Source organism: Balaenoptera borealis (assembly GCF_965194805.1).
Source record: "Balaenoptera borealis genome assembly, chromosome: 18".
In the NCBI taxonomy this organism is placed as follows: domain Eukaryota; kingdom Metazoa; phylum Chordata; class Mammalia; order Artiodactyla; family Balaenopteridae; genus Balaenoptera; species Balaenoptera borealis.
The window spans coordinates 78,456,798-78,527,858 of record NC_138877.1 but is presented as its reverse complement, the minus strand read 5'-3'; the positions used below and the strand labels follow the sequence as shown (position 1 = coordinate 78,527,858).

The window sequence follows — 71,061 nt, the reverse complement described above, 5'->3', positions numbered from 1 at the left end:
GCGGCACAGTGGTTAAGAATCCGCCTTCCAAAGCAGGGGACGCGGGTTCGATCCCTGGTCGGGGAACTAAGATCCCCCCTGCTGCGGGGCTCAACTACAGAGCTCACGCCCTGGAGCCCAAGTGCCACAACTGGAGAGAAGCCCGCACGCAGCAACGAAGAGCCCACGAGCCGCAGTGAAAGATCCCGCATGCCTCAATGAAGACCCCAAGCGCCACAACTGGAGAGAAGCCTGCACGCAGCAACAAAGAGCCCACGAGCCGCAGTGAAAGATCCCGCATGCCTCAGTGAAGACCCCACGTGCCACAACTAAGACACGACGCAGCCAAATAAATAAATAAAATAAAATAAAATAAATAAATAAAATAAATTTAGAGCATAGTCAAAAAAAAAAAAAAAAAAGAATCCACACATCCCAATTGCCTTGGTACATATACTTTCTACAGCCCTCTCTTTTTTAATTTTTATTTTTTATTTTAGGGGAAATGTATGTTCAGCATCAAAGAAGTAAAAATTATAGTTCTCAACCCTGAAAAACAAAAAGAAGACGCATCTCTGGCTGCAGTATGAAGGATAATCTGAGTGAGCAAATCAGGTTGGGGCAGAGTGATGGAGAGGTACTGTCAAGCTTAAGAGACATTTGAAATAGTTTTCCTAAAATATTTCTGTAGAACTTTAGCCACGTTATGGGTTAAATGGGCTTTGATAGGCTTACCTGGGACCCTAGTTTCACCGTTGAACATTATTTCCGTGAAAAGTATTCTAAGGTGCTGACAACTAATGTAGACTTGCACTTGGGGTACAACCTGTTTGGAAGCTGAGCACTGCTTGCATGCCCACCCTGGCAATGCTCAGAGCGGAGGGCTCTTCTCCTTGGTACAAGCCAGGTCTCTCTTGGACCCGGGTCAAGGGCGGATCCTTTCCTCAGCTGACCGAAAACCTCTAGGACAGTTTCCCAGCTGGGAGCTTTGGGACAGAGTTTGTGAACGCTGCACAGGGGCCAGTCGTGGTAAGACCTGAGCTGGTTCCCATGACTCTCAAAGTTAACCAACAAAAAGGGACAGAAAAGCTAATGCCTGGAGATGGTCTCCCCAAAAAAATTTTTTTAAAAGCCCTGATGTTAGTCCAACTAGGAAGGTAGGTCTTGTCTCATCATGGGTGTTCTCCAGTCTTAAGGAAGAACTCAAGGGTCCAGCCTGTGTGACTGAAATCACGTAGCCTGCAGTGAGGGACCAGTATTTTATTTTTAATTTCCAATCTGTCATGGAATGACACTTTTGAAAAACATAATAAAAACAAATTACTGTAACTGAGCAGGACCCTGTGGGGTTTTCCCAGGAGAGACCCCTCTCCACCATCACCTGCCTCTTGTTTGCAGGAAAGCTTTAGCCTCCTAGGCCTTTTCCAGGTTCCAAAGAGCAAATTTAACTAGAGAAGTGAGAAAATTCAGAACCAAAGGAAAACAGTCAAGCAAAACAAAATAATAATAGTTTAGCGATAAAACAAAGTCAAGGACCTTTAGTTCCTCCTCAAGGGCTGTAGACAGTATCCTGAGCCATAGCCTTGAGCCGTTTTGCAGATACTAAGTCCCCTGCCCCCCACCAAGGGGAAGAAGTTAACTGCATGCTGACCACCAGCACATAGACCCCAGACCGGCTGGAACCAGAGGTTGATGACTGAGATGCCTGAAGCTTCCCCATTACCTCACCATCAGTCAGAGAATTGTGCACGAGCTGATCAAGCACCATGTGACCCTCTCCCTTCATTTGCCTTTAAAATCCCTTCCCTGAAAGCCCTTGGGAGCTCGGGTCGTTTGACCACGAGCTGCCCGTTCTCCTTGTTTGATCCCATGTGGGGAGCCTGCAGTAAACACTGCCCTTCCCTTCACCACAACCCGGTGTCAGTAGATTGGCTTTGCTGCGGACCCAAGTTGGTGTGATAACATTACTAAAAAAGTGAAATAAAAATAACCATCAAGATACAAGCTGATTTTTTAAAATTATGAGACTCAGCAGACACAGCATTACTTGTGAAATTGCTACAAAAGTCCCTAAATTCTCATTCTGCAAGCCAGCCCTCTCCTCCCAGACACGTCACCCATCTGTGGGTCGGCTGCTCGACCACATTGGGGTTGGAGACGGTGTGGATTCCAACCTGCCTGTAAAACTGGTCCAACAGCCTGACGCGCACTGGACGCTGTGTGGAGCCGTAGTAGTTGGTTCGTTTTCCTTTTGCTGTGTTTCCCAGAAATGGACGTGACGTTGTGGTCATTTTAGATCCAAAAACCAAGGCTTCAGGGTCCTTCTTCTTTGGGGGGAACATTGTTATTCCTGAAAACAAGCGGTTCCTGGGACATTCAGGGAAAAGGGAGAAAACGGTTGTTTCTTAAGTCGCAGAGTGGTCTTCTGAGGGATGAATCAGGACATAAACACAGTACCGGTGACAATGCAGGTCTCCCCATCCCAGCCGGTGGGCGTGAACCCCTGGGGATGAAGTTACGATTTCATCAGCCACGGAGATGTCTTAGCTGTGCTCATGTCCACCCGTGCAGTTGAAACAGGCCTAGGGAGGCTCTTCTCTCCCTCTTCACTGGGGCTCCATTTGGTTTTCTGTTCGTCCAAACACCTACCACGCGGCCCCTGCATCTCGACAGAAGCCCGAGAACAGGTTCCCTGGCAATGTCATGAACACTGGCTAGGTTTCTAGAACCAAGCAGAGATCTGGAATTCTTGCAGCATTTTGCGGGCAGCGGGCAGAGGCTTCCTCCCCTGGGGCTGAGCCCACGTCCTGGGGTGGCCCTGGCTCTGGCCTGGCAGCCTCACCTGCTCCTTCCCATGTGGTTATTTGTGAAGGGATGTGCGGAATCAATTGGATTTTCTTTTCAAAGAAAGGACCTACTGACAAAAGTGACCCTAATGAGTGTCATTAAGGCAGAAGTGCTGTGCTCTCTGTGGCCACCGAGCCAGCCCTCAGGGCCAGGAAAAGCCCAGGCTGTAAACAGTCCAGTGTCTCCATGGCAACAAGCAGTCAACGTTTAAGTTTTCAGTGTATAAAGGAGGTAATTACTTTCTTCTTTACATTTGTATAGTTTATAATCGCAATAATGCTGCCCCCACCCCCAGGTTGGACAACTCCGGTGATTAATGACCAACTGGCCATTTGCATTTACTTTTTTCTTTAAGGGCCTTTGATTTCCCTTCAGGGTTTTGAACTCCTCTGGTCACTTGCTAACTGCCAGAAAATGTCTTCCTCGTGGGTCACGACGGCCACCCCAGGCTTGGTTTTAAAACAAAGGCAAATGGACCAGCATCTCTTGCTGTGTGGCCCCAGGCTGGTCGGTTAGAGGTGCTGTTTCACTCCCATCCTGTGTGTGTTTATGCAGATGGATTTGGGCATTTGAGGAGCAGTGTGTGAGGATGTTGGTGGCACAACAGGTACGTGCTTGTAAGGACCCGTTCTGTTTAACGCCACGGCACTCAGGCTCCATCATTGAGTACAGTTCTCTGTGTTCTACAAATGAAAACAGCAATACCTCCCTCCATTCACTCACCGTCCATGCAGGGGCTTAAGCTTTATTTATAACACAGGAAACATTTATCCATCACCAGCCAGGGTATGTGCACTAGGTGATGCACGATTACAGAGTTCCTTTTTGTCCTTATCGGAAACGCATCATGCCTTTGCTATGTACCAACGTCTTTGCTTTGGGCTGCGCACAGGATGTGTTATAGTCCATTGAAAGGGACAGGTGTAGACGGCAACTCATGCCACAAAGCACTCTATTGAAGCATCGGTGAGGCGCCTTGAGGGTATCTAGATATGCCAGCATCTTTGTCATCTGCAACCACGGCACGGGCAGCAAGAGGACAGCACCGTCCACTGAATGTCTGACTGCACAGGTGCTCTTTAAACATCTAAATGATGGGCATTTGCCTGCGCTCAGGGCAAACCTCATGGTGGTTAAAATAGGCAGCACTCGATACAGAGCTCGAGACACTGAACAGATGCAGGGAGCACACAATTCTCCGTCGTGTGTGAGCACAGGGTTTGGTGTAGCTGGTGGTTTGTGGAGGGGGAGAAATTTGTAACCCTGAAAGGACATCTGCTGTGGCTTTGAGATGTGAGGGCCCCTGATGACGCAGGCCCCGGGTCTGGACATGTCTGGTGACCTGGTTTGGGGTGGGTTCATGTCGCCATCACTTAGTACTGGAGGATCTTGGATAACACGTGCCTGCCTGTAGTGGGTGCTGAGGGATTTTTAATTTACTCAGTAAAGCCCTCTCTTTGGTTGTAACAGTCCTGAGATCCTAACAGAGTGACGTGCGCATGATTACATCTGCTGCTTTTACTTTTTTAACTCATTCAGTGTGTGTCGTGTGCCACGTGTAAGGTCTTCAAATGGCAATCCTACAAGTGGTAGATGTCTCGGTGTCCAGCACGTGTGGCCAGCTGTCCGGCAGTGTGTCTGATGCCCTCATTCTGGAAGGTGGGGCCGTGACTCAACCATGACCTCTGTGTGGCTGTGTGGCTCACAGGACGGGAAGGCCCGGGTCCACCTGTCCGAGCTGGACTTGCTGGACGGCACGCTGATGGCTTTGCCCCGTCCCTTCACGATCCACCAAGGCTCATGGCTCAGAAAGCCACGGTGGGAAAGGAAGGGTCTTCGAGTCACTGCAGCTGGGAGCCCACTCCCTGTGTGGCTGCTCAGCTTCCGACCGCCTCGCTGGCCCAGCCTTCTGTCCTGCCTTCTGCTTGCCCTTCAGGGTCAGTCACTCTGTGTCTTTCATCCCCGCCCTGCGGTGAGGAGCCGCAGTCGCCACCGGGCCGCAGCTGCTCAGACGTCTGTCCTCCCAGCTCTCTACACACGTGACAACCCTCAAGGGCTGTACTCTAGAAGCAGTTCAAACCACCCTCATGCTCTCTTGGCCGGAGAACGGGTCCCTCTGCCACGTAGGAAGCGGTGTTTTGCTTCTTTGGCCCACGAGCATCGTCAGGCACCTGCCACATGCCGCGCCTGGCCCCGGGGGGTGAGCCTGTGTTGTCCCCTGCACACGCAGTCAGACTCCAGGGGCGTCCACGGCAAGTGACACCAAGGCCGTGTCCCCTGCTAGGTGGCCTCTGCAGAGGTGACACTGAAGGCAAGTCCCAGTCGTGGACAGAGCACCCTGGGCTGAGGGACCAGCAAATGCAGAGGCCCGGAGGCTAAGCCAGAGTGAGCCTGGACTGACCAGGGTTGGGGGTGGTGTGGGCAGGACCCTGGAGACCGCGGTCGGGGGAGGGTCTCACAGAGGAAGTGTCCTGATGTCACTGATCATCTTAAAGGTTCTCTGATGCTCTATGGGGACCAGAGGGGATGCAGGCAAGGAGAGAGGGGAGACGAGTGGGGAGATGGTGGTGTGGGCAGGTGGGAGGGGGGATGGAGAGGATGGGGGTGGGGATGGGGGAGGGGGATGGAGGGATGGCAGGATGGAGGGATGGAGAGGGATGGGAGATGGAGTGGGATGGGGATGGAGGGGGATGGGGGATGGAGGCGGACGGAAGATGGAGGGGGATGGAGGGGGATGGGGGTAGGACGGGGGATGGGGGATGGAGGCGTGGAGGTAAGTTGGGAGCCCTGGCCTCGGGCCCGAGTTGGGTGGGTGGGGAAGCCCTGACTGGACTCACGCTGGCCAGGCACCGCGCTGAGTATCTGGGCCTGTGGGGGTCACCAGCCCTGGAAGGAGCAGCTGCACTGAACGTGATTTGATCTGATGTTAAAAAGACCCCTGGTGACCTCGCAGTGTTGTGAACAGCAACTATCACTCTCCTACAGACAACAGAGGTGGCAGTTAATTGCAGTTCTAGAGTGACTCATACACTAGTTTTTACCCCAATATTCCCCTAACTGCCATGATATACTTTGAAAATGCATGTGGAGGAAATAATGATCAGATGTGGGTCGCTATCACTTGACCGAAAAGAGTCACATGCAGGGCCCCACCTCCTTTCTGCTCTGGGGGGTTGTCTGCAGATAAAAGCCCTGCCCTCCACGTACCAACCCTCCTTCAAAGGTGTCCTGGTAAATTTCTGTGGCCCAGTTTCCAAGAACTTAATTAACTTTGTTCCCTCTGACCAAAAATGGAGCAAGTAAAAGGAATGACCTTTAAAGGAGCTTTTCTCTCAGCCCAAATTGTAGGTGAGGTTTTAAATTAATTGAACAATTTAACTGAAACAGATGATTTCAGTTAATACGAGGCAGGAATTTCTGGTGAGTTTTTCTGTATTATCTGTGTGTCATCGGGATCACGTTGGCACTTTCTATTTGATTTTAACCATTACTCACCTTTTTTGAGTCTTTTATTTTGTACTATGCCCCCTGCAGGCGCCTCACCCACTTCCTTGCAGGTTGTTTGCTGTTGACTAGTGGCTGCCACTAACACAATATTCCTCCCCAAAGCTCACACCTATGGCTTCACACCCCTTTCGCTTCCCAGATAAAAGAGGGCATTGCAACCTTTATTTCTATTCAGGGCCTTATTTACTTCTATTTGTAAAGTGTGTTTTTAGGATCTGTATAGCATGTTCTTCTATTTAAAAGAAAACTTCAGAGAATAACTAAACAGAAAGAACATGTTTCAGGCAGGTTTGCTGTCGAGAAATGGGGAAAAGGAATCTATTTGGAGACAAGGAAAAGAGGAAGGAGGAGGAGAGAAGGAAGGGAGGGAGGGAGGAAGGAAGGAAGGAAGGAAGGGAGCAGAGCAGCGGGGCGTGGAGGGGCTGAGACGGGGCCCTCCAGGGCTGGGGCAGCCGAGTGCTGGAGGAAAGAGCTTCTCCATCCAGCTTCAGGAGGAACCTGAGGTCCGGCTCAGGGAAACAACTATGAAAGCCCCCCGCCCCAGCAGCAATCAGGGCATTGACTCTTCAGGCAGCTGGGAAGAAAGGAGAGTGAAACGGATGGGAAGACCCCAGCTGCTTGAAGAGCTCGGAGCTCTGTCCTGTCACCTGGCCAGCTGGAGCCCAAGAGGTCTCTTCATCAGGACCCCGTTTGGGGAATGGAGACCAAGGGAGCCCTCTGGTCAGAAGGGCCTCCGACCCTTAGATGATCCCTTAGATGCCAATCAGTAGCTAATGCACCCAAGGGACCGATTACCAAGGGGAGAGGGGAATCTGACCAACACTGTGAACCAACTTGACCTTGACATTCGTAGAGCGTTCCACACAGGACATTCACCAAGACAAACCACATTGCATGCCGTTAAACAAACCTTAACCATTTTAAAGAATTGAAGTCATAGATATTATATTGTTTGAAATAATGGAATGAAGAAGGAAGTCAATAACAAAAAAGATACCTGGAAAATCCCCAATGTTTTGGATATTAAACAACACATTTCTAAATAACCCATAGGTCAATGAGAAAGTATCAAGGAAACTTAGAAAATGTTTATTTGCCGAATAAAAATTAAAACACAAAATATCAGAATTAGAGGGATGTAGCTAGAGCAGTGCTTAGGAAAAAATAGATTTAAATGTTTACATTTGAAAATAAATAATGTCTCAAATCAAGAAGACTCTAGCTAGAAAAATAAGAACAAACTAAACTGGGTTTAGCAAAGAATTATTAGATACAACATCAAAAGTATAATCCACAAAGGAAAATTAATAAATTGGTCTTTATCAAAATTAAAAATGTTGTTCTGCCCAGGTCATGCTTGAGAGAATCAAAATACAAGGTGCAGATTAGGAAAAATATTTGTAAATCACATGTCTGGCAAAGGACTTATATACAGAATACGTAAAGTACTCTCAAAACTCAACAATAAGAAATCAAGCAGCCCGGTAATAAAACTGCCAAAACATTTGAACACATTTTTACCAAAGAAAATATGTGGGTGGCGAATAAGCACATGAAATAAGTGTTCCATACCATTCGTCATTAGGGAAATGCAAATTAAAACCACAGTGAGATACCACTCTATTTAACAGACTTAGTATTCATATTAAACAGATTAAAAAATTCAGTTACTAAGTGTCCATGAGGATATGGAGTCTCTGGAATTCTCATGTAAACTGGTTCAGGCATTCTGGAAGACAGTTCAGAAATTTCTTATCATCAACAGTCTTACCATAAGAACTAGCAGCCCTACTCCCTTGTATTTGTATTTGCCCAAATGAAATGAAAACCGGTGTTCACAAAAACAAACACACAAAAAACAAAAACACTTCCGCACATGCTTTTAGTAGCTTTTTTGGTAATTGCCCCAAACTGTAAAGAACCCACGTGACCCTCGAGTGGGAATGGAGACTCAAACTGCTTCCTCCAGACGATGGAAACCTAGTCAGCAAACCAACGGAACAAGCGCCCTGGGCTCGCAGTTACATGGGTGACCTCAACTGTGCGTGCCAAGTGAAGGAAGCCAGGCCAAAGCCTCCATTCGGTGTGATTCCATTTGCGTGACAACAGTTCTGGAGAAGGCAGAACTACAGGGTCAGAGGACAGAGCAGTGGTTGCCTGTGTTGAATGCAGGGTCGGGGCTGACAGCAAAGGGAGTCTGAGAGAATTTGACGGGGGGCGGAGTGGTAATGATGGAACTGTTTCGTCTTTTAATTGTGGTCGTGGTTACACAGTACTTTGCATTTGTCAAAACGTACAGGACGTGCATTAAAACCAGTGAATTTTAGTGTGTATGAAGTTTTTAAATGTTTTAATAAAAAGAGTGTATATTAAAAATTGATTTGTTCTTCCCATAAAAAATTTAAACATGATTTAAAGAACAAAACAAAGCTAAAACTTAAAAGAAGGGATAATGACCTACACCCTTATCCAGAGATAACTACAATGGACATTTTGGTGGATTTCTTCATATTTTTCTATGGCTGCGTAGTCTTAGTTTTTGATTTTTGTCTTTAGGTTGTCATGGATGTCATCCAGAGTCAGCCTCCTGGAGGCTCTAAGTTCTCTCTCCTTCTAGGATAAAACTGAGGTGTCTCGTGTCCCCATCCACCTTGGCCCGTCACACCCTTCCTTCACTTTCCAGGCGTCTTCACACAGCGGGTGTTTCTCCCGTTCACATTTGCCCCAGGGTCCTTCTTGACAACAATTCTTCATCCTCACTCAGCAGCTTGAGGTCAAGGGCCAGCCTCAACTTGAACTGCGTTTCCCACAGTGACGTTCCCTTTTTCCCTCTTCCTCCCCGAAGCCAGGCACACGGGCGCTGTGCGCATCAGACTTTCTGAAGGTTTAGAGTCCCAGAGCTATCTTTTTTGGGTATTTCCAATGTTTTCTGGTTTATAATAACACCTCTATAAATATCTGTGGCTCTGAATCTGTATCTGTATCTAAAAGTCTCCCTTTAGAGTAGACTGTGTACAGCGTAGGGAAGGATTTGAAACTGAACATTAAGTATCACCTCCTCAAGCATCACTGGCCATTTTTCCCATGAGGAACCTCCCAGCCAAGCCTTCGGATGGCAGCAGCCCCACTGTCGTCTTGACGATGACTCAGGAGAGACCCTGCCCAGAGCCACGGCGTGGAGGGCTTCCCAAGTGGTTGATTCACAGAGCCCGAGAGGATGGGTGTTTGCTGCTAAGTTTGGGGTGGTTTGTTACACAGCAATTGACAGCTAGTGCAGCGCTCAGCAAAGCAGGGCAGTGAGCCATGGGCTTATCACCTGCGAGTGAGATACTCTTACTTTTGACAATGTGAGATATGAAATGCAAGCTTGGGAGAAAAAGACTCTCCTGCTATGTCCAGTACTGAAATACATGGGAAACTAAGACAATTAAGAAAATTTGACGTGGTAACTAAAGTAATCAGGTGACCCACGTCATCACCAGGAGAACGGAAGTCCTCCGTTTCAAAACCTGCTAACTCCTAGGAAACGGATGAAAGCGTTCAGTACAAAAGTATGCTCTTGGGTATAAAGAAAAGTCTTTATTCTAAGGAGTGACTAAGGATTATTGTTAACACTCCATTTTGGTTTTAAAAGTCATGTTCATTGATATGTATATAAACAGTGAATAATAACCTAAGGGTTGAAAAAGATGATAGTTTTTGAAGTCCCTAACTGGATTGAAAGAAATAAAGTATTCCATACATTATGAACCTTAATGTGAAGTTCTCAAATAACGGTGTTGCAGCTTAACCAGAGATATTACATTGGCAGATGTCCTGAGGGCACACAGAACCCTGTGGAGAGGGGAGAAGGACGAGCTGTGGCTGGGATGGAAAAGGTGATTCCAGAAGGAAAGAACTCCATCCTCTGCACCGTCTTAAAATTGTGTCCTTGTGTCCTTGGTTTCAGCACAGCGCACACTCTGTTTTGCTGGGAGGGCCTTGTGCATCAGGGCGGGGCCTGTCTCGGTTCCCTGGGGTCTCCAGTGGCCCAAGCTCTGCTCCTGTTCCCAGAAACGACAGGATTTTGAAGATCTGGCTCCTGTAAGTGTCACTCATGGGACATACAGTCTCCAAACAGGTTTACCTGTCTCCCTCCTTCTCCCACGTGATGCTCTCTTCTGTGATCAAAAATGTTTAAGGAGAAAAAGACTCCTGATTTCACGGCATGCACACTCATGCCCCATAGAACAGAGCTTGCGTTTTTAAATCTGCACCAAAAAAGCAGTCGTTCATTATATTAGTCATTTCTTCCAGCTATTTCCCAAAATAGCTGCAGAATGAGTCTGGTACTTCTTAATTCAAATAACCAAGCCCAGCAGTAATTATACTGTATTTCCACGTACCTTGATAAATTGAGCATGATCACAAAGCAGTTTTATGGCCGTTTTCCCTTAAACAACTGTTTTCATGAAATCTGAAAATGACTATAGTTAATCTTTGTATTTGGGAATTTCTGGAACATCCCTGAGCAATTATCTCCAACACCATTTCTCCGAGAACAGAATGATGGCTCAGTTTGTCAACGCAAGCAGAGCTGGAGAAGAAGCAAACGCTGCTTATGCCCCAGAAGAGCAACAAGTCAACAAGCGTCTCCGCGTCACTGGCTCCGTTCACATCACACACGCCGATCCCGTGAACACCCCGTTCGCCCACCTACCACGCAAAGACGGCGAAGTTGGAACCGTCCAGAGCTGCATCGGTGAGCTTCCGCTGAACACAAAATATCACATCTCCCTTGGTCAGGAAAGCTCTTTGCACCCAGACTCGGAGCTTTTGGCTCAAGACTTTAAATTGGGGATGTTACAGCTCTTGTCATCAGATCGTCTAGCTACAGACCGGGTGCTGACCAGTCCGCACGGAAGGCCAAGGGGCCTTGGGCCGTGTATGAAGGTCACAGGAAGGCCTCACCTTTCTAGGAGTGTGGACCAGCCATACTGTCTACAGCACAGACACCTGCCCCGCCCTGCACTTGCCAGGAGGGCTCCTCATGCTGGCGTCGGGCAGCCCGCGTCCGTCTGGGCCTAGAGCAACTGTGCTTAAAGCACGACCGGGGCTCCCAGAGGATCCCTCCATCCCATGGCGTGGGGAGAACCATTTATACTGTTCACAGTCATTTATTTATTCAACCAATCCTGAAAGATGGTCTTTTTTCTAAAGAATGAAATTCAGGGATGGTAAAAATAAAAATAAAAATTTTCACAAGTCGTGCCAGTCAATCCCTGGAACAGCCTCTGACTTTTAAAGGGAGAAGCTGGTCTTCGCCGTGTCCAGTTGGAGGCAGGGACACGGGGACCGCGGTGAGGAAGGGGGCGGCCCTCGTTGGCACCCCTGCCCTGGGCTCAGCCCCTCACCACCTCTGCTCGGTCCCAGAAACGGCCAGTGCTCTGCGGACACCGAGGGGAGCAAACCCCGCTCCTGCAGATATTGGCTTCGTCCTCGCCTGCCCCCCACCCCCAGCTCTTCCCTCCCCGCTCCCACAGCCAAGTCCAGCTCAGGCTGGCACCGTCCTCAGTGCTGAAGACACAAGTCAGAGGCAGGGCTCCTGTGCCAGAGGGGTGAGAGGGACAGAGAAATGGACCCATGACTGCAGTGTACCGTTACAAGCTCTAGCTGAGAAATACCCTCAGGGAGCTTGGAGGAGCCTCTCGGGCCCTGGGGCTGGAGGGGGCCGAACGGTCCTGCAGAAGGACACGGGCTCCGGGCACCGAGCGCCCTGTGGGAGGGTCAGGCCAGGGAGCCCTTCCCAGTGGCTGAGCGGGCTGGCGCTGCTCCCCAAAGGCCCTGATGGCACTGAGTCCTCATATCCAAATTGCTCAGTTTGAAACTTGTCTACGTGAATCTATTTAGCACCCTGTCTCCTGCTCAGTGGTGCGTTCGCTATATGAGGAGTTTTTATTTTGCTTCTCATTTATTATTGTTCATATTCAAATTCCAAGCATATGATTTCACCCTGAGAGTGCTGAGGAGGGCAAGAGTGAAAGGGGGACAGTCTGTCATCCCCAGCGGGCGCCGTTATCTGAACTGGCCCAGCGGCCTTGTTTCCCAACCCCTCTGGGGCCGGGCCGCGTGGCCGGCGGCCGCTGGTCTCGCAGCTGTGAGCCCGAGAGCACCGGGGGTCTGCGGGGGACGCCCCCGGCTGCCGAGCCCATTAGGGTCCCTGAGGTCGTCCCGGCCTCGAGAGCAATCTGGGCACAGGGCAGCATCGGATCGCCCCCGACAGCCCCCTGACAGCCTCCTGATTGGGGCTTGTCGGCCCAGCAGGGCTCCAGGAGCTGAGAGTAAAACACGCCTGAGCCTCTGTGTCACCCCAGGGGCGTCGCAGGGTCTGGGACCTGAGTGGCAGCACCATCGCTGCCTTAGTTTAGGATAATTGCAAGGTGGGATCCAGCTACGCCACTGCGGCTTTGAATCTAATCTCCTCCCGGACTGATTGGCAATCACGCTGCCGCGCGTCGGTCGGTGCAATCAGATCTGAAATCATCTCCATCCCAACCGCTGCCGGCACCGAGGCCTCTCTTCCTGCGGCCGGTGCAGCGGCCTGCCAGCCCGAGAAGTGGGGATGGGGAGCAAGGCTGCAAACTCAGGCCCTGGACCGAGTGCGGTTGAGAGACGACAAAGTGGGAGGGTCGGGACCCCAGCTGTAACTGGCTGGGTCCGTGGGAAAATGAAAAAAAAAAACAAAACTGAGAAGGAAACTTGAAAATTCAAACCAAGTGGAGAGCTGGGCCCACTGGGTGTTGCTTTTGTATCCAACGAGTCTCCTTGTCACCCTTCTGTACGGCACGTGGGTAAGGGGTGGCCGGGGGCCCTCCCACCTGCACCCGGCGGTGCCTGCTGACGCCCCCCCCCCACCAGAGGCCTGGCTCTGTCTGCTCTCCCCGGAGCTTGCACCGTGTGAACGGAAGTGACGGATGCACAGGGGAGGCTCCTGGGACACCAGCCAGGGCCCCGGGCCCCTACTCCCCTGGGAGGCTGCAGGACTGGGGGCCGGAGGGAGGGAGGGGTGTCCACTCTCCTGGCTGTGGCCCTGGCTCGCGCCTCTTCATGCCACCACCTGCCCTGGGTTCGATTGGTGACACGGCCTCCTTTGTGCCTTTGGGCCTGGGAGTGAGAAGGGCTCCGGGGTCATGATCCCCGAGACCCACGCCACAAGCCCCAGGCCGTGCTGGCCCCCAGCGCCCCAGCCCACGGGCTGTCCTCTGGTGGAGGAGGTGCCTGGGCCCCCAGGCGCGTGTGGGGAGGGGTAGAGGGCCGGTTCCCCTGCAGGGCTTGTTCACGGGGGCGGCTCCGCCCCGAAGGACCACACACGGGGACCTGCACAGCAGACGGCCCCCTGGGAGCTCTGGACCCAGAAGCCCGAAATCAAAGGTCGGCAGGGCCAGGCCGCCCTGAAGTCCCCATGGGAGGTCCTTCTGCCTCTTCCTAGACTCTGGCTCCTGCTGTCCGTTTTCGCCCTCCCTTAGCTCCTAGACCTATCCCTCCCATCCCTGCCTCAGCTTCCCGAGGCCTCTTCCCTCTCTGTCCTTCTTATAAGGACGCCCTACCCCAGTGTGACTTCATCTCAGCTAAGTGCCTCTGCTGCGACCCCATGTCCAAATTAGGTCGCGTTAGAGGTCCTGGGGCTCAGGGCCGCAGCATGTCTTTCAGGGACACAGTCCAACCCCTAGTGGGGCTGTCCGGCCAGTCGGCTCTTCCCAAAGCCCGGGCTCCCGTTCCTCTGCTCTCCGCACACGGCAGGCCTCCGCCACCCGATGCCCAATGCGGTGTGCCCAGAGCGCAGTGTCCTCCCTGTTTCAGCGGTGTTCCTGACCCCCCGTCCCATCGCCCTTCATTTTCTTTCCCTTCTACTAGGTCACCTCTGTAATCGATCATCCAAACCAGGGCCCTCTTGGTCCTGGAAGCAGGAGTGGCCGGTGAGCAGGCTGGACGCTGGAAGACTCGCCCGCCCGGCTCCTTTCTCTCAAGGACCCGTCTCCTCAGGACGGTAGAATTTACCGGTTTTTAAATTCATAGGCATGGGCAGCTGGCTGCATTTTTTTTTCAGAGCATCTGTACTAATTTGGGGGAAAGGTCACATGATTTCTCAACCCCACAAATGTGAAGGTCGTCACCGTTTTGTTTTTTCTCACTAATCAGAATCGATGGATGACAACATCTCTTTCTCTTTTTCACGTTTTTCCGCAAAGGGCCGGTGGGGCCGGGCAGGGCAGCTGAGAGCGGGTCTGGGGCCACGCCGCCTGCACCCGCCACTGACACAGATGGCGCATCAGGAAAGTGGTCACAACCGGGATCCAAACAGCCTCGTGCGGGTGCTTTGGAGATTGTGTGAGGTGATCCCGGCGGAGGCGGGGGTGGGCCGGCGCCACCTGGGTCCCTGGCGGGCTGTGTGTGTGTGACCAACTAGCCCTTTTTGCGTTCTGTCCTCCCACCAGTTGAATCTGAAGGGAAGAAGATATCATCCTGTAGCGACACACGATCTCTGTACAAATTAAGGATGTGGCATAATTTTCTCAAAGTGTGTGTTAACCTTTAAGTCTTGGATATTTCAAGGGCCACTTTAACAAGATTTAAAGTGGAAATAATTTTCCAGACCAGAATAAGGAACATACTGAGATTCTCTTAGATGCTCTGTAGCTTCATTTTCGTTTCTTTAATTCTTTGAAAAATTGACAGGAAACGACATCTATAAATATTTAAGCATTAGTTATGTGTATCTTTATTATCAACTTTTAATTAAAGGCTCATTATAGCGGGAGAAGCACTTTATATTTTATCAAGGTTGGCAAACCAATTTTTTTTTTTTTTTTTTAATCAAAAAGTGCCTGGGAAACTATCTTCACCCAACAAACCTTGCACGTGTAGCCTGCTTGCCTTTAGTGCACAGGCTGTCCTTCGCCTTGCTCAGCCGCCTCTTCGCTGCCCCGTCCTCCACGGGCATTTTCCGTGGGTCCCGGTCATCACGCCGACTCCCCTAAGATGCCCTGGGGCCTGGCTGCCCGAGGCCCGGCCTCCATCCCGCCTTCCCCTGCGCCCAACAGTGTGAGGAACACACGTGAGCTGGCCTCCTCGTGTGGCCTCTAAATGCTGCCCATCTGCTTCCAGCGCTGCCTGGACTTGCGTTTGCCTGGTCCATTCACCCCCCAGCTGCTCCTGATTCTATCTGGCCTTTATCTTCATCCTGCCCTCGGGCACCTACTCTTCCCCCCTTCCTTCAACAGATACCCGTGAGCACCTACTACGTACCTGGCCTTGTTCTAGGCACTGAGGATATTGCAACAAACCACACGGCGAGACCCACGTCCCGGAGGCTGACACTCTGGGTGGGGAGACAGTCATCAAAATGAACCAGGCGTATTTTGGGGTGTCCCCTGATGGAAGCGCCATGGAGACCAACAAAGAAGAAACAAGGATGGGAGGGGGGCGGATCCAGAGAAGGCAGTCCTGACAAGATGGCCTTTGAGCAAAGAGCTGCCTGAGATAGGAAGTGAGGCTGCCTAAGGGAGAGGAAGCAGCTAAACCAGGGCCCTGAGGGGGACCAGGGTGGAGGTCACTCCAGCCAAAAGGGACTAACCAGAGAGGAGTGTGATTCCAAGATGCGACCAGAGGGGTAGCAAGGGGCCAGACGGTGGTCCACGCACAACCGGAAAGGGGCAGCCGTCCTGCTCCGTGAATCAGAGGTTGGCTGCTCTCCACCCGCTCTGATCCCTCTGTCTCTGTCTCTGATTGTCTCTCTGTCTCTCTGTGTGTGGCTCTCTGGCTCTCTTTCTCTGTCTCTCTGTCTCTTTCTGTCTCTGTCTCAGATTCTTGTCAAGGACAGCTCGATTCTCATGGACCCAGGAGCAATCAAGCAAAGCCGTTTAGAACCCTAACTGTCCACAAACAGCCACAAACCCAGACGTGACCACAAACCCCTCACGTCTCCTCCAGCTCAAAACCATTCGCTGGGTCCTCCTCACGCAGAGAATCAGGTCTCCGCTCGCTCCCTGCTGCCAAGGCCGCCGTGCCCAACCGGACCCCTGCCAACATCCTCACCTCCTCTTCATGCGCTGTTCTGCTCCGACCGAAGTCAGGGATGCCCCGCCCAAGGACGCTTGAACACCCCCAGCTCCTTGTGCCCCGGGATGGTACCTTCCACTCGGCCCCCCCAGGTGTGTCTTGTTCCAAGATCCTGAGCAAGTCCCACCTCCCTCTGGGACCTTTCCTGACTACCCACCCCGGCTGCTCCTCCTCCACAATGCCCCTGGGCACAGGCCGCTGGCACCTCCTGACACCACTTCCTCTTTGTCAATGCCCTTCCCCGCCTAGAATGCCTTTCCCTCCCCCTCGTCTTTCTCCAGGACTGAGGTCCCTGGACACCGTGATGTCAGCAGGCACAGATGCCCACGGAACGGCCACACTGTGCGCTACTCAAGTGTTCACGTGCTCTTCCCGCAAGGTTGAGAATTTCTTAAGAGCGTGAATCATAACCATTATCTCTTGTAGTTTTGTCTCCTGCACTTTGTAAAGTACCAGACAGATAATAGATACCTAACAAATACCTATTGAGTTGGACTCTTACCCCACTGCTGTCGCCTTTCTTCTGAGAAGGACTCTGTTACTATTGCTGCTTGTGAAGGTTTGTTAGTTTTTGCAGACTAGAAATGCATCAGACCTTCAGAAAGATGCGCTCATGGGCTGAGCCTGGAGAGTCCTTCCCTCCCTTTGTTCCATCTTTTCTCCTCAAGAGAGAAGGACATGAAACAGAAGCTTCCAAAAGCCACAAACCCAGGGCATGCTCAGACCCAGGAGGAAGGAGGTGTGGGGGGGTCTGGGTCGTGGTCGGGAGGGACGCTCCCCCATCCTCCGGTCTCACAAAATGTGCCTTCCCTGGAGCAGCTCCAAAGGGACCACAGACGTGCTCTTCTTCAGAGCGGACAGGGCGCCACTGGAAGGGCACCTGCTGCTCTGCAGACACGACCCTGGTGCTGGGCACATGGGGGTCTGGAAGGATGACAGCCAGCAGGCGTGTGAAAGGCCAGCCAGACACAATGCCCAAGGGACAGCGAGCCTGTCAGGCGAACCAATCCCCCAAACGCTAAGGTCAAATCATCCCAACGGGAGCTTCTGAGACTCAGGTAAGGAGGGTGAAATATTAAGGGCCACATTTGTCCCTGTGACCCCATCTTCCCATGGACACGAGTGGCCCTGGCATCTGGAGCGCTCTGGTGGCCAAAGCACAGAGGCTGGGCTTTCTAAACAGACCCCGGGACCAAGAACACGTCGGGATGGGGGGTCCTGTCAGTTCACCCCGACATTCACCCCAGACCCACGGGCAGACCTGGGTGATCTTCAGCCCTCACTTTCCTGTGAAATTTACTACCCTAAATTTTGAAGAATTCTTTATTCCGGACCTCAGACTCCGATTTATTTTGCTTTTCTATTTTTGTTTCGGCAGCTGTTTTTCCAGAGTTCCTCTCTGCCCGCAGCTGCTGCTTGCTGCGGTTTTTGAACGACCACGATGTTCTTCGGCAAAGCACTCACTTTCCTATTAGGACGCAATCAGGAATTTTCGGGTTTAGGCCGCTGGATTTTCTCCTTGGTTTTATCTCATTACAGTTTATTGCATGCCTGAGCCAGCGCGTTTGCATTAGAAATGAAATTTAAACCCAAAGATAAAGGCTACCACAGATATCGCCACCCAGAAATACATTCTAAATACAGTCAATTTTAAAAGGGGTGGCATCGTCTAGTTGTTAGACTAGTCTGTGTCTATTTTTGAAATATATTTTCTAACAGCCATTCTGTTAATCATACCAAATTATCAACGTATTAAGTATCTTTTGTGTTAATACATAGGTTATAATGGTAACAGAAAGGACAAGTCAGTGACCTTTGATAAAAGAACCATGACCAAGGATCAGATAAATGTAGCACCGCCACCCCCCAGAAAGTGGCTACAGAGGCTGACAGGGGAAAATAAACTGAGTTACGCTACTGACTTCAGCAAATGTGGTTTCTGTGTGAAGGTCTCAAGAACCTTCTTTTCCAACCCTTGGTGTTTTGGTCTCGTCCTAATGAATTTCATCAGTATCAATAGCAGTTATCAGAAAGAAAGAATGTGTGAAGTTAAACAGTGAAGAGGCAGGAAGGGGCCCTCCCACAATGATTCTTGGGTGTCACTCTCCGGGACTCCCTCCATCCCAGAACGCAGTAAACTGTCCAGACGATGTGCCCCTGAATTTGATAAACTTTGGGCTTTCTATGGAACATATCTTGGGGAAAAGAACAATGACCCCACCGGCAACAGATGGGTGTGCAAACCATCATGCCTGGCTTAGAATTCTAGAAACTTTAGAAATGCCTGCTTTCCCATACAAGTTGCCTAACTTGCAAAAACCTTCACAATTTGCTTACGGCCATATTAAAATCTAGATAAGACCCCTCATTTACGAGCAGGCGCCATTGCTTTCTTATCTGCTTTTGAGACATGTTGTAATAAGTCTTGTATTTTTTTTTTTTTTTTTTGGTCTGTAGTGCTTTTTCAATCACTGTAGCTGACACCAGATCATTTCAACACAAGGGACATATCGCACTAGCCCTGTATGAACGTTGACCTAATTTTGTTAATCTTAGATTATTTATCCAGAATATCTTGCCCGTGAATATTTGAAAATGTATAACCATTATAGTCTTTAGGGGAAAAAAGAAAAATGGGAGCACCAATGAAAGTGTTGTCTCCAGTTTTATAACATGATGAAGCACATGAGGCCACACAACACATAGATTAAATAAGCCAAAGAGTGGATTCACTGGGACCTTTGCTGGCACATAGAATTCCCACAGTGCCAGTCTGGGCACCGTGAGCCTGAGCCTCTATGCTTGTTTATCATAGTTTGTTCTTTTACTTTGAGGTGATTCTGAAAAAGTACAAGAAGAGTGGAGTTGACAGTAAGTGGCTAAATTCTGAATTCTGGCACTTCACTTCCTACAGTTATCTCAGTAAATTTAATGAGCGCAAACATGAGTCGTCTCAGAAATAAACAACCTCACCTATTAATAAATACACCATCCTACGCATCCTAAGTGAGATTACTTGAGTTTCTAATGGGATGTTGATGGCTCTTTAGCAGGCTACATGCTAAATTTTCGGTTATTTCCTTGGAAACTCTGAAAAAAAAAAACCAGGCAGTCCAATTAAAGAATTTAAAATTCTATTATTTTCTTATTAATTGAGCACAAGCCTTGAATAACAAGAATGACATTTTCCAAGGAATTAATACAAAGAATAAACCATTTCAATGAGCTTACCCACAAAACCTTGATCATTTTGGGTATTCTACAACATTTTCTTTTCCCCTTAGTTAAATTTAATTTAGCCAAAAATAGAACAGTAAATGAACATACTAATATTGAGTAACAGAAAGGTTCTTTTTATGATAAAAACGAATTTTTAATTTTATCCAAAATTATCATGAGATACTTCCAGTTACTGGCGACATAGACCCATCTCACATTTTTGCTGAATTGTTTTTTCACTACATATATAACTCTCAAGATAAATATGTAAAAAATATAATGTGTGTAGAGCAAATATATAGGCATGCAGACTTTTCATATTACAGTTATACTGAATTTATTATAAACAATATTCTTGGAGCCTTCTCCTATCTCTTGCTGTCATCAAAAGATGAAATACAATTTCTAAGTTTTATAACTTTATTTTTAGAACTCTTGTCTCTGAAGTGTTAAAGTAGACTATTTTGAAAAATCTTATTTAAAATTTAAAAAGCTTGCAAGCAGTTTACTGTAGTCTCCTCGACCAAGGTGTGCCTTCACAGATTTTTAAACCTATGGGTCAATCATAATAAAAAAATCCGGAAGAAATTTCCTTCCTGCTTAGTAGAAAGCATTTTCACTGGGTGTAAATTCCGGCTCAAGCTTTCTGTGTTGTTTGTTTTGTTTGGGGTTGCAGTGGTGGTGGGTGGTGGTGGTAATACCTGGCAGGGGGAAAAAATAAAGCAGATAAGTACCAAAATGCTGACCTGAAATTTCAAAATAGCAGGAAAGGGTTTGCTTCAACCTGTGTAGACCTCAGCGGATAACCTGCTGTAATTTACATCTCATCACCACCCAACATTCGTAGCACGATTCTTCCAAAGTTACTTGAGAGTTCATCTCAGATTGCTGACTGAGATCACAATACAGTAATTAGATGGGATTAAAGTTAAAATGGAAAGAAAATGAATCAAGCAATAAAATACAATGCGTGATGCCACCCCACCCCCACCACGAGTTCTCATGAAAGAGAAGAAGCTTGGAGAATACGTTATGTATTCTAGAGTTACAACTGCAACTCTAGCACAGGTGGTCCTGCGCCGCCTCCTGCTGAACCACAGGCCCAGCTCCTTCTGCCATTTTTGCTTTTCCTCTTCCACTTCCTGAAGGATGCCTGGGAAAGTCAGAGGCTGCTCTGCAGTAATACAACACAAGCCACACACAGGAGCCGTGTAACTCAGGCTGAATTTCCCAACAGCTACATTTTTTACAAGTAAAAAGAAGCAAGTGAAATTAATGTCAAGAATGTATTTTATTTTACCCACTATATCAAAAATATAAACATTTCAACATGAAAACAATATTTTAAAACCATTAGTGAGGTATTCTGCATGCTTTCTTTCACACCACGTCTTTAAAGCCCGGTGTGCGGTGTGCACTCAGCATGTCTCCACCTGGACTGGCCACATGCGAGGTGCCCAGAAGCCACACATGGCCCGTGGCTACCCTGTTGGATCAGAGCAGTCTAAGCAGCAGTCCAGGGAAACACCTTGGGGTAAAGTGAATTTGGACACAAACAAAGTGATGTCTCAACCCACTCTAGCTGGGGACGGGAATCCGGCTCTGAGAGCTCAGAGGAAAAGGGACGGAAATAAACTGCCCGGTCCCTCACTGCTGTGTTTGTTGAGTTCCTACAAGGATTAGCTCACTTGTGCCGTCTGTACCTGGCAGAGCTGTGTGACTTCTCCCCCCAGCCACCAGCCACCCCCAGAATCAGCCAGTCTGTGACTGTGGGACCCCAGGGTGTGTGTGTGTGTGTGTGTGTGTGTGTGTGTGTGTGTGCGCGCGCCTGCAACTCAGGTGTGAGAGTGAGCATGCGTGTGGTCCTGGGTAGCATGTGTGTGTATGAAGGAGACTCTGGGCGCTTGTGAGGGTGGTGAGTGCACAGTGTGTGTGGGTGTATGAGTGTGTAAGAATGTGCATGGCGCATGTGAGTGAGAGCCGAAGACGGAGTCAAGGGCAGGACCAGGCTCCCCAACTCTGTGGACCTGGTCCAGCGGGCCCTGGAGCCGCCTCTGCCGGGAGGCCCCCCACCTCCCCTCAAACTTGACCAGGGCCACCACCTCCAGCCACGCGAGGGCCCCTTCAGGGCTTCAGCAAACGTGTTTTGGATGCCCACCATGAACCAGGTGCTGTCCACACCCTGGAGAGACACTGGCGATCCAACCCGGCAAAAACTCCGCTTCCCTGGAGCTGGCAGTGTCCTCTGCCAGTGGTCGGGTCCGGGGAGCCCCCTCTGGCCTCGGCCCCGCCCCAGCCGGGCTGGTCCCGCTACACTGGGCGCCGGGGCGGGCGTGGGAGAGGCCCGGCGGGCTTGGGGGGTCAGTGGGACTTGGAAGAACAACTGTAGGGTCCAGGTCAAACGCATACAATTTTCCGGGGGAGAAAAAAAGAGTGTTCTAGTCCAATTCCCTCCAAGGTGTCCGCACTTGGGCAGAGCCCCCTACAGCGTTTCCCTGGGGGGCGATCGCGGCCTCCACCCGCACCCCGCCCCCCACCAAACAAGACACAGCCTCTGGGGGCTTTTCTCCATCTATTTCCCTGTCCTCCTCGCCGTGTTTGCAAAACCTTTATTTGGTTGACTCCCCGTCCAATCCTCCCCGCCCAGCTGGTCAGGAGAGTGGAAGGCGCCGGCCGGCCTAGGGCCTGGGGGCGACCTCGGCCCCCCGCCGCTCGGCCTCCGCCGTAATCCTCAGCTCCGGGCTACGAATTGGCCTGGTGGCTTTCTCCGTGTTGACTGCCTTTTCCGGAAGGGGACAATTTCCAGCCCACGGATGAGAGAGAGGAGAGCGGGCACGGAATCCTGTTGAGAACAGCAGGGCAGGTTGACACCGACCGCTGGGCCGCGCGTGAGGAGCGGAAAGCTGCCTCGAGCTGCGCCCTGGGGCCTCCGGGAGCACAGCCCCGCGAGGTCCCCGCGTCCCCGCGTCCCCGCGTGCCCGCGCCCGACCCGCCCGCGCCGCAGGTGAGCCCAGGGCGTCCCTCCGCCGTCCCGTTTCAGGAAAACAAGGTCACCCTGGACGATGGGGGGCGGGGGCGCGAGGCGATGGAGAGGGAGGAGCGTCGGCGGTCGGGGGTGGGACAGGTACACCGGTCCCTAAGACGCGTGTCGCGTGGGCGCCCAGAGTCACGAGCCGTTTGTAGCGGCGCCAAGGGGCGTCCCCTCGTGTAACCACCTTGTCGCTTTAGGGCGCACAGTGGCCCTAACAGGCATTGTTTTGAGTTCAATCTGAAGAAAATAACTTCCAGACCTCTCACTGGTGTTATCATGAGAGCAGAAGATGGGGTTTTGTTAAATTCACTCCATTTGTTACTTTGGTTGCTCTCAGGAATTTAAAACTTTCAAGCAACACTTAAGAGAAAAAGTGGAAAGGTCGACATCTCAGAGTCGCTTGAGTCACACGTCCAAGCTCAGAGCTCCAAGGACGGGGGGGTTTAAAGTCCTCAAATCCACCAGAAAGAGGAAATGACGGATCATGAGCGGTTGTCACTTGCAAAACTCCCCCCCCCCTTTGCTCCCCCCAACAGAAGGGGATCTGGAGTTTGCAACTTGTCACGGAGAAGAGAAGCCTTCGCTGAGGAGGCTGCTAATGAATTCGGATTGTATAGTTTTCAAAATCTGATGTTTTGCAATGATGACATTCGTGTGGCAACCGAGGGTCCGAGAGGACACGCCTGCGCAGCTGCTCGGCGCTTTGAAACGCTCAAGACAATGGGGCCAGTGTTCCCGGCGCTGCGCCTCTGCGCTGCATTTGCATAGTCTGCTCTGCCTGATTGACCATCGGGGCTGTCGCGGGGATCAGCTTTGTTCCCGGATCACTTCGAGATGCCCCGGATGACAAGGCTCAGGTGAGAGGCTAAGTGGGACGTTCCCGACCGCCGCACAAAAAGCAGCCTGGGAAACCCGGCTGGGCCGCCGCCGCCGACCTCAGAGTGGATTTACTTGTTTGCTTTTAAAGACCTCATCAAGCTGCTGGAGAGGAAAGGGAAGGCGTAAGGATTTCAACAGTAATTTACCACGCCTTATTCGGGGAGGGGGTAATTTGGGGTCCCCCTTTATCTAAAAATCCATTGATTTCATGGCACTTTGTTTCCCTGTATTCTTTCACTCTAGAATTTTAAGAGTTTTGCTGCCAAAAGGGAAACAAATAGTTCCATTCCGTGTGGCCAAAAACTGTCACCAATTGAGACTGACTTTGCTCTTTTCCGGAAACACCATTTTGAAAAGTTGCGATGGTGGTCCCTTGGCCAGCCCACCTGAGTTGCAGCAGTGAGTGGAATCCAATGGTTTGCTTCCAAGCGACCAGCCACACCAAGTGCTTGGGTTCAGAAGTCAATCGTTTTCACTTCATCCTGCACATGGCGGTCACGAGCTGATCACTGCCACTGCCGCTGCCCGGATTTCATCTGAACTGATGTTCTGACTTCAGGTCAAAGGCAAAATCTTTGCCACTCAAGTGCCTCTTCCCCCGAGGCCTCAAATCCATCTGCCACCGTGTTTTCCCCCTAACACAGGAGCGCCCGGGGACTGCGGCAGTGGGACGTGTTTCCACACCCAAGATCCTCTCTCCCGGGGATTTCAACCTCAGGGCGTGTAAATATCGCCTATAATTTGCAGAGATGGGGATCCCAGAGGAGGGGTATCGTGGGGGAGGGACTTAAAGCAGAACGGGTGGGTGGGGCAGGGGATGAAGCTGGAGGAACCCAGGCCTAGAGAGGGAGAACCTCTTCTGCAGAAGAAGGAGCGGAGGGCATCCTTTTACCCGGGTCAAAAGACCTGATTCTGGCGCTGACAGCTCCTGGGCTGCGTGGAGCCGGAGGCCGCGTCGGGATGCGCGAGGGCCTGCCGAGGCCCCGCTGGGCCCCCCGCCGCCCCGCCCCGCAGCCCTGCCGGTCGCCCTCACCCCTGCCCCACCCTTCCTCTGCCTCCTGCTCCCCCCGCGCCACCCACGCGCGCACAAGCAAGTGCTGGGTCAGGCGCCCTACAGCCGCGCACGTGGGCACCAACCCCCGGGCCACCGGGTCCCGGGCAGTAGCCGGAATGGCCGGCACGAGGGCCCGCAGGCGCGGGGGAGGCGTTGTCCTGTCCCCACCCGCGTTCGCTGCGCATTACAGCGACGCTCATCTCGGGAATATAACGATTAATCCAGCCGCAGGTTTCCAGATAAGTGATTGTGATGGAGATTGTTGGCGAGAAAATAGACAATTATCCGCTGTTGGCTTTACATAAAGATCGCATTAACTCAAATTAGTTATTAGACAAAAGAGCGTCGGCGCGCGCGCCCTGCCCGCGGGGACCCCCGGGCGCAGCCGGGTCCAGCGCGCGGCCGACCGGGCCGAGGCCAACGGGACGCGGGGCGAGGGGGTGCGCACGAGGGGGACCCCCGCCCCACGCAAGGGCTGTAACGCTGCGCTCGCCGGGACGCAGCGCCCGGCTGCCCGAGAGCCGCCGGCGCGCCAGCTCCGCCCCCCAGCTCCGCCCGCGTCCCCCCACCCCCGCGCCCCCCTCCCGGGCCCTCCTCTCACGCGCGTTCCCCGCGGCGCTGCCCTTCTCTCTCCACCGCCCGCGGCCCTGGTTTTCTGTCCTCCAGCGCAGCCGGGGACGTCATTCATCCCCCGAGGGGGGCCGGCCCTCCTCCCCGCCGTGGAGTCCGACTCGCGGCGCAGGCATCCTCGGCCACGAGGAGCGCGCTTCGACGGGGCGGCCCGGTGACCCGCCATCCTGACTCCCCGCGCGGACACTGTCCCTGCCACCTTACGGCGTCGGGGTCGCCCTACGCGGGACCCGGCTGCCACGAGGACAGATGGGAAAGGCGGGCTGGGGGAGAAAGGGCGCAGAGTGACCCTCGGAGGTGACGGTCGGTGGCCTGGGGGAGTGGCCGGGCCCCGCAGCGCCAGGCTGGGACAGAGGCAGGGCGGTGCGGTCTGGACGCTGGTTGAACAAAGGTTGGGCGCCGTCCACACACCGGGCTGCATCCTCTGTCCCTACTGGTGTTGACCCGGGCCTGTCCGAGCACGGATTTCACTGGCGCCGTCGGTGCAAATGCACAAGCCGTGGGCGGCCAGCGTCCCAGCCCAGCCGCAGGCCCGTCGGGGTGCCCACAGCCGCCGGCTCTCCCTCGCGAGCTGGCCTTCCGGGCCCCCAGGGTCCCCGGGCCCCGCTGAATAGGGCGTATAATGACCCCCGGTTCCCAAGGCAGGCTTTCTGCTGCCTGGTGCGCTTGGATTTGTGTGGTCCAAGCCTTTCCCAGCTTGTCCCATTCTGTCACCGGGATAAGGGGCTCCCTCGGCTCGTTTGCACCTGCGTCGCTTTTGGCTCCTTCAGGAATGCGCTGAAGCTTGTAATCAGCTTTGTGAAGCCATTGAGTGCACGGCTGAGTGAAACTTCCAAAGCTCGAGGAGAACTGGCCCGCTGAATAGCAGCCAGCATGGGGCTGCTCTCCAAGCCAACGGGCTGCCAAATTCCAGCAGAGCCCCTCACAATCGCTCCGCGCGGGCGCGCCGCTTCCCCACACTGAGAAAAGTGAGAAAAGAAAAGCGAAAATCCCAGTCACCGAGCTTGACCGTTTGTTCCCAGATTAATGGCAAACGGCTCCCTCTCACCGCCCCGCCCCCCCCAACTCAGCTCACCGATTCAGGAAATATGACACAGGGAGTTACTAATAACTCCTCATCTGATTTCACACTTTGGGCTGGAGTTTCCCCCAGCTCCGGTACCCGAGTCCCAAGTGCGCCTGAGCCTCGGGCTGGGCATTTGCTGGCTCTTGGCTTCGTACCGTCCTGGAGTGGGGACTTAGGTGGAGCCACGCGGAAGGGTCCCCGTCTCGGGAAAGGAAAACAACTCGGTCCTGTTTCTTCCCTAGGCCCGCTCGCCCCATTCATCAGGACCCCCGGCCCCCTTGGGTGGATTGCAGTGGCTTTGGAAGGGAGGACGATTCGGGGAAAGCAAAGCAGAACTGCCCGGACGTCAGTGTGGGGGAGATGTATTTGCCTCTTTCTGGACAGATACCAGGACTCGAGGCGCGGGCAGCCTGGAGCTGCGGCTGCCACCTACGGCTGTGTTCAAGGCTGCCGTTCCAGCATGACAGGCGTACTCCGAGCCACTGGTCCTACAGAGAGTGCAGTTCCTTAGACGAGGGCCTCCCCAGAGCCTGCTCGCAGGCCTCGGTCCCTCTCAAGTGAGGGAACGAGGTTCCAGTCTCGCTCCCTCCAAAAAAGGAAATCCTTGGCAGCCAATAGATGGGCCGCGCTGCAGACGGCAAACCCGTCCTCCTCCGAGTCGGACTTCCCAGCATCCGTAACCGTCAGCTGGTCGGGGCGGGCCTCTTCCTTTGTGTTGTTACTCGGGGGCTCCGTGTTAGAACAGGGCCTGGCACACGGGAAACACTCGGGACACATTCCTTGCACGAACGTTGTCCAGTTTTGACTCTCGACTCCAAGCCTGGAAGCGGGTCTTCTGAAATGTGGGATCCTTTCGTTCTCCCCGTCGTGCCTGAGGCCCTAACAGACAACACTTGCAGAAAGCGAAGCGCAGGCACGTCACAGTAAACACTCTTCACAACTGCTGCGAGTCTCTTTAGCTGATGAATTCTTCGCACGAGGACTTAGCCTTTCTCGTCTGCCGGTGCCAACGTTTTGAAGATTTGATCTGGATTTCCATTCCTTCCGGGAATCATCACCGCAGGCCTGTAGGGTTTTCTCCTGCCGCAGCACCTTGATTTTGTGGGTGCAACCGAGTGCCTGACTGCGGCTCTGGACCAGAAAGAGTCCCCTGGTGGATGGAAGGGCTTAATGAGTCTCCTTAAACACCTAACTATTACAAAGCGCGGGGAGAATAACCTTAACAGGCAGAGGAGGGAGAGAAAGCTCCCCGTGTGGAGGCCCGGGGACAGGTCTTGGTTACACTCTTATGAGACACGGCGGTGGGGGGGGGGAGGGAAGACTTCTCCCGTTTATACAGGTTGACGTGCCTAAGGAGCTGTAACGTGTCAGCCCCGGGAAAGGGGGTGGTGGCGCTGATTGTGAAAAAGGCAGTTTGAGGGGGCAGACTGTTCTCAAAGGGGTCAAGTGACCGCCCAGGGTACCCAGGGCACCACGGCTGGCATCAGCAGCGATGATAAGAAAATCAGTGAATGCTTTGTCCTGTTTTAAAATGCATCCGATCGTCTGTTTAAGAGAAGATAATCCTCCCGTTCATCCAGTTCTGAACCCCCAAAGTGGCCTGTGAGAGAATCTGGGGCCCAGAGGGCAGTTAGTGTCTCTCCAGGCCAAGGCTTTGGAGCAGCTAAAACGCTGAGCCATCCCGAGCCACGCCGCCCTTTCTGACATTTCAAGTTTCACGCTTTATTACAAAGTTGGTTGTGTAGTTTTCGGCAGCATTTCTCCTTCGAACCATTCTCGGGAGCGAGTTGGGAGGCGATGCAGTAATTCAGAAATTAGTGAAATTTTGTTCTTGGTGGGGCGTTGGATTAAGAGGCTGGGAGAGTGTGATGCGACGCAACGTGTAATTGCATGATAAGGCTCTCACGAGGACTTTATTGGCCAAGTTGCTATTTCTATTCCTTCCTAATCGCGTCGAGCACATTCATTCTCTGCAATCCGTCTCCATAATCTTCCGCGGCACAACAGCAGCCGATAGAAGCATGCATGTTTGGAGAGAAGAGAAAATATGCAGAAGTGTGATAAACTGATGCTAATTATCCATATTTAGGACACCGAGTGCAGAAGATCAAGGCTTACAAATAACGAACCAGAGCCAGTGATGATGGCTTCTGCGTGCGGAATATGTTGGAGGGGCCCAGATAAGGGTTTCACGGGCAGGAGAGATTTATTGGTCAAAGGGTTCACCTTCCACTTTTCCACTTTTATATAGCAGTAAATTATTTAGGCTAAATTCACCAGAACATTACTCTTTTATTTGGCCGTGTGCCATGACTTGCTCTTTCTTTCTGGCCTTTGAATACAAATCCTTGTAGTGTAACATCAGTTGATAAGGGACAAATAATTGAAGTAATAGGTAATTCCCTTTAAATCGGATGTATAGGACGGTGAGGTAACGCTCCCAGGAAGAGCGAGACGAGGGAAAGCGCAGAGGGCTGCAAGTAGAGCAGTATCATCTCTGCCAGAAAAAAATGAACACGGACGTTCACTATATGCCCGTGTGTCCACATCTCTGTGTCCCACAGGCCAGCAAGCTTGTGCATAGAGGCTAGTGCTGGAGCACAGAGGCGATAGGTCCATTTTTCCTGTCTGGAATCCTTATCATTTAAAAATTTAGAAGTCGAAACAAATTCTTTCTCTTCTCTCTTACTGTCCCCACATCACCTCAGACTGACCTAGTATTTAAGATTGGCTCCCAGGGCTTCCCTGGTGGCGCAGTGGTTGAGAATCTGCCTGCCAATGCAGGGGACACGGGTTCGAGCCCTGGTCCGGGAAGACCCCACACGCCGCGGAGCAACTAAGCCTGTGCGCCACAACTACTGAGCCTGTGCTCTAGAGCCCGCGAGCCACAACTACTGAGCCTGTGTGCCACAACTACTGAAGCCCACGCGCCTAGAGCCCGTGCTCCACAACAAGAGAAGCCACCGCAATGAGAAGCCAGCGCACCGCAACCAAGAGTAGCCCCCGCTCGCCGCAACTAGAGAAAGCCCGCGCGCGGCAACAAAGACCCAATGCAGCCAAAAATAAATAAATAAAATAAATAAATTTATTAAAAAAAGAAAAAAAAAAAGGATTGGCTCCCAATCCTCCCTAAGACTTCTGGCTCTGAGAAAAGACGCAGAAAGACTTCGGGCTGGAACTATCGCGTGACATGGCTGTGGGCTCAGTGGTAGAGATTTTCCTGCATTACAATAATTGCCTTGTAAAGGTTCCAGAAAGCAAGCACAAGTGTAGCTTAGTATTTTGATGCACAATTTGTGGGCTCATCGTGAAATTTAAAATATTAACTAAATCCCATTCAGTGGCCCTAACTTTGATTTTTCTTTTTTGACTCATCATCAGCTTGGGTACCAATTGGGAAACTGGCCTCCTTCCTTCATCCTTTGAGAGTCTTCTAGAGTTTTCATTGGGAAATTTTTCAGTTGGTGCTGGACCACCTCTGGTCCAAGGCAATAAGGCCCCTCTGTCAAATGCACAGAGCGATCTAGTGCGAACCACTTATTCTAAATACAAGACTTTTTAGAATAAAAAGAGCCATGCTGAAATTTGGGCATGTAATTTATAACCTCTGTGTAAGGAAGTGTTCAGGAAGAATAGCTGATCCTTGACCACATGGATAAGAAATTATCTGTAGGTTATGACCACTCAATTGCACTTTTTCTTTTCAACAAGCCTAAGATGCCAGTTACTGTAAGATGCATCTTTATTTTACATGCCACTATGAATGAAAAAACTCTGCCACTTATAATTGTGAGCTGTCACTGAGGGTAATGGTGCACTTAGATTCCAGAGATGATAAAACTAAAAATATGTGTCTTAGAACCAAGAGAAAACAGTGTGCACAGTTGTGTTAGTCAAATAATGAATTTGTACCATTTTGCCCCAAATATTTTCACAATTATCCATTATTCTATAGATATTAACTTTCTTAAAATGAATGGATGTGTTAAAATAATATGCAGTCAACACAGGCAACAATTACTCTACAGTTCTACATAGTTTAAAAATGTAGAGTCAAGACGGTTATCCATTCAATTCACCAAAGAAGAACAAAAAAAGAGAAAAAAGACAAATGTTCTTTCATCAGTAATACTCTAGTCATTGAGGCTAAATATGTAGGTTGCTGGCATTTCTAGAAATTACCTATGCTAGAGAAAGAACCCAATTCTTCAATTTATTTGATGCATGCAGATTCCAAAAAATCAATGTGTTACTTCACATACATACATGTCCTACCAAAGTAAAGTGACGAACCGAGGCTGGTTTCGTTTGGTTGGGTTGGGTGTGGGTTCTAGAGGCTGTTAATCTGGATAATTTGTTTCCCAGGATCAGCTTCTCTTCCCGAATTACAGAATTTTTACTGAAGTGATCTGAATAGTGTCTAAACTCTTTGCCTATATATGCTCTCCTGTCCTCAAATCCCCCTTCTTCCCTAACAACCAGTAATCCATCCACGGAAATTAGCAGTTATAATGAAAACAGGATTAAATTCAGAGACAAACCAACAACTATTTTTAAGGTAACCAGTTAAGTGCAAGGAACTAGTTAAACTGCGTATCAGTTTGAAGGTAATTTTAAAATTTAATTTCTTTTTAAGATTAAATTCAGTGTTTTTTAAAATGAGCCTGCGTTCATACACTTGGACGGTGGCAGATTTTCACCCCACTGGCAGTGGGACTTGGCAGAATGTGGAAGAGTAAAAAAGGGGGAAAGTTACCCAAACAACAGACCTAGGAATTCTGAACGTGGCTGCTGTCCTTGCTGCGCCCTTCTGGGCTGCAGGTGTGTGTGTGTGTGTGTGTGTGTGTGTGTGTGTGTGTGTGTGTGTGTGTGTGTGTGTGTGTGCATCCCACGTGTGTGTGCCTGGCAGGTAAGGGAGCAAACGTGGAAGGTGGGGAGGCCAGGAAGAAGACAGGGGAAGCGGGAGGTATTGCAGCCCTGGGTTAGTGTCCTTCTGGAGACCAGCTCGGTCCTTCCTCAGAGCTCAGGATGACAACGCCAGGTGTGAATGTGAGCTCCGTGCCCAACTCCCACTATTGGTGGAAAAGGCGAGTGCTTAGTTTGGTGCATGGCTATGCTCTCTTACTCCTTCTCCCCAGAACCTTCCCCCCACCCTGTATCAACCGACATCAAATATATATTCAGTGCATGCAAACTTCACTAGGCAGCTCTGTCCGAAATACCTCGCCGCCACCGAGTCTCCCAATAAAGCAGAAGAATGGCTTTGTGTGCTCGTCTTCTGGAGTCGCACTCCCGGACCACTTTCTCGGGGGCGTTGCAGCCCCTTTACAAATGTCTCTGAGCTGGATTCCTATCTGCGGGTAGTATATATTGAGGTATCTGAAATAAACACAGAACTCCAATTATTGTTTGCCTGTGGACTCCTTAGCAAGATGATTACAAGATAGCGTAAATACGCTTGGCGTGTTGAAACATACTTTCAGCTCCAACGACTTCAAATAGCTTCTAAGTAAAACAAATAAACAGAATAATGGTGGGATTTATTTGGAATTATTCATTATGAGGCGACCCGAGCCGTGACATTTCCAATCACGTCTTAATTGTCTTTTTAGGAGCAGGAAGGGTTTTCATATCTTGACACATACCTCACCCTGGGCCCCAGGCAGTCTCTCTCTGCCTCGTTCTATGGCTCCCAGAGCTGACGGGATGCTGGGGGTCTTTTGCGGATCGTGCATAGTTTGCTCTGGTTTCTACACATTAAAAGTGAAATAAATACCCAGGCTGACTGTCCTAGATTATGATCTCTGAGTTGATGTGTTAAATGAGCCCGTTGCTTTAAAGGTTCTAAATGACAAGATTTTTACTATTACAAGTAATTTATAGCTATTTCCTGTTTGACATGACAGATCCTCATGGAGAAGTCCAAATTTGTCTGCTTGACATACATTTATTTTAACACTTTCCCCTTCTCCAAATTCTAGCGTGTATTAACTACTGTTTTCCTAGGTGTCAATTTGCACCTGTGGGGTCTACCTCTTGAGGCTTCAATGAGGTCCCGGGCCTCCCCTCCAGATGGCTGCCTGCATTTCAGCAGCTAATGTGGGTGATTACTGCATATTTACTGTAATTTATAAAAATCGCAGGAAATGACATTTTTATTAGTCACTGACTCCACCATCACCAGCTGCAAATGGATGTTATGCATACAAATCCGTTTTTTAAAAACTGTTCTTCCCAAATCACAAGCTACCGGGCACTGTGCTGTTTTACCCTCACTGCCTTCCCTTCTTCCGTCTTCCTAAGACTCCTCTCCCCTTTTCAGAGTTGAAAACCACACAGAAGGCGTCAGCCTGGGGATCTGGACCCAGGCTGCTGTGACTCCAAAGTGTGGCATTAACCGCTGCCTGGTAGCAGCTGGCACCGGGAGGAAGTGACCTGAGAACCACGCGGAGGGAGAGCCGCGACCTTGGACGGGGAGAGAGCGAGGGGGGACAGGGGCCCAGCGGGGGGTACCCTCCGAGGTGTGTCAGGCACCCGCGTGCCCAGCACTTACCGCCACTAACGAGCCTCAGAACAGAGAGAGGCAGGTGCTTTCATGTCCGTTTCAAACAGGGAAACTAAGGCTCAGGGGACACGGCTAATACACGGGGGGACGCTCACATCTTAACTTACATCCGCACAACCGAGATGCTCCAGGCTGCCCACCACGCCCACCTCGGTGAGATCTCTGAGGGCTGAGGAGAGACACGAGGCCCGAGCGCCGGACGTGGGTGAGAGACAGTGGACGAGACACTGGTGAGAGATGTGCGTGAGACGTTGCTGAAGCGCATGCAGGCTGCGAGCATAGGAACTACCCCGAGGGGCAGCTCTGCTTTAGAGAAGCCGCTAAGTCATCGGAAGGGAAGGAAAGGGTGTATGGGGGTTGAACCGCTTAGGGGGGCAATTGAAGGGCCAGGGTCGCGGCTCTTCAAATGGAAGAGGAACCCGGCCAGGCTGGTGCGCAAAGGGAAGCCTGAGGGGCTTGGAGGGCCCAGCTATTTTTCGGATGAGCCCCGTGAGCGTGTACGGATGGACCGAAACACAGCACAGATACTCCCGTTGGACCAGGGGTTCGAGCAGGATACAGGCATTTCAAGCCCAGGATGGGGGGCATGCCAGCTGTGTTGGAAGGTCATGAAGAAGGGAGCTTATGGGACCAAGGGAAGAGAGGGGACGTGTCCTGTTGTGGGTGGGATGTGGTTCAGTGCAAAGGGCATTTCAGAGTCGGGCGGCTCCCACCCCGCAGATCACCCTGCGCCTCGAACAGGAGAGAAGTGAATATGGGAGCGTGTGGGAGAGAGGGTCAGAGAGAGAGAAAGACCAAGACAGAGAGAGTCAGAGGGGGGAAAGGGGGGGGAGGAGGGAAGGGAAGAGGGAGAGAGGGAGGGGAGGAAACGGGAAAGTCAGACAGGGAGACAGGGAGAGAGCTTGGCGGGTAGGGATGTGCTGTGACTTAGGGGCCTAAGTCAGGGGTATCTCATGGTAAACATTTTTTTTTTACTACTCTGGCTGCTACCAAAGATCTAATGAACAAGCCCCCTGCTTTGGGGGAACTAAGAGTCAGGTTTAACAAATACTTGCTGAGGGCCAACAATGTCTCAATCTTTCAGGAATGTTTCCCTCTTTAGTTCTCAAAACAATTCTTCCAGTGAGGTATCATTTTTGCCTTTTTTTTTTGCCATCTGCCTTATGAAGAAACTGAGGCTCAGAGGAGTGGAGAACGGGCCCAGCTAGTAAGCGGCGCAGCCTGTGTCTGAACTAGACCATCGAACTTAAACTTGGTGGCCCCTCCGACACCACAGCTGCGGCTGCAGGATTTGTTTACGTGTGTATATCACAGCACAAGCCAGGGTGGAGTCTCCCCAAACACCAGCATGCGTGAGATGGAGACTAAGGGTGCACGGGAGGAGGAACGGCCGTCACTGAGGTTGGGATGCCTGGACAGGAGCCCAGATCACCCTCTGCATCTCCCGGGATGATCCACGACAGGAGGCCTTAACTGCTCTGTGACATCAGCCCAGTTTCCCTTTGGGTGAAGCCCACAAACCCCTTCTCAGGATAATGTTTTTAAATGTATAAAAAGGAACTTACTCATTGTTTGGAAAATTGGTAAACAAGGGGAAAGAATCTAGAGTGTGTATTCCATCTTTCTATACTAACTGTATCACTGGGTAACCGAACAGTTGATGAGGCATATTTTTTTCTTGAAGAAATATTACAGATAATAAATTATAAGAATGATAGAGTTAAAATAAGGCATTGTACAACCCCTCCTTAACTAATGGATCTAAACACTGAAAACCAATGGCTTCCTTCTGCCCCCAAACCTGATGGCATCAGGCCTCTAGATGAACTCTCAGTTGACAGGAAACACAGAGGAAAGAGGGACGTGATAAACTATGACCCGGGCATGCAACCCACAACCCAGATGGGGAAACTCTGCAGGATAAACAACCTCTCCCCTTTTTTAACTTCAATAAAAAATAAATTGCAAGAAGAGAGAAGAGATGAAGGCAGAATCTAGAAATTACGAGACTTAAAAGACATATCAACTAATTAAAAGTGTGAACCTATTTGAATTCTAATTTAAAAAAAATTTTTTATAAGCTAACGCTATGGATGCTTAGAAACTTGAACACTGATGGGCTATTTGATGCTATTTAAGGATGTGTTGGTATTATGGTTACCAACCATAATACTAATGGTATTATGGTATTATGGTAAATGGTATTATGATTATACTTCAAGAAAAAGACCTTATATTTTAGAAGTACATACTGAAATAGTTACAGATGAAATTATATGACATCTAGGGTTTACTACAAGATAACGTAGCATTGGAAAGGATTTGGGGGTATAGTTGGGTGATGGGTATGTGTGCGTCTATATATCATTTAATCTACTTTTATGTATGTTCCAAGTCCTCCACAATAAAAGGTTAAAACTAAGATTTAAGATTACCAAGGAAACAACTCATATTGAAATGCAAATATCAGAATATATTTTTAAAATATTTTGTGATATAGTAATAATTTTCCTCCATAATGCACTAAGTAACAAGTTCTGTGGCAGGTCCAAAAACGACTGCAATTTCAGAGTGGTTGGGAGCATACATGATATTTTGAAATATTTGTAACAAGTGTACCGTGACATGAAAATACTGATTATTTCAGTTGGTGACAAGGTCATAGGGAATGCTGATACTCCTGTGGTTTGTGGACTTACATTCATAACCAAAGGAAATGCTCAATTTCAGTTAAAGGCTAATAAAAATAAAGGTGACTATTTTTCTGTCCAAGTTCAATGGACATTCTGAGTTTTCCCCATGGAGTTCGTTGGCCCCAGGTTAGCGTGGTGGACCCAGGTTAATGGCCGTGTTCTCAAGGTGTGGGAGTGTTCTGGGGTGCATACCGTGGTTTTTTCTGGATTAGAGCCAGGCCATGTCTGACGTGGGGATTGGAACTGATTTTAAAATCCTGGTTCTTAGCTGCTTGAGACACTCATGGATCTGTCTTGGCTTCCTCTTTTTCTAGGAGCCATGGGGACCCTTGCTTCAGACAAGTTGGGAATCTCAGCATTTCTTCTTTCCTCCCCCGATGGAAAAATGGCCAAATTCACATTCCACATTCAAGGGACCACTTAGGAATCAGCTGTCACGATACAGAAACAGATTCCTAAAATGTTAGAATAAAAAGAGAACTTGGGGACAATTTACCACAACCCTTGCATCTGCAGGTAGGAACAGTGGTACTCAGACAGATGAGCTCTCTGGTCCAGAGGCCCCCAGACTCGCCCAGTTCATGGTGCCCTTCGTGTCTCGGGAAAGTTCCCACAGCAGCTTCGTCCAAAAGAAATACTTAAGTGTTTGTTTATTAAGAAGTTAGGTTCAGGGCTTCCCTGGTGGCGCAGTGGTTGGGAGTCCGCCTGCCAATGCAGGGGACACGGGTTCGAGCCCTGGTCTGGGAGGATCCCACATGCCGCGGAGCAACTGGGCCCGTGAGCCACAACTACTGAGCCTGCGCGTCTGGAGCCTGTGCTCCGCAGCAAGAGAGGCCGCGATGGTGAGAGGCCCGCGCACCGCGATGAAGAGTGGCCCCCACTTGCCACAGCTAGAGAAAGCCCTCGCACAGAAACGAAGACCCAACACAGCCAAAAATAAATAAGTAAAATTAAAAAAAAAAAAAAAATTAAAAAAAAAAAAGTTAGGTTCAACTTAAAAATTTTTACGTACTAACAACTCTGTAGCCAATTGAAAAAAGTAATACATGTCAGTTGAAGAAAAAAAGTGATATTTTAATTACATTCTTAAATGACTATACTGTATTACTAAAGGCATGTGTGTCTGCTACTGGAATCAGATTTAGCTGCCATCACCTTCATTTCATGTTCTACACTGATTTTTCTGTGGGACTTTGCTTTTTTAAAAGTTTGCATTTTCTTAATTTATTTATTTTTACCACAGTGTATCCGTTTAATGGTATAGTGCAATACAAGGGGGGCCCACATGGAACAAGGCAGTCCTGCTGAGCTGCAGAGGTGGAGATTGGAGAGTAGGACCAAAGAGAGAGCTGGAGGGTAGGATATAAGGAGTGCTTGGAAATCTACACAGACGTCCCCTGAGTCCTTGACTGAACACTTGGCTCTGCCTGCAAAAGGCACGGTGCTGACACGGCAGGCAAACTACCAAGGAGAAGTGAGCTGAGCGGAAATCCCAGAGCTCATGTGGGGCTGGGAAACGGTGCAGTAGTATGGAGAGACCTCACTGAACACACCAAGCACTCAACTGACGTCCCAAAAGAGATATGCCTTAAGAACAGGGCTACTCTAGCCCAAGAGTAAAGACTACTGCAGGCGTGCCCTAACAAAGCTTAAAAACAAGACTTAAAAGATCAAGCTGAAGTGCCTCAGAATTAAACTTAAGTCTCTTTAAATGAAGGCAGTCATGTTTGGACATTCAACAAAGGGGCATCTACTAGCCCAGCATACAATACAAAATCACCAGACACATAAAGAAGAAAAAGTGAGAAAAATATGAGTGGGAGAAAAATCAGTTAAAAATAAAAAAGACCTGAAATGGCAGACATGACGGACTTTAATATGATCAAAATAAGAAGTTTGAAGGATTTAAATAAAAATATGAATATAGTGTGGAAGCAGATGGGGAATATCAATAGAGAAGTAAAAGTGATTGAAAAAGAACACATGGAAATTCTAGTACAGAAAAACACAATCTAAAATGAAATTTTTGCATTCATCTGTAAATTCTCCAATCAAAATATCTGTCTTGTTCATAAACTTAATAAAGTATACAAAATGTATTGTCTCTATAAACAAAGTATAATATTAGACCAGTAATACTAGGTTTTACTCCAGCAGCTTTTCTGCAAGGAAGTCAAGGAACTTTATGAACATATCCAGCTACCCTTTAATCAACTGGGCACCACTGGACACCATTTTCACTCTCTAAGAGAGCACTGTTTAATCACTTTCTGCGATAATGGAAGCAATCAATATCTGCACTGTTCAGTATGGTAGCCACTAGCCACAGGTAACTACTTAAATTCATTTTAATTAAAAACCGTACTCCTCAGTCGTCAGATTTTCAGGGACTCAGCACAGCTCTGAGCTCTTTTTTTTTTAGCTCTGAGCTCTTAAGGAGGGTATTTATGTCCTCACACTCAATTTTGTTAAAATCTAATTTTTTGTATGTTAAAGGAATTAATTCAACTTCCTAGGCTTAGAATAACTCAGTGAATCCATTTATGCCCTGTAGTAGTTTATGCCCTGGGGAAATTCAAGTGGGAATTGTTTTCTCATTTTATTGTGGTATATCTGTGCCCTATATATGCTATAATATATACATGTCCAGATTATATAAGGACTATCCAAGTAGTCCCAGTATCAATCATAATGCCATTTTGTCTGTGTGTGTGTGTGTGTGTGTGTGTGTGTGTGTGTGTGTGTGTGTACATCATGTACTGGTGAGGAGGAAGACACAGTTATATTTAAGTGTAGCTGTAAATGTGTATTTTGAAAAGACAAAATATTTTCCTTATTTATTCTTTATCCAAATTCTGAACCTTATAAAATGGCCTGCCATAAGGTGCACTTTTGAGGGTTTGATTTGTAGGCTCCTGAACCCATTCCCTGGTTTATGTTCGAGAATTGTATATACTTTTTTGTTGGACCACAACAGTTCCATGAGACTTGATTTTGGGGGATATTTGTCCTAGCTACAGCCTACTTTCTCTGTGATAGAAAAGAGATTAATGAATTAATACCTTAATAAAACCTGTGTGTATTTTCCTTTTTCTCAGCGTTTCTGAATAGGGAGAAGGAATCACTTAATAATTTTGTGAAATGGTCTTTCCATGGCAACTCTTTGGCTATCTCTAACGAGCCAGTAGATCAAAGTCCATGTTTGTGGAATAAATGGAATAATTACCCTAAATATCTGTTACATAATAGCTCTCAGATCATGCAGCTCACTGGGGAATCACACCAGGTTGGGGGAGGGGGCGGGCATGGTCTCCTTGTCACCTTAGTCTCAATGGGTGGCTGACCTCGTCATTACTGGCCATTACTGTTCGTGGTGGTGGTGGGGTGGTGGTTGTCATTGTAGTTTCACTTTTCTAAGGATTCGAAGAAGGACTCTTTGCAGAAATGCTTCCAGATTCTGACTTAGTTGCAGTTCTTTCCTCCTCAGTCTGCTCAGGGGTGCAAGGGCTCCCATCATCTCAACAGGAATTACATTCCCTTTCCTTTCCCCATGTCAAGTGGATAAAGTCCTCAGACTGAAAAGGGAAATGATGGGGTCATAGGTAACTTTAAACCATAACAGCAAACTAAAAACAATCACAACTGGTACTGGGGCATTTCATCTTTTGAAATAAGAACCCCACCGACCAGGAACTTCTCAGTGAGCATTCACAGTTGTCTAAAACTGTGAATCTAGGGGCAGAGATCAGAAAATGCAGGAAATCAGTATATTCAAAACCTTTTTTCATGTCTAGATACCCATACCTCTAATGTACATCATAATTGTCTCCTAAAAAGTTCAGGAAAAATGGATTTCATCGAATGTATTTTGACTTTGCAGAATTACACTCTTACCTCTTAACTCTTCTTATGTGAATCCATTTGACTGTGCTCAAAACTCAGTGTTCAGTACGGTAGTGTCACTTGATGTTGGAACAAGAAAGAGGTTTGAGGAGCTACATCTAGCTCTGCTTTCCTATAAGAAGCCAACATAGGGAGGCAAAGCAGAAAAAGAGAGAATTCTGTGAGACAAGACAGCGTGTCCAACACCTGAAAAAAGAGAAAATTCCAATGTCTTTAGCAATGTGAAACCACAAGCCAAGGAAGGAAAACTGCAGAGGTATTCTTTAGGATTCTAATAAGGGAGTATTGTCACTAATTGGGAGCCAAGAGATCAATGTAACTGAATAAGGAGTCCAAAGGTAGTCCCAAACATATACAGTTAATTGATTTTCAACAAAGGTACAAAAGCAATCTAATGGGGAAAGAATAATCTTTTCAAAAAATGATACTAGAACAATTGAGTAACCACATGCAAAAAATATTAACCTTTACCTCACACCACATACAAAAGTTATGCTCAAATGCATCACAGACCTAAATGTGAGAGGTAAAACTATAGAATGTTAGAGCATTATTCAATAGAACTTTCTTGACGATGGAAATATACTTTGTCTGTATTTCCCAAAATAATAACCACATATGACTGTCGAGCATTTGAAACGTGGCTACTGTGATTGAGGAACAAAGTTTTAAAAAATTAATTTTATTTGATGTTAAATTCAAATAGCCATTTTTAGGCAGTGGCTACTTCATTGGGCAATGCGTTTCCAGAAGAAATCATGAGAGAAAATCTTAATGACCTTGAGTTTGGCAAAGATTCCTTAAATACAACACAAAGTGCATGAACTATATGAAAGAAAAACAAAATCAATAAACTGAACTTCATCTAAATTTAAAACTTTTCTTCTTCAAAAGACATCGTTGAGAAGATGAAGAGGCAAGCCACAGATTGAGAAAATATTTGCAAGACAGTGATCTGACTTGTGTCTGGAATATATAGAATTACCAAAATTCAATAATACAAAAAAATAATAAAAATGGGCAAAATGTTTTAATAGACAATTCTCCAAAGAAGATATATATTTGGATGGCTAGTAAGTACATGGAAGGATGCTCGACATGATTCGTCATCAGGGGAAGGCAAATTAAAGCCACATGGGATCCTACCACACACCCAGTAGTACGGCTAACAATGAAAAGCAAGTGTTGATGTGGATGTGGAGCAACTGGAACTCTCATACACGCTCGCAAATTCCTGATATGTTTAATCTTGCAAATTATAGTGTCAAAGGTGTTTATGATAGTGATGTAGAGTATGGAAGGAATTTGTGGTAAGAACAGAGAAAACTAAGTGTATGAATAACAAGAACTCTTGCAAAACAAGACCATTAATAACTTCAGGGAAAACAAAAATTTTGAACGAAAGGAAATATAATCGTAGTTTACCACTCTGCTCAGCCATGACCAGTACTTCCATGTTCAGACTAAGGTATACACTGAATATTTAACAGAAACAATGACATACCTACTTTGGGAAAGAGGGAAGTGGGGAAGAATGTAAAAGAATGTGGAAGCTTTATAGTTGCTAATGAATAAGGTCCAAATAGATAACGTCTAAAATTAATAAATCAAGAATAAGCAATATAAAACTATAATTCAGAAATACGGAGATAAACAGTGGGAAAAACAGCCAAAAGGCTTATAACAGGTCGCTGCTGGGGAATGGCCCTGAGAGCTGGGGATGCCTGAAACTAGGGTGGGGGGGGGGGTGCTACTTTCCTTATAAGCCTTATAATACTGTTTGCCTTTAAAAAGTACAATGTTCAGCAAAACTATGGAGACAGTGAAAAGATCAGTGGTTTCCAGGGGAGGATGAATAGGGGGAGAACAGGGGATTTGGGGGGCTGTTTGATACTATAATGGTGGATACATGACATTACGCCTTTGCCCAAACCCACAGATGTGCAACACCTAGTGTGTGCAAACGTAAAACTGTGGACTCTGGGTGATAATGATGTGTCAGTGTAGGATCACCAATGGCAACAAATGTACCATCTGGCGGGGATGTTGATGGTGTGGAAAGCTGTGCATGCTGGGAGGAGGGGGTACATGAGAACTCCCTGTACCTTCCACTCAGTATTACTGTGAACCTAAAACTGCTCTAAAAATAAAGTCTATTAAAACTGTTCCTATGTACTATATTAATTATAAATATTAGAATCTGTCAGCACTGGATTTTAGTCCTGAATTTTATGCTCATTAATGATATGCCCTTTTGTAGATAACTTAACTTCTCAGGTTCTTAACCTATAAAAAGGGGGAAATATAATAATTATAAATTGGAGATGTAGTGAGGATTAAATGAGATTATATATGTGAACTTTAATAGTGATTAATCTCTTTATACATTGCATTCTTCGCAAAGAGATAAAGATGGCTTACAAAGATGCATTTAATATAGCAAGATAAAGTGAATTAAAAATAAATAAGAAAAATAAGTCTGGCACCCAGGAATTGTTCACTTTTCTTTCTCCTGTAATTGAAGCAACACGTTTTGGGTAAATTTCATGAGTTCCTGTGCCCGCTACGTGCTGCCTTAAAGTGGCTTCAGTAAATTCTCTCTACTATGCTTTTACGTAAATGATTAGGTCAAGATGGACTCCTGCTTGGTTGTATTAAAAGGTCCTATTTACAAATAGCTTTTGGGGATAATTGCACATAGAATATTTGAAAGCCCGCAAGACTAAACTATTCAATTTTCTAGTAAACCAGGGCCCTCAGAATGTGCAATATTCACTAGGCAAGAAAATGTATTGGTGTCATGATCAAAAGAGTGAATGTTATGGCTTGAATGGTGTCCCCAAGAAGAGGCTGGCATCCTAACGTGACCTTATTTGGAAACAGGCTCTTTGCAGACAAACAAGTTAAGATGACGGTGTCGGTGTGTGTGGTGTCCTTGTAAAGGGCAAATTTGGATACAAAGACACACAGGGAGAACTCCAGGTGAAGATGAAGGCAGAGATCGGGTGATGCTTCTTCAAGCCAAGGGACGGCAAGGATACCAGCAAACCACAGAAAGCGGGGGGCAGGGGCGGGGGGCGGGGGGGTGGTACCTGGGACAGACCCTCCCTCACGGCCTCAGAGGGAACCAGCTTGCTGGCACCTGATGTCTGACTTCTGGCCTCCAGACCATGAGGCAATACCTTTCTGTTGTTTGAAGCCACGCGGTCTGAGGCACTTTGTACGGCAGCCCCGGGAGAAGATGTACGACAGTAGGGACTATTTAGTACACAGGAAGGTTCAAAAGGGTTCCTTGCTTAAAAGAATCCGACCCGAGTAAAGGACGTGATCTAACAGTCGCACCCCATCTCTGATCCTGGCACCGTGCACAGTACACAGCGCTTCTCTGAGGCAGGCGTTGGAGGGCTCCTTGCAAACTCTTGTCTTTTTAATACTTTGCTCTTTCCAATGTGACCCCTCTCTGACCCCCTCTGCTTTGGGTCCACTTCCAGCTTCTGGGTAACCCCTCGTTCCTAACCATTTTCTTAATGCTCCATGTATTTCTTGGGCTGAATTACGTTCTCCACTTGTTCCCATGTTCTACTCACGGTCATGAATACATCCAACCGAAATATTTCAATCACATCCAGTTCAAACGCAATTGTATGTTTATAACAGAGTCCTGGCTTCCATGGGCGAGAGGTTGTGTAGGAGTATTTTTATAGTGAGCTTCAAAAGCCCCTCGCGTATGTCCCCTGAGCTGGGTGAAAGCAGCATCGAAGCCTGAAGTCCTTCCTCTGTGGCTCAGCACACAGCTGGTCACAGGCTATCTGCCTTCCTGCCCTGCCGGCTTCCTTTCCTCATTGCTGTCCCGAACTTTCCTCGGTCTTTCTCAACTTCCTCAACAAAACAAAAATAAGAAAAATGAATTTTAAAATAGTAAAAAACTTTAGAAGAAAGTAGTTTAACATGCATACTTGAGAGTTCTCTCTTTCAAAGGGAGCGTGTTCTCCTATTCATAGATATTGAACAAGCCTATAAGATAAAAATAATTATTTGACAAAATAAAAATGGTAATCAAATGTTTGGATTTCAGAGTGACAGTAATAACTCATACTGACGCCTTCTGCTTTTTGAACTGCCACCTTCAGACATTGAATTGACCCGCCCCTTCCAACATTATCACGTACTGTTAAGGCCATGGCGGCTAGGACGATGATTACGTGCAGGCGTGTTCCTTGTACAATGTCCCCAACACCCAGGACTATAGACATTGTGTCACCATGTGGTTTACAAAGAGAAAAGAAAATCCTGTACAAAGATAGAAAAAATGTCCTGGGACAGAATAGTTGACACTAAGGTGAATTAAATAGAGAAAATCCAGGGCGACTCTTAAAGCGGTCTTGTCCTTGGTCAAAACTAGTAGACTAAGCATCTTTTTAAAAAGTTGATAGAAATCCTGGTGCTGGGAGCACTTACAACGAAAACAGACAACAAGCTGATGAACATGTTTCAGCAAGTTTTTGCATATGTTTACATGTTTGTAGTTTACCATCTCTAATTCTCTCTGAGTTGCATGAATTTAAATTTGGTTATGTTAATCTGAGGAAGATATTAATGTAAAACCTTTCTTCTCATTTAAAAAAAGGATAAATCATTTATATTACTCTTTCAAACTGAGATTACTAGCAGAAATGTATTCTCAGTTTTAAAAAATGTGAAATTTGGATAACAAGCTAAATTACCCACTTACTAAGGGAAATTATACAAAATTCTTAAAATAATTAAACCAATACTTTATTATCTAAATGAATACATCACCTGTAGTAACTATTTGCAGAAAAATAAGATTGTATTTAAAGTCGCAGCTCAAATTAAATGATGCCATTGTAGTGACATAATATAAGCAAAAATAGATCATTTAAAATCAATCTACAAGCTGCAAATTCAATGCCAACTTGAATCGTGCGCGTTTTTACCATACCCTTAGTATTCTGGTAATTTTTTACTGTGCCCCAGGCCAAAAGAAATATCTAACAGTTCCATTTGTTAAGTAGCTATGTAACTTAATATATATTTATATCCTGACAACTTAGCTGCCATTTTTAAAAAATTACATGAATTGAATGAAAAAAATAATACTTTCACTTCATTCCCTGACTAACCACCATTGCTGAGTAAGGCTCAGCCGTACGAGGTCCCCTCTGCACAGTTTCTCTGACCTTGGAATCACGTCGTCCCCAACACCTCACTCCTGACCTACCTTACGTCTCCCACGGGAATTGCTTTTGACACAGCAACTGCCAAAAACCCAATTTCATGAAGACATGATGTCATCAAGAGGGATTCAGCTACAAGCAAACGTTGAGACTGGGAGCTACCATAAGATACAGCTCCCAGGGCATCTGACCAAAGTCCAGCACTGCTGTGTTTCCCCCCAAATTCACAAGTATCCTGAGCTGTCTCTCTGAGTTCTGTGACACCCCCGGGAAAGCACAGGGCGGGGACAAGGCTGGGACAGGTTATCTGGCACTGCCCTACTACCCAGTGGAGCTGCCACGTGCTTTCCTCTGCTGCCACCATCATTCTAACTGTAAGAAATCAACGTCCAGTTTTATACATTTCAACCATACAAGCAAGTTACACAGTCCACTTCACACTAGAACGAGGAGCATTACAAAGAAGGATAATAAGGCAGCATCCGGAGACAGACCTGGCTGGGACTAACTGCCAACCTATTCCCACATCAAGGTCACCACCTTCAGACTTATCCCCCTTGCGCTCCCTGCTAGATTTCTTGATGGTTCTACGATTAAAGCGGAAGAGGTGAATTCCCACCCTGTGCCTCCTCACAGGTGCCCCTCGCAGTCTAAGAGGGTGGCCCCTTTCCCCTGCCCGCCTCCTCTGTCCAGGTGCCTGAACCATCTCTGCACCAGAGCTGGCTTCATCCTTATGGTCCTGGGAGGAAACTTACCTTAATATCACATGAAACAGCGGGGCTTGGTACCACACCGCACCGTATGATACAGTGTAACACAACACAGCACAACTGTAACACTTCACTGGCAAACCAAAGCTCCTTGCACCCCCATGTGTCAGATTACGGAGCAGGTCTTGGGGAATCGAGAGTTGGAAAACAAGCTCCCGCAGTCCAACAGTCCCTTGGTTTGGGGCTTATGTACACAAGCTCTGGGGTCCACTCGCCCAGCCACAGGAGGAGGCCCGCGTGCCACTCTCAGCACCGGACTCTGCTTTCCCGTCTCCTTAATCACCACCAGGACTATAGCCAGGGAAGCACGCCGCGCCCAGGGCCCCGGGCTGTGCGCCAGGCACTGTGCTAAGCCCCAAGGTGCCTGCTCCCCGCACCGTTCCCTGGGGGTGCGCGGGGGGCCTCCAGGCGGAAGCAGGCCGGCTCCTCTGGGCTGGTCCTTGACAGCAGCTTCCCAGCAGCCCCCCGAAGCCCCTGCCTCTGCTCCGCTGTACGGATTCAGTTCAGTAAATGGCTGTTGGTCCCCACAAGGTGCCTGGAACTGTGCTGATGCTTGAAATGAAACTTTAGGACAAATGAACGGATCAAGCCAGACACCGAGCCTGTTCTCCAGGAGGCTGGGGGCTACTGGGCATGCTAGTTGACGTGCGGTCTCTGCCCGGGGGCGCGTCTGCTCCCCGGAAGGTGTTCTAGCAAAGGCAGGCCTTCATCTGCACGAATCTGCAGGTGGCCCAGGCTTCGCAGAGACTGCACAGGGAAGCGGGAAGGGCCGACCCCGTTCTGGTCAAGATTTTAAAAAGTCCTAAAGTGAAGACTTCGCCTTAAAACGTTGTAAATGTGCTACTTTCCTCAAACCTGATTTAATATAACTGTTAAAAATTCATAACTGTTTCAAATTCATTTAAAACTTAAGCTGTTTAAATTTATATTGAACTTGAAGCTTATAGATTGATTTAAATTATCTATTTTTAATGCAAATGCATGATTACATTTGAGCTGTGACTTTAAAGGCAATTTTAGTTTTCTGCAAATAGTTGCTACAGGTGATGTATTTATTTTAGACAATAAAGTACGGTTTAATTATTTTAAGCCTTTTACATAATTTCCTTTAGTAAGTGTAGAAATTAGTTTCTTATCCAAATTTCGTAGTCAATGTTTTAAAATTGAGAGTATATTTCTTGTAGTAATCTCAGATTGAAAGACTAAAATAAATGATTCATTTTTTAAATGAGAAGAAAGGTTTTACATTAATGTCTTACTCAGATTAGCATAACCAAATTTAAATCCATGCAACTCAGAGAGAATTAGAGATGGTAAACTACGAACATGTAAACTCATGTGCAAGGACTCGCTAAAACAAGTTCATCAGCTTGTTGTCTATTTTCCTTGTAAATGCTCCCAGCACCAGGATTTCTATCAACGTTTTAAAAAGATGCTTAGTCTACTAGTTTTGACCAAGGACAAGACTGCTTTAAGAGTCACCCTGGATTTTATTTCTCTATTTCATTTCATTCACTGTAACATAAACATTTCTACTCCAGCCCTTCCCTCCTTCCTTCCTTCCCTTCCCTCCTTCCTTCCTTCAATTCCTTCCTTCCCTTCCTCCCTTCCTTCCTAGTACAGGATTTTCTTTTCTCTGTGTATGTAAATCACGTGGTGACATTATGTCTATAGTTCTGGGTGTTGGGGGCAGTGTACGAGGAACACACGTGTAATCATAATAACCACAGCAATTACATTTATAATATGCAATAATGATCAAAACAAGAGAGTTTAAGAAACTCTTCCCTGCCCACTGTTCACAGGGGCCTGATTATCTGGACTGACATCCTTATCCATTAGAATGATGAACGATTTAGACAACAAAGAGTGTCATCTTCTCCAAAAGCTACAGGTAGAATGCATGGGCTATCAGATTTCCTGAATGATGCCCTGTGTCCTGAAAGTAGCTAAAAACCCTACTGGAATTCCTGTATTATCAAGATGGCTTTGATTCTTTCTATAGAATATTTTCTCTCATTTTACCCTACTTAAAATTTATTTTCTTGCATGTTACTGAAATAGATACGGATTTCTTCCATCACCACACTTTTATCTAGGTCTGTATCTATAAATACAATGAATGCTATCTTTATTATGATCTGCAGTAACAGTCACATGCGTCATGCGGAACCCTGTGCTTTCTAGGTAAAACATTGCTGATACAAAATAGCTTATTCTGTTTACAACAGCAGCCTCTCTATTTGTCCAACCTCTTCCTCTCAAAGACACTTAGAGTACTTAAGGTATCAAGGTTTTTGTTTTTGTTTTTTAAATAAGATACTCCCGTTTTACAGATGACAATATTGAGAAAGTTGATAGTTAAATAATATTGTGTTATTATGATTACAATTACGATATATTCAACAAAACCCATTTATTCCATCTCACATGTACTATTAAATGCCCTTCTCCTACTTTCAAATACCATTAAAATAACGCTCAACTATTTATGTGAATGTTTTGGCCCACACTGCATTCACGAGGGCTGTGCAGACCTGGTCTACATAAATACAAATTAGTTTAGTAAAATTAGAGATTGATAAGGCACAACGTGACTTTGCCTCGTCCTTTGAATCGCCCATCTTTAACACAAAGACGCGGGTGTGGAGTCCGCCTCCTGTGTCGTCCCGACTGCCCTCCAGGAGAGGCCCAGTGCGTCCACAGGCAGCCAGGATGGCCGGTCCACAAATGGAAAATAAACTCAGTAAATCGGTCAGTCCTCTCTACTTACAAGATTCTACTAATAGAGCTTAAATTTTTTCTTCTCCCGCTAATTTAATTTTTTCAAAAATCATCTAAACTGAACAATTAAGGGAGAGTACTTTATAAATAATAAACTGCTGCTCAAATTTAAGTGATCTAGACACGGTCTTAATAGCTACTTACCATAAAATTGTTGGGGCCCGTGTCCTATCACGGGTCTCCCGAGAGCCCTGCTGGACCTGCCTCAGCACCTTCTGGAGGGTGCCTAGGAGAGGGCCAGGTCCCTTGGAACCTCAGGAGCAGCCTGCCCAGGGCGCTCGGTCTGAGAACCTGCGTTAGTAACAAGCTCTCCTGGTGTCCTGTGCACCTGGATGAGAGGCTGCTGCCCTCGTGAACCTCTGAGTCTAAATCTTTGCCAACTCAAAGCCGATCTGGAGCAGCCATTCGCTGAAAAACAAAGCCGTGATCAGACCTACTCTGCTCAAAGTTATTCCAACCTTCTTCCACGCAAAAAAAAAAAAAAAAGAAAAGAAAGAAAAAGAAAGAAAAAAAAGAAAAGAAATACAGTGTGTGTGCACGCCCCATGGGAGGACCCCACCAGACTCAGCTTCCAGCCGAGCTTTCACTTACTCTGAGGAGCCTTCCCGGACCCCCCAAGATGGGCATGCACAGTCTGTCCCACAACAGTGGCCCTGAGTGCCACACTCTTTCATGTGATGACCAGGCTCACCCGCTGGGCAGTGAGGCCCGTCATGTCCGCCACTGCATTCTCAGCACCTGCGCACAGGCCACACGTACAACAGGTGCTCAGACAGTAACGCGGACCCACCATGGACTTGTAATCACTGTCTGCTGGGCAGATGGACCAATGACGTGATGATCGTCAGGTAACTCTCAAGAGAAACCGTTATTAATACGATGGAGGGGACACTGGTTTGTATAATTATCACTGTTTCCCACCCAGGCCACACTTGGCAACTGACGTCACAATTCCCCACGTAATCCCTGCCTGAACGGACACAGGCTTATGTGTCAAATCACCATTTCTTGGGAGGTTACTATTTGCTGGGCACAGCATACTCTTAGATCCTTAATCCCGACTACATCCTTCTGAGGTTGGCTTGATGATTTCTGTTTCACATGTGAGAAGATGGACTCAGAGGTAAAGACAGTTACCCAGGACATGGGGCTGCTACGTGACCAGCCATGATTCAACTTCAGTTCTGACTCCAAATCTTGCATCCTTTCCCATCTTGCTGGACAAGGCTCAACAGAGATTAGAAACAATATAAACATCATCTCACCTCACCGTGATTCTTCCTTTTCTTTGAGCACAGGTGTGTCATTTCTCCCTGAGGTGAAAATGCAAATGGCCAGTTTTTAGAAGGATAAATGTCCCCCTTCAGTTCAACTGCTAACACAAAGAACAAAGCTCCTGCTTTTTCATCTGTGTGGATATTCATGCTAAATTGCCTGCTGAAGTCTGGGCTTTCCCACATATCTAAATTTCCCCCTATAGTATGGATGACTTAAAAGCATGAGGTTTCTAAATCCTTTCCCAGGTTACAACATGCTCACCTGGATTTCCTCCTGTTCTGTTGCTTAGAAATAAAAAAGAGAAGTTGGCTTCTGCTTGGAATGTCTTCAGGCTGACCTTACCCTGCTACCATACTGTTTATAGGTGTTCTGTACCTATGAGGCTCTGTGCCCTATGCGTTCCAGTTTTCCTCCTGTGAAACCCGAGGTCAGTCTTTTCGATGCTAAGACTCTCATCCCCATGTCTGTGAGCGTGGAGGACTATTGCTGCCACTAGATACCGTCTCTACTTAGCGTTTCCGGGGTGCGCAGAGAGAGAACAATGTCTGGGTGATAACTCTTGTCAGTCCCCCCATTGTCAAACCCAATCTTACATTCCTCCACACTCTCACAATATTTCCCCATTGGGAACATGCCTGACATTGCAATTTCTCAAAACTGCAGCTCCGCAGTGAATGCCTAATTCCTGAAACTGCAAAATCTCACAAAAGCTGAGTTTTTCCACTGATTTGACTGGCTGACTATTTCGAGGCTTTGCACGTGAAGCCCTGCTGTTCTTCACAAACAGCGTCTTTAACGTCCCCACGCGGTCGTTCTGAAGTGGCTGTGGGCAACGAAGTCCTTGCGAGGGACCTGCGGGGCGTTCAGACTCACTCACAATGTCCGGCCTTCCTGCCACAGACAAAATTTCCCCATAGGTTACCTTTAGCACTTCAGGAGTAGCAATCGGTGACTTGCTTTGAACCCGGAACCCATTCACCAGGAGAGCCCAGTGTTACCCAGGGCGGCTGTGCAAACACATCAGCGCACGTGGAGGTATCTGTTTGCGGTGTTTTAAAAACTGCTTTCTCTCCCTCTCTCTCTGGTGTTGGTGTTTTCACATTTAAAGATGAAAAGCCAATTTAGAGGAAAATATGGCAATTCTGTTTTGTTTTCACTATCAAAATAGATGATCTTTTTCTATCTTTGGATATACCACTAGTTTGGGTGCTTTATCTATTTTTCATATTTGTTAAAGCCCCTCGTGCTGTTACTGCAGCGCAAGTTGCCAGCTTGACTGGCGAGGAGGACAAATGTATCCTTTTCCTTCCTTCTCCCCTGACCCCCGACCCGATCCCTCACCGCAAACTCCAGTTTTCCTGACTTGCCGGATGAGCCGTGGGGATTTCGCTCCCCATGAGCTACGCCGGATTATCACCCAGATTAGCGCCTCATTCCCCCGCCCTGATGGAGAATGGGGTCTGGCGACAAGCAGCCTGAATGTATTCCATCGCCCACCCCCCAGTACTGCCCCCCCCCTTCCACACACGAGGTTTGCAGGAGCCCAGGTCGGGCAGCGATTCCTGCAGAGCCTGGGGAAAAGCGGAAAGGCAGGGCGCCCGAGGACCTGGTCTTTCAGCTTTGGTCTCTCATGCACACACAACTGCCTCGGCAGGACGGGCCTCTCCGGCCTTCTCCGCCCAGGCTCGCGTGCGGAGGAGCAGCCGGAGGCGGCCCAGGAAGTGGAGCCGGGCGCTCTGGTGGCGGAGAAGGACTCGGATGGACCCGCAGTCCGCCCTGCGGTTGCCGTCGCCTCGGCGCGGGCCTCCCGTCTCCCCGCCCCCAACTTGTTGCGGCCGAGCCGGGAGACGGCCTGTTCCGCTCGCTGACTGTAAAAGGGTTTGACTTGCAGCTGACCCCGGGTCAGGACTTTCTCTGCACTAATCCCGCTCTCTTTAGACACAAAACACGCTGCCCTCTTCCCTCGCATCAGTCATCTTAATCCCCCCGGCGGCTGACACCCCGCGCGGCCCCCGGGCCCCGGCTGCACCCGAGTGGGCTGGGGGTGGACGCCCGGGACCCCACGCCCCTCCCGCGCCGAGCCCGCGGGGACGCGGCGGAGCGGACGGGGGACGGGCCGCCCCCGGCACCTGCCGACCCCGACCCGGACTCCGGGGGAGCGTCCCGGGCCGGGCCGCGGGGGGAGGCGGGACGCGGCGAGAAGAGACAAAGGAAAGGCCGGGAGCGCAGGGCAGGAAAGCGGAGGAGACGGAGCGGGAGGGGAGGTAGAGGGGAGGGCGAGAGCGAGGCTAACGGGACGGGAAGGGACGGCTGGAGAGCTGCCGGGAGAGAAGTGAGCGGGAGGAGAGGCGGGGGCCGGGCCGCGAACCCGGCGGGAGGAGGGCGACGGCGGGCGGCCGGGAGGCCCGGCCGCCCCCGCCCGGAGGGGACCGGGACCCGCACGCCGGGCGCAGGGTGCCGCCCGCCGCCGACGCTGCCGGGTTCCCGCGGGCGGGCGGAGCGGGGACCTGGCGGGCGCGCAGCTGGGGAGGAAGGGCCGGGAAGGAGGGGGGCGGCGGGGAGGGGGAGGGGGAGGGGAGGCGAGGGAGGGAGGGGGAGGGGAGGCGAGGGAGGACGAGCTCCGCGCCCCCCGCGGGGCCTCGCCGTCGGGCTGGGGGAGGCGGGCCGGGGGCCGGGAGTGAGGGGGCGAGGGTGAGGGGTCGCAGGTCCCCTCCTCCAGGGCTCGGCCTCCGCGCGCGCGCGCGCGCCGTCCCCGCGCCACCCCGACCCTGCGGGGCTGGGGGGCGGGGACCCGGGCCCACCTCCCTCGGCTCCTCGCTCCGGGGAGCCCGCGCCCCCTCAACCCCTCCCCTCCCGGCCCGGCCTTTCAATCCCGCCAACTAGTCACGCTGGGAAAAGGGCTGCGTCAAGGCCAAGTCTGCTTTTCACTTGAAGTTTCCAAGGAATCAAACCTATTATTACGTTCTGCCGCCGACGTTTCTGGAGCCTCTGCCCCGCGGGCCGGGCTGCGGAAGCGGGGGAGGGGACGCGGGCGAGCGGGGTCGGGGTCGCTCCGGAGCGCGCCTTCCCGGGGCCCGCAGCCCGGTAGGGGTTTCTCGAATTAGCTGGAACTTTTCGGAGACAGAAATCTGCGTTGGCCGGTCTTTGTCGAGAAAATGAAACGCGCGAATACGCGTGTTGTTCTTCTCCCACATGCAGGATTTTAATAGACCTATCAGTCACCGCCGCCCGACGCGCATCTGCACATCAGGCGCGCTCTACGCGCTACCTGTTTTGAAATTAATTCACTTCTCCAGCTACCGGTGGGTTTCTTTGGCGGGGAGGAGAGGGTAGGGTCAAAGTCTTAACAACAACGAAAGGGGCCTGTGAGTTTAAAAAAAAAAAGGGGCGGGGGGCGGAGGACAAAAACGAGCAAAAAATTCCTCCAGCAAACAAACCGTGCTACCCTCACTCAGCCTGGAGAGCCGGGCGGCGCACAGAGGCCGGTTCCTGAGCTCCCGCGGTCGTCCCGGCACGAAGTTGTGCAAACTTTGCACAAGGCCACCAAAGACTGTCCGCGCTCTCCACACGGTTATCATACAAAATTGGAATAAGCGATAGAAGTACCGCTCTGGGATCTGGAAGTGGATGAGGCCATCACAGTATAATGATGGTCACATAACATTTCAGTTCGTGAATAGGGTGAGGGGTACCTTGGCAAGAACGGAATTCACAGTTGAGTGAGGCGTCTCAAGAGCCTTGTGGAATATTCTCCCCGCGAATTTAAATCAATCGAAGAAACAGCGTTGGAATGATAAGATCTCAATCCTGAAGGATAAATCCTAGCTAATTTCTACTCCCCCATCCCAGGTTGTTTCAAAATTGAATCATTAAAGAATTTATATTTGCTTTTCTTCACATTGTTCTAGTCAACAAAACAAAATTGCTGGATTTCAGGAGTTCCTCTTTTAAGATCTTCCTGGGTTTTTAACAAAGTGGCTTGGGCCACCTGGCATTGACTATTTCTGCTGACTCTGTATGAGACACATCGGGGAAAATGCCACACTAAGTCCACCTTCCAGGAAATCGACAGACAGCTCTGCCGAGTCCCCCGCATCCTGCTAAACTTTTTATAGTCAGAAACATTTCAGGTGTTACCCACATTACTAATATTGTTATGCCAATAGTCGAGCATAGATACAAGTTTGGTTACACATATATTCGAGCACAACCCCACATCTGCCTGCCACCTTAGTAAGTGCAGGGAGATGCTGCAAAAGAGCCAGACGGAGTCCACGGAACTCCGTATATTTCAGAGTAAATGAGGCCTGCACCTTAGGCTGCACGTGGAGTTCACAGAGCATCACAGAATTTCCTCTCCCAGAGGGGACTGTGTGTGGCATTTATTCCCAGACTATCTCACTATCTGAAGATGCTGTTCTGCTCAGCAGTCCCTATGTATCCAAACACATCAGATTGCTAAAGCAAAAATAAATAAATAAATAAATAAAGAGAGAGAGAGAGAGAGAGAGGGAAAAGAAAAAAGAGGGAGACTTTATTATCTTGTTAGAAAGAAGCAATTGACGTCGTTCTTGATATTTCTGCAATCACCTTAAGGAATGAGCGGTTGAAGCAAAATTATCAAAGTGACTCCAAAAAATTACACATGTCAATTGTCAGGTGAGCATTTTACTTAAAGCTATTCTCCAGCACAGCCTGAATGTAGTTCTCATTAGCCTGCTAGCATAGGCCCATGTTCGGAAGGATAGTCTATGCTCGTTCCAGTACCAAAAAAAAAAAAAAAAAGATGTTAAGAAAATGAGGGGTTGATGAAATCAACATATTTCCATCTGGCCTAAAAGTTTGTTCTTTTCAAAAATATTTCATCTTTATGCTGTGACTAATGTCAAAACGTATTTGCTACAGTATAACTTTTAAATGCAATATTTAATGCTGTCAGATTACTTGAAGACAAAGTTTTACAGAAAACTTTAAAATCCAGAAAAAAACTGCAATGTACCAATAAACACCTAGAAAAAATATAATTAAAAAATTTAAAGCATCAAACAACCTCAGATCTCATTAGGAATAATAAACACCGCATTTTGCGTTCACATCGGCTAGCAACTTGCATCCCAGTGTCACGGCGGGGCATGTGGGGGCGGTCGGTTCTGTGTGTGTGAAAATCCAACAAAATTATTTTGTCCCTTTCCAAGGAGAAATATACCAGAGGGAGGGGCTGAGGACAGACGGAGGGGCCTCGGTTGCAGTACATTTTAGTTTAGAGACTGCGTTTCCTTGCGCCAAATTCAGAAAATTCCACTCGCAATCTTGTTAACTGCCCGGGAGTCGGGGGCCCCCGCGCCCCCGCCGTGGTCTCTGTCATCCATCCTTGGCCTGGTCCCGCCATTGGGGTCTTCTCTCCTCCCTCCTCCGCCCCAAACTGCACTCAGGTCCTGGGCCAGCTGCAAGAGGCAAAGCCCGAAACCAGGGATCGCAAAGCTCGCCGGCAGCGGCCGGCAGCTAAAAACTACACACCCAACGGCCGGACTACAAAACTAAATTTTTTTTGGGGGGGGGCAATTATTTCTCGTTCCGTAATAACACTGTAAACGCTACAAAATAATCTACCGATTTTAACTTCCCTCCGTTCCTCTGAATGCAGCTCCATGAAAACCGTACCCTCTCCCCTGGGGTTCCCTCAGTTTTAGTTCATGCTGATAATTTTTCTTTCTCCTTAGTCAGATTTACTGATTGTGTTTTGAGCTCATAAAACATGAATCTAAATTTAGCACGTTTCAAGTTTAGGGGGAAAAACCGGACTTCTCTCTCTCAAATTTATTGACTCAAAGCTCGATGCATTTTCAGGGTGGAGGTTCCTTTACCGTTTCGAGAAGAAAAGCTTTTCAGGAAACTATGTACATAATCTGAATCCTCCTGCCCACACCGCAACGCCTCCAATAAAAACTTCACAACGCGTTTACATGAAATAATACAAAACAAAAAACCGGAAATGCTCAGATACAGAAAGTTTTACAAAACCCAGAATAACGCTGCCGTCTGAAAGGGGTACAGGTGGGGATCTCTTGGTATAAGTTAACCAACCAAGCCCCCAAGGCGGTAACGACCACCAAAAGCGTGTGTTTGGCTCTGGCTCACTACACCGATAACAAATGAGAGCAGCTCCCCGCGTCGCCGGCACCCGACGCCGTCAGGAGGCGATGCGGGCGGAGGGCGGGCGCGCGGCCGGGATCGAAAAAAGCTGGCGTCGCCTCTCGCTTGGTTTGGTCTCTGTGTCCCCTCGAGCAAAGAAAACGCTTTCTGCCTCCGCGGGTGATAAATACTGTACAAAAAGTCTCAAGAAAACACCGAAGTTCAGTCTCAAACGCACAACGGTCCCGCCTAGCGGTCCCCAGGAGCTCCCGGTTAGGGGGGCCGGGTGTCACCTGGTGCTCGGCGCCAGTGTTTGCCTGTTTACGAGAACGTGGAAACGTCTGTACAAAAGCCAGGCGGCGCGTCGCCGGCCGCAGGGCCCCCCGCGTCCCTAGATGTGCGTCAGGGGCACCGTGCCGTTGACGCCCGCGCCCGCGCCCTGGTAGTGCTGCGGCAGCGAGTGCAGCCGGCTCTGCGCCGCGGCTGCGGCCGCCGCCGCCGCCGGGTCGCCGCCCTCGCCGGCCGGCAAGTACATGCTGATCATCTCGCGCAGGTCCCCGGGGCACGGCGCCCGCGAGTGCGCCGGGGCCGGCGGGCTGCCGCTCGGCTCCGACTTGACGAGCGAGCCGAGCGCGCCCAGGGCGCCCGACGACGCGGCCGCCGCCGCCGCCGCCGCCGCCACGGCCGAGTTCTGGTGCGCGCCGCCCGCGGCGGCGGCGGCGGCGGCCGCTGCACCGTAGGGGAGGCCGCCGTAGCCCGAGGGCGAGGCGCTCATGTAGCCCTGCGAGTTGGAGATGGGGCTGTACTGCAGCGCGCCCATGTCGTAGCGGTGCATGGGCTGCGGGTTGTGCGGGTGCGCGTGCGGGTGGTGCGGGTGCGGGTGCGCCGGGTGCGCGTGCGGGTGCGCGCCGCCCGCGCCCGGATGTTGCCCGTAGGCCAGCTGCGCCTCCTGCATCATGGCCGCGGCCGCCGCCGCCGCCGCCACCGAGCCGGGGTAGGCGCCGTTGGCCCAGCCGTTGACGTGCGCGTAGCCGCCGGCCGCCGCGCCGCCCGGGCTCTCGAGGCGCTGGCCCACGGCCGCCGCGCCCACACCCACGCCCACGCCCATGGCCACGGCCGCGCCGCCGCCGCCCGCGCCTGCCGCCAGCAGCCCGCCGGCCAGCGAGTACTTGTCCTTCTTGAGCAGCGTCTTGGTCTTGCGGCGCGGCCGGTACTTGTAGTCCGGGTGCTCCTTCATGTGCAGCGCGCGCAGCCGCTTGGCCTCGTCGATGAAAGGCCGCTTCTCGGCTTCGGACATGACCTTCCACTCGGCGCCCAGGCGCTTGCTGATCTCCGAGTTGTGCATCTTGGGGTTCTCCTGGGCCATCTTGCGCCGCTGTCCGCGGGACCACACCATGAAGGCGTTCATGGGCCGCTTCACCCGGTCCTGGTTGGCCTTGGCTCCCGCGCCGCCGCCGCCGCCGCCCCCGCCCGCCCCGGCCGGTCCCGACAGGTTCGTGGGGGCCTGGGCGCCGCCGGGCGAGTGCAGGTCGGTCTCCATCATCATGCTGTACATCGGGGCGGCTCGCGGGTTCACCGGCACCGCGAGGAGGGGGCCTGGAGCATAGACAGCCGGGGGGCGGGGGGGGGGACGGAGAGGGGCTCAGACGGAACGAGACGTGGGTCGCGGGGAGAGGTCCTGGCAGAGAGAAGAATGGGGAGAGGTGGAGGCGACAGCAACAAAAAAGAGGCAAAAACACACGCACTTAGCGCCGGTCCGGCTCACAGGTGGAAAGTTTCTCTGCAGCACAAACCACTTGCCAAAGAGGCCGAGGGCCGGGATCGCCGTCGCCGCCGCAGCCGGGTCGCCCTCGGCGGAGCGGTGCAAACAGGTTCAGTCGCGGCCAAGTTGCAGCTCCACTTTCCGGGACGCGAGCGGTGCGCGGGGCCGGGCCAGGCCCGGGGCTCGCCGCCGCCGCCTCGCCCGCCCGCCGCCGGAGCCTCCTTCCTCCTGCGCTCGGTCCTCGGCGGCCTCCAACTCCGGGGCTGCAACTTCTAGCAGCGCGGCGTGCCGCGTGCGCTGGGCATGTGCCGGTCCCAGGTGCCCGTGGGGAGCGAGCCGCCGAGGGGGGAGCGGGGGGGGGGCGGGGGGGCGCTCACGGTGCCGCCGGGGAGGGGGGCCGGGGGCAGCTGAGGAAGGGCAGGCGCGCAGAGAGGGCCAGAAAGCAGGGCGGCCGAGCCAGGGATGGGCTGCCCGCTGCCTGCCCGGGGCCGTGCGCTCGGAGCGGAGGCGCACGCGGGGCCGGCGGCGCGCGGGGCCCAGCAGCCATACGCCCGGCCCGGGCTGCCATTAAATGAGCGCGCCGCGGCCAATGGGAGCCGGCGGCGGCGGTGATTTGCATGGCGCGCTGGCGAGTGACGTGGGGAGGGAGTAGAGGCGCCGGGCGCGGGCGGCGGAGCGGGGAGGAGGGGGAGGGAGGAGGGGGAGGAAGGAGGGGGAGCGGGGGCAGAAAGGAGGGGGGGGGGAGGAGGCCCGGGAGGGGGTCACAGCCACGCTGCTTCCTGAGCGCGCGCGGCGGCGGCGAACCCCGAGCTCACCCTCCTTGCCTCTCCCCGCCCGCGCGCTCCGAACGATTAACGATTGGGTTTAAAAGCGAAGACGAAGAAAGAATCCTGCGGGGCGGGGGGGTGGTGGCGGGGGAATGCAGCCCGGAGCCTTGTTTAAAAGAGCGCAAAGGAGACCCGGCTCCTCCTCTGCTCCCCTGCCAGCCAACTCTGCGCCTGCTGGGAAGGGGAAAGTTGGAGGCCGAGGCGGTATCCTCGCCCTCTGCTCGGCCCGAGGGCTGGAAAGCAAGGGCGCGCCCTTGGGAGCAAGGGAGACCGTCCTAGGTACACAACCGGAAAGCCCCCCTCTCCCCGCACCCCGCGGGCTCTCCTGCGAGGCCTGGACAGCTCAGCCCCCCTCCCTCCCACGGATGCACGCTTCCCCGCCGCTGTGCTGAAGTTCTCCAGTGCCCCCTCTCGTAGGCCAGGCCTCCGAGGTCCAGGCCATGATAATCCCGTAACGGGGAAGCACTTGTGTCGGGCTCGGCTCCACAGCTGCTTTTAGCCTTAGCCCTGAACTCTTATTTTGGAGGCGGGGGGGTCTTTTAATGAGCCTAGGGGTTGTAATCACGTGCTCTTCTCAATTTGGCTTCTTCCTCCTAAAAAGGAATTTCTGGGAAGGTTGAAAACAACAAGATCTATCTGGAATCGAGTTACTCAACGACAGTTGAAAAAGTTTGTTGAAATCGCAAAAGAATGATCTAGCCCACGCTCTCTTGGAGCGAATCTTCCACAAGCCGTTTGCCTAAGAACTGCGAAAACTCCGTGAACGGAGTGGGGCCCACCTGAACCCGAATCGAAAAAGTGAGGCCTCGGGACCGAGCGACAGATGCCGTTTTCCTGCATTATGCAAACGAGAGGCCTGTTTCCTGGAACGATTAAGGCATAGACCTGCGGTTACAATTCTTAAACCTTGAAGGATTCTCAATACCGGGAAGTACAAGAGATTTCCAAGCCCATTCTCAAACACCACTGCGCTCACGCTGCCGGTACAATCCCAGTGGAATGAAAGTGGCGCAAAGACTTGCAGAAAATTCATGAGAGTCCAAGCATCCCTCCAGAGTCCTCATGGAGTAACGGGGGCGTCTCTGTGCGCCGCAGAGGGAGGTGTTTAGGAGATTCCTGGTGGGTAAAGTGGAGCCTGACCAAAGCGGCCCGGCTGACCATACTGTAATAGAAATAAACATATAATGATGATGATGGTCATTACAAGAGGAGTAATAGTGATGTTTAAGTGTGTTGGTCAGTGAATACATGACGCCTCTTCCCTTTCCCCCTCTATTTAAAAAAAAAAAATGCTGCCGTTGTGAATTTCCTGACCCTACTGCTTGTCCAAGGTACAGGAATAATGCTTTCTTTCCTCTCAATTACTGTGATTATTACTGTAGGCTTTTTTTTTATTATTATTGCAGGGTTGCTACAGTACTTAGTGCAAGAGCAAATTGGTCTCTGCAGATTAAACTGCTTTCATTTCAGGCCATTCAGCATTTAATAGTGAACTCATCAAATAATATATAATTATATTAGAAAGGAAACGTCATTTCATATTTATTTTTCACTAAAAATCTAGGTTATAAACTTGGTTTTCAACTGCCTTCTTATTTCACCAGTCGAGTTTGTTAAACCTTTTGATTTGTTTCAGGCACTACCTCCAAATATCAGTTACATTGTGAATGAACAAAAAAAGAACAAGAATACTGTTTACGAATGCTACAGATCTGTTTCTCCTTTGATAATTTAGGAGGCAATGGGTGTGCCGTGTGATCCAGTGTGTTATGGAAAGTCAGCAAGACTGAAATAAAGGAAATGGTTTACAAATTATAAACTATATTATACACTTAGCAATTGAAAGATTTCTTTCCTCTGCTTTTCAATTTAGATTTTAAAATAAATAGCCTAAGCCCCCCTGAAAATGCTTTGTGTGAATCAGGCTTGGCACAGTCTTTTCCATATCAATGGAGCAATTTATTTTATAAACACCCTGCTCTCCAGTGCACACTGCAGGAAGGCTTTATGCTTTGGGGAGCTTGGATAGCTGACTTTGAAATGGTCTGGTTTCTTTCTACCATAGTCCTGAAAATTGTTTCCAAATACAAAGTTACCCTTGTTTTGCAGAGCATCTAAATAGGGGGTAAATGGTTTAGCCTTGTGTGAGATCGTGCTAGTGTTCAGCGTTCGGGGCGCTCTCCATAAGCCCTTCTTAGTGACGAGGTGTTCCCTGGGCCCTCGCGGGTGCACACACTATGGGTGTCCAAGTGCATCAGTATTAAACCCGAGCTGCAGGTGTAACTTGTTGCCAAGCGATAGATGATTGGCAGCCGCCGCCTGTGCCAGTCAGGCAGTGGCAGGGCGCTGCTTGCCAGACCTCTCAGTGCCTTCCATCCTGGCTCGGAGATTGTGGAGCATGATATTAACTCCTGCCGGCGATGGCTTCTAGGAGCCTCAATGCCTTGCTCCTTGTGACTCCCCCCACCCCCAGCCACTCTTTAAAAAGAGAAAACGGTTCAAAACGGTTTGAAAAACACCTCCTCTCCCCGAGTCTATGTTTCTCCCTCCTGCCCCCCACCAGGTTGGCAGGGACCTTCTTTACGCTGAGGACTTTCTCCAAGGCCAGGCACTGGAGAATCTGAAGACAGACTACACTAGGTCCTAGTAACATCAGAGCCCAGACCCCCAGCAAAGGATTCGTTCACTGTTGAGTGACCACATTTGCTCTCTTGGCAGCTCAGAAACTTCATTGTGCCTCTTTGTTCAAAGCGCCAAAGAGAAGATCAACTTAGAAATGTGCATAAGTAAAGATGCTTTCTGTTCTTTTATTTAACTTGTAGGCATGATCCTCAAAGAAAATTCAGATCCAAGCCATCATTGGAGGAAATAATATACACACACCTTGCATATGTATGAATACATGTGTACCCACAGAATATATGCATGTGTATATACGTATGCATATACACAGAATATATACACGTTTATATCCATGTGTATACACAGAATATATGCATGTGTATAAACATACATATGCACACACAGAATATATGCACATGTTTACATACACGTGTGTACACAGAATATATGTACATATGCATACATATAAATATATGTATATACACAGGACATATACATATATGCATGCATATACATACTGGTGCACACGATATATGCACACCTGTATATACCATGTATACCACAGAATATAGGCATACAGATACATACAGGTGTGTACACAAAGCATATATGCATATATATTTATGTGCTGTATTTAGGCAACTATACAAGAGCCCTTGACTTTCAAATAACTTGAGTTCTGGACTTTAACTCTAACCCCAGTAGCTTATACTGCCTGTATGGAGTGACTGAAACTTTTTTGGCGTTTGCCTTTTCCCCTCCCCTTGGCTGCGCTCAGGAGAATTCTGGGAAGCACAGAGGGTTACTGTGGACAGCAACCCCGGCCCTAGCAATCTGTAAATGAAAGCTAGCTTTCAGGCACACAGAGGTGACCTTCTGTACCAGTGCCCGTCTCAAGCTCCAAGAAGCAGAGAGATGGACAGATTAGGGGTTCCAGAGGACAATCAAAGGTCACTCTGGGGAAGCGAAGAAGACCAATACTCTCCCGTCTTCCGAGGCCCTGGCGCAGACGGCCTGTCTTGATGACACCCTCCGGCGGATGTGCCCAGACCTCCGCCTGCGGCCCTCCCGTAGTTCAGCCCCAGCGGCTTCCCGAGGCCCCTGAGGACGGAGGCCACGTGTAGGCGCTTCCGTAGACCGCCCAGGGCGTAGCCCAAAGGACTGAAACCAGAGTTCCAAGAGGCAAACCACGACGGAGCCGCCAGTTCCTAGGCAGGACTTTGGGGAAAGAAAGGAGCGATCTGAGGAGAGCGAGGAAGAGAAGGCGGAAAGAAAGCGCGGGAAAGAAAAGGAAAGAAGAGAAAGATAGTTCAATTGGAAGAGGCGTCCGAGGTCATCTCGGCCAACAGGAGGCGCAGACGGAGAAGAGGCGGAGACGCGCGCGTGTGGGAGGGGACCGCGGCGCCGGGCGGCGTGCTGGCCGGAGGGGACCTGGCGGGGATGCGGTGGGGGGCGGGGAACCGTCGCGGGCGCGCGCCCCGACCCCGGCCCCGGCCCCGGCCCCGCGCGCGTCTGCCTGGACCTGGCGGCCGCGCGGGCCGCGATCGCCGTCTGCTGGCCGCCGCCGCCCTCGCCGTCCGGGCGGAGCTCCGGGGCCTCGGGCCGGCGCTCCCCAGCCACACGCCGGGCTCCGGGGCTCGGCGCGCGCGCGTTCGGGGGTTTGCGCGCCGGAGCGCGCGGGCGGCGGGCTGGGGGTCGTGTGGGCGCTCGTCTCTACCGGTGCCCGGACGCTCTCGGTCCCCCCTCTGCTCCCTGACACGGCGACCTTGACCCCACTGTTGCCAAGGCCAAGGAGCCAAAGTAACCGAAAAGTTTTTTTTGTTGGTTCGTTTTTGTGTTAAAGGGGAAAAAACAGTCGTGGGAAAGGGGGAAAGAGAGGAAGGAGAAGGGAAAGAGAATCGCTGCCGATATGGAGCTTCGAGCGACTTCGGTCATCACAGAGCAGGAGGTCTTTGTAGCTGCTCGGAGCGTGCAAGGCCCCTTCCTCTCCTTCAACTAGAAGCGTGGGGCTTGGAGGGCTGTCCCAGGACCGTCTCCAGGAAAAAGGAAATAAAGCCCATCCCCTCGAAGCCAAGCAAGACTCTGTCTCCAGCGATCGGCGTGGAGATCCGTAAATTCACAGCGAAGATCAAACAACCCTGCGTGTGAGCGCGCGCGCGTTGTTTGTGCCTCTAGCGCTCTGGGTGAAAGCGTTTGGAGAATCTCTGGGAGCTTTCGAGTAGGGGCTCACCCTGTGAGCAGTACTCACACATATAATTCAAATTTCACAGCTGACCTGCTCTGAAAACCTCAATCAGCTTCTAATTGAAGGGAAAACAAAATATTGCTTCCCTACAGCAGAGCTAACGATTTAATCATTATATCAGACATTATAGCTTTTAATTAGGCTAATGCTGATACTGTATGGAAAGAGATAATTCAACACAGTTCTTGATGAATTCTGTAATTGGGTTAACGGCGGAGCAGTTGGGGGAGAGCCGTCAATATTCAAGCCGCGTCTGTAGCCACCAGGTTTATGAATGAACGAGAGAAGACAAGGGGAGGAAAACACTGGGACCCGAGGGGAGCCTCGCGCCCTCCGCCCGGGCGAGCTGCGGGCGCTCTGGAGGGAGGGCGGCCGCGGGGTGCCGGGCGCCCAGGCCTCCCCGCCAGCTCGGCTCCTCCTGCCGCTCGCCTGCCCGGCGCTTCTTTTGCGGGAAACTTTCCGAGAAGAATCTCAGCCAGGCCTGTCTTCTGTCCCGTCCGCTTGGGCGCTGGGGTCTCCTCGAGGGTGCCCACCTTGCCCAAACCAACTGGGGCGGAGGGCTGGGCCGAGCGCGGCTTCAGCGCGCACTTCTATTGGGTGGCCGCTGAAGGCGGGAGTCTGCCCCGGCTCCCACCCCGCCCCGCTGCGGGAGGGCGCAGGGCCACCGGCCCAGGGCAGCCCTCGCCGGTCCCTGGAGCTGGAGGTGGGGTGAGCGCGTGGGGAGCCAGGCGCCTATGGGCGCCGCAGGCTGCCCGCATTCTCTGTGCCCGCCGATTACGCAGGGCTGGGCGGGAAAGTGGTTCGAGTGGGAACCCCGGCTAGCGCTCAGTGGCCTGGCCCGGTTGGCCCTGGCGAAGCCGCTGCCCGACCCTGGGCAGAGGAAGATGGGCGCAAGCCGGGCCGCGTCCCTTCCTGGACCATCGCTGAAGGCCCCAGGAAGGAGAGGGAGGGAAAAAGCCGTTAGACTCGCCTGCAGGAAGCGAACTGGGCGAGGCGACGTCGCCGACCCCCTCCCCACCCCGCCTGGCCGGCCCGAGCCTGGGCTCAACGCGGTTTCAGGGTCACCCGGGAATCCCGCTCGGCGGCCAGGCTGTCCAGCCTCTCCTCCCCGGGGCGCGAGTCGGGCGGGAGCCGAGGCAGAGCCCTCCTTCTGCCTCCCAGATTTCTAGGACTCGGCGAAAGTTGCGCTCAAGGCGAGGAATCCGCGGAGCTGAGACGACGATGCCAGAGCACACGGTTTAGGAGCCTTGGATTTTAGGGAGAAAATGCCGGAACCTCTAAAATTTGCATGGGCTTTTCAGAAAGCCACCTGAGCCGCGCCTTCTGTGCTTTGAACCCAAATGGTTTGAGTGCAATTTTTATGTACTTTTTATATTTCTGCAACACCCCATTCTAATTTTTTCTTACTCCTTGGCTTAACTACACCAGTGCAATATTCTCCTTCAAGATAAATATACCGTATTGTGATTCATCCTTGTCTTATTTTGTCAGTAATTACCACAGAATTAAATGGGTCACTGCTAAAGTTTCATTTACACAACCTCCGGTAATTAACAGTTTGAATACACCTTTTTACGTTGTACAAAAGTTGTAATTTTCTAACGCGTGTAGATTTTACTGGTAAAGAATGCTTGTGTTCAATGTGATAATGAGAATACAAAGCTCCTCGTCTGAGCAGGAGGTGTGCTTGGCTTCTTCCAAAGCTCCGGTGAAGACTCAGCAAAGATCAGACTTTGCCGAATGGGGGGGCCTTCCTAACTGTTCAAATTAAAATTTGCAGAAATAAAGGCCTGTGAATACAGTACATCTGATTAAGCTAACTTCTAAAGCCAACATCCTTGGCAGAAACCGATCCAGCCTCTGCAGTTAAACAGACAAGCCTGGCAGGCCCCATCCAAGTGTGTGTGGGGGGGAGGGTTTGACCCTGGAGGCTGCCATAAGGTTCGTTCCGAAAAGATCAAAAATAGTGCCTCAGGGCCATGCAGTGCCCCGGTCAAGTCCAGGCCGGCCAAGGACCACGAGCTGTATGCAGGAAAGAGCCACGGTTATGAGTAAACATGGCCCTTTCTCATATTCTCTCTCATTAGCCCCCAAATAGAAAAGGCATCACTCACAAGAGGAGACAAGTCATAAGGAATTTCTATATGAAAAGAAATAAAGTGAAATCAGAGATGCTTTTTCGTACAGGCCATCCCTGTTATTGTAAATTAGATTAGCTACACAGGCTTCAATATAAACATGACACGAGGTTCACATGAGTGAAAAGACCATCCACTCCAATCTCTCCTTTCATCGAAGCATCTCACATAAATTACATCTTGTCCTTTAATACACTTTTCAATGAGATTAAAACATCACTTGTGACACAATTTCAAGCCCTTTCAGTTGCTTACTTCAGAAAACAGCAAACAGAGAAGCGGGTCAGTCAAAATCTTCAGGCAGTGGGGTTGGGCTCCGAAGGCAGCACCAGGGCCCTGCGCTCTGAGCTAAGAGAGGCCCCCTGGCTACATTTCAGTGCCGTTTTCTCACCCCATAGAGACAGAGCCAGCCATCCTGCAAGGGGAAATTAGGTTTCCCTCTCGTTGGGTGGAGGCCTGGTGACTATCTGGGTGCACGGGTCTTTTGGAGAACACACTTGTATTATTCTTTCTTAGATATTTGGGGTGGCAGGAGGGATGGGGAAGGACCTGCAGCCCAGCCCCAAGGGTCTCCAGGGACCTCCCCCCACTCAGAACAGTAACCAGTTTGGGAATTGGGCACCATCAAAATAAGATGGAGGGAGGTTTGGCGTGAGAGAGAGAGAGGAGGGAGGGAGAAAGAGAGTGCACCCTATTTCAAAGGTAAGTATTTGACCCCTAAATCTGAGTGAGGAAAAAGTGGGTGAACACAGTGGGGTTTTCTACAAAACTGGCTAGTGGGAGATTTCCACCCCTCCATCTGGCTGCTGGGGACCACCTCTCCCTTTATGGACCGACCGTTCCTGGACGGGCACCCTGGGGCACTGGCGAGTGGTCCCAAAGGACAAAGGACCCCATCAAGCAGCAGAGGAGGGGTGTTAGGGTTTCAGGGCAGGAGCTCTGCGTTTTCTTAGGTTTCATCGAACATGGTGTCGAGCCCTCACGACAACAGGCGCGTGTGCTCCTGCAGGAGACCCTCGTTACCACCGGCCTTTCCCCGTGCCTGACCCTCTGCTTTCGCCCAGGACGGCGGCGCTTGGGGCACCGCCCCGCGCCAGGGTCCCGGCGGCCTCCTTCTCCTCGTGCGCGGGGAGGTCGGCTCCAGCAAGTCTACCTGGCCGCAGTTCCCGCAGGTTCCTTGAGAGACGCCCCCTCCTTCTGATCCCAAGGGTGCCCGCTCCCTCCGGCTGCTCTCATCACACGCCAGCCTCGGCCTTTCGCTCTGTCCTCTCTGGTGATAACGAGGACTGGAACACAAGGCCACCTGGAGGTTTTCTGTCGCCCTCAAGGAGCAAGTGTGGCGTTCTCTGGCCTGCCAGCGCTCAGGCCACTCGCCCGGCCTGCGTCGCCCCGTCCATGAAAGACGCTGCTGGGACAGGAACGCTGGGAGCACCGCAGGGAGGTGGGGTGGGGCGCAGTTCCTCTCCGCCTGGGCGCTGGCCTTAACTCTGGTTCGCAGCCACGGTTGGGGCGCGTCGGGGGCGTTCCCCCCTCTGCCGCGGGTTCTGAGGACAGAACCCCTCCCTCCTCGACCCTAGCGGAGGGAGAAGCCCCCGACCCGGCCGCCTGGGCAGCCCTGCCGCGGGGCTGAGGGTCTCTGAGCCAACTGGGCACCCTCGGTGCAGACCCCCGCGCACCCGCCTTCACAAAGGAGCTTCCAGAACGCCGGCCCCGGAGCGCTCCGGGAAATCGATGCGGAAAAGCGGGCTTTTAATGGGTTAATTGACTGGCGGCCGCTATCGTGTTCAAACACCCGTTTCTTGCACGGAGAGGCCGCCAGCCCCGTCCTGTGCCCGGTCGATGGCTGCCTGACCGGCCCCTCCCGGCCGCTGGTTTCCAGCGCCAGCCACCGCCGAAAATCCATTTCACCTTTGAAACTTCGCCACCGCACCTCTCAGCGGGCGGCTCAAACCGGGGAAATAGAGGGCGGAGGCGGGCGGCCCGCGCACGCGGGTGGGGAGACTCCCAGCTGCGCGCGGGGAGGACCGAGGCGCGCGTCGTGTGGAACCGTGAAGCCGAGCGGGTGCCATTTCGCTGGAGGAGGGAGGACGCGCCGAGGGGGTGGGCGACCGCGCGGGGTGGGGGGTCACCCCTACCTAAAGCGGCCCACCGGGCAGGCGGGGCTGTAGGGCACCTTGGACCCCACCTTGGGGCGCGCTGCCCTAGCCAGCAGGACGGAGGCGGCGGCCGCGCCCGCGGGGCTCCCGGCCAGGCGCCCAGTCTAGGGGCGCTGGCCGCGTGTCCAGGGATCCCGGTCCACTGATTTTGAGTGTGTGTGTGTGTGTGTGTGTGTGTGTGGCAGTATTAACAGTCAAGACCGTCGGTCAGTCAAAGTTAAATTGATTCTTTGCCCAAAACACCTCTCACTAAATGGCACACGCTCGACATGTTCATTTTTAAAACGTAATTTCGACCCGCGGCTTTAGCTCCCAGCGCTGCCGGCGCGCTGCCGAGAGCCGGAGTCGGCTCGGCCAAGGGCAAGGGCGCTGCGCCGGGAGCCCGGGCCTCGGCGGGGCGGGGGCGCGCGGGCAGGAGGAAAAGGGGAGCCTGCGGACGCGAACCTTCCCCCCAAAAATCGACTGGCTCGACCTCCCTCCCCCTTCGCCGCAAAAGGCGACCCGGAGTGAAACAGAGTCTCGGCCCCTTGGGCGGCGGCCAATCCAAAAAGCCGAGGAGGAGGGAGGAGTGAACGCACAGATAAGAAAATGACCAACGTGGCCGGCGCGCGGGTCCGAGTCCGCCCGCGGCGGTCAGCGCAGCTCCCCACCTGTGCTCGACTGGGGACGGAAGCTGGGGGACGCTCTACGCCCCCCGCCCCCGGAAGGTCGCCTAGGGCCCCCGCGCCCCCCCCACCCCCCCGAGCCCCTCCCGCCCCCTTCCCCGGCTCGGGGCACGCGGCAGCCCGCGCGCAAGTTGGAGACACACTTACAGTTAGTTCCTTCGCCGGCTGCAGCGGGTCCCCGGAGCGGGTCCGGCTCAGCGCCGCCCCGGCGCTCGGCCCCGGGCACCTCCCCAACCCGGCGTCGCGGGGCCCGCCCGCTCCTCACGCCGCGCGCCGCTGCCCAGGGACCCCAGCCCGGCCGGCTCCGGCGGCGCCGCACGGCGGACGCGGGCGCCACGCGCACGCACACTCACACGCGCACACTCACGCGCGCCCCGCTCGCACACTCGCTGCACACGCACACGCCGCTCCTCGCCTCGCGCGCCCTCCCGGACACGCACGCTGCCGGCGGGAGAGACCAGAAAATGAAATTTATTACTGATGGAAAAGACTTTAAAGACAATTTCAAGTTATTGTTTCTCCCTGGAAAAAGGGGGATCCCTCCACATAATGAAACGTCTTTTGTGTGGCGCCGAACAATACCAAACAAGTATTCTAATAAATAGCCACTTTTTTGTTCCTACTCGACAGTGAATAGAGTCGAGCAGTTGGTTCGCCAGCAGCTGCGACGCCGTTCGGAGCGGGAGGTGGAGCCGCGCCCCCTGCGCTCCGCGGATCCTCCGTCGCCCCCAGTCCCGGCCCGGCCCGGCCTCAGAGATCGGGCCCAATAAAGCTGCCCCGGCCGGCAAGTCGGCAAGTCCCCCTTCTCTCCTGCACCCGCCCCCCCCCCCCCACCATAAAATAGTTGTCACTCCTGTCATCACGCAGGCTACCGAGTTCCGCCTCGAACTGCTCTCCGGGTCCCTTCCCGACCTCGGGGGGAGGATGTCAGCCCCACACCCGCAGTCGCGAGTCACCTGGACCGCTTACAAGGGTCTCAGCGCCGCCCCCTCGCTCCCCGCCACGTCCTCGCTCGGGCTCTCTCCTCTCGGGCCGAGCTTTAGCTTTGTTCTCCCGCCCAGGGGACACCTTGGCCTTGCTTTTATTTTTTTTTTTACTTATTGTTTGTTTGTTTTGCTCTGCTACAGGCTTTTAACCTCCACCCCCCTACCCCCTACCCCCCGCCGAACAACTGGGCAGCTGCTGAACCAGAGACTGTGTCGAAGGTTTAGTGTTGTGGACACAAAACTCTCCAGGTAAAAAGTGGAGGCGGCCGGGAGGCTGGTGTTCCCGGGGCGCACGGCCGGTGGGGAACCCGGCGGGGCTGCGCGGCCACCCCAGGGCGCCGGCCCTCGCTGCGCCCAGACTCCCTCTGCAGGCGGAGGCCCCGGCCTCCCCCAGAGGACAGAGCCGTCCACCCGGCAGAGCCCGAGGAGAAAACCTTCCGAGGAGGCGCCTGGGCTGGAGCCATCCCTCTCCACGTCTCTCTCCCATCTCTCTCTAGCATTGTGCTTCTAGCACCCTCTGAGAGCCTCTCTGGAGAGGTATCAAAAGTAAAGTAACTGCCTTTCTGAAAATGATGACCCTACCTTTTCCCAAAGGACTTATGACCCCCCTCCCACCAGAAGGAACGATATTTACCAACATAAAAAAAAAAAAGGCGTATAAATACAGCACATTTGAACATCTTAAGTGCTTGGCAGCCCTGAGTCTTCCAGGGGGTAAGGCGTGTGTACTTATCGATATATCTTGGACAAATGTATGATATTTTTTTTTTTCATTGCTCACAGCTGCAGTTTTCAGGAGGTCCTTGTCTGCCAGGCGCAAATTGTGGAGACAAAACCCCACATGACTTTACTCAATGGACCTTAATCTAGAGAAACACTGTGTCATTTGCAAATTATTTCTTAATCGGGCTAAGCTATTTAGAGGTGCAGTGAGAGGAGGCAGTGTTTTAGAAATCACCAAAGAGCTCAGCATTAACTAGGATGCTGGTCCCCCAAAGGCACATTGGTGTAACTGTCAAATGCAAAATAAAGCATTGCTTTACTCGGGGATTATTATTATTATTATTATTATTTGCAGTCTACTTTTGAGGAACTGTATTCCCTTGGAGTTTAAGGTAATTTAGTTCTGTCATCGGAGATGTCGGTAACAGCAGGAAGATAGAGTTTGGTCCTTGACAGTTTTTAAAAACCAGGTTTGTGCAGGAATCTCATGCTGGGGAAGGAGGAGCGGGCCGGAACTGGACCCGTTCCAGCAGACACCCTGAAAGCGTTCTCTTTTTGGAGGGAAAATGGAAACATTTTGGAATCCAGATTTAAAACTTTGACTTATATTTTACATGTTAAATCACTGAAAGATTGGGTACAACACTGCATAAAGCTTCAAAACCTGCAAATATTTGAATGGTTTTGTAAGCGAGCAGCTGCCAGTCATCTGGCTTTGACAGGCTGCCACAATTTTGTCACTTAATAGTGGGTGTTAGGCTAAGTGCAAAACACTCTGGCAAACAGATGTCAAATCCATATCTCATATCAAGGGGCTTGTGAAGTGGAGTTTTAACCCACATCTAGGCCTGGAGCGCGAGAGCCCGTGTGGACACGAGGGGCACAGCGCCAGGAACGCGAGCGCTCGGAAAGTCGTGGCCGAGCCCTGGGCGCCGGCGACCTAGGAATTCAGTAAACACGGAGACCGCCTCTCTCTTCCAGGCAGGGGAGGAGCAGCGGTGGGGGAGATGCGAGGTGCCTGCCTGGGAAAGGACTGAGCCAGCTCCCTACCCCACCTCGGGGTCTGTCCTCCTCCAGCCGAGCGACCCCTCCCCGCCCCCGCTGGTGGCAGCTTTGCAGATCCCAGGGCACCAGGAGGGGACAGAGAGCGCAGCTCCGCTCCTCCGGCCTCCCCAGGTGCCCAGGCCTCTACCCAGAGAACTTGGCCTCTGGCAGCACGCCTTTCCCGTGGCCTCAGTAGTGAGACTGGGGGTAGCTCCCCAGGAAAAGACCCGCTATCGCAGCGGACCCGGCTGGCACCGCTG

General features: G+C 50.8%; 1 protein-coding gene and 1 long non-coding RNA gene across 3 annotated transcripts; both read right to left on the bottom strand.

Moving 5' to 3' along the window:
• Positions 1-17,970: 17,970 nt before the first annotated feature.
• LOC309615515 lies at positions 17,971-50,836 on the bottom strand. Of its 2 annotated transcripts, none has more exons than XR_014236899.1 (3): positions 49,489-50,836; positions 31,533-31,689; positions 17,971-20,887 (listed from the first exon to the last, which is right to left on the bottom strand). It is a non-coding gene; the product is annotated as an uncharacterized lncRNA (long non-coding RNA). The 2 variants fall into 2 exon arrangements; XR_014236900.1 differs by lacking the exon at positions 49,489-50,836 and adding an exon at positions 39,463-42,484.
• Positions 50,837-54,015: 3,179 nt separating this feature from the next.
• Positions 54,016-57,712, bottom strand: SOX1 (SRY-box transcription factor 1). Its single transcript, XM_082365807.1, has one exon. It carries the CDS (start codon positions 57,186-57,188, stop codon positions 56,025-56,027), a length of 1,164 nt encoding a protein of 387 aa, XP_082221933.1. The 5' UTR covers positions 57,189-57,712; the 3' UTR covers positions 54,016-56,024.
• Between the last annotated feature and the right edge of the window lie 13,349 nt (positions 57,713-71,061).

Excerpts from the sequence above, each read along its gene's own strand:
- SOX1 (XM_082365807.1), bottom strand. The coding sequence starts at position 57,188 with ATGTACAGCATGATGATGGAGACCGACCTGCACTCGCCCGGCGGCGCC.